Source organism: Quercus lobata, chromosome 2 (assembly GCF_001633185.2).
Source record: "Quercus lobata isolate SW786 chromosome 2, ValleyOak3.0 Primary Assembly, whole genome shotgun sequence".
Lineage (NCBI taxonomy): Eukaryota > Viridiplantae > Streptophyta > Magnoliopsida > Fagales > Fagaceae > Quercus > Quercus lobata.
The window spans coordinates 61,701,506-61,770,998 of record NC_044905.1 but is presented as its reverse complement, the minus strand read 5'-3'; the positions used below and the strand labels follow the sequence as shown (position 1 = coordinate 61,770,998).

Sequence of the window (69,493 nt, the reverse complement as noted above, 5' to 3'; positions counted from 1 at the left end):
AATTTCTGCTTGATCTGATAATATGAGATCTCTTGATTGTTGATATAACAAAATCTTCTTAGCAAGCATTTCTTTTTGTTGAAGTGTTTTTGTGGTGATGTTAGGGCAAATAACAGATGCTATGGGCCGTGAAAAGGGCAAATATACTCTCGTTAAAGATTTGGAACACTCCCAACTTGGGACTTATGACAAGCCCCTTCCATGCTTTGGCTGTGGGATTGGATGGTTTTCGTAAGTATATCATCTAGTTCCTTCTCCCTTCTTCAACTGCATAGTGCATATGTAGTTGTCTAATGGCTTTATTTTATGTTGCAGATTTCTTTTAGGGTTTGTGTTCCCACTTCTTTGGTACTATGCGACGATTCTCTATTTTGGAAATTACTACCGCAGGGATCCTAGGGAGCGAGCAGGACTAGCAGCCTCAGCAATTGCTGTAATTACTCTCTCTCTCTCTCAACCTTATGATGGTATTCCTTATATTAAAAAGTCAAAGCATCCAACTGCTTTTAAATTGAGTTGTTAAAATTCATTGTGTTTCTCCTTTTCTTTGTTCTTTGTGGTGTTAAGTTTCTCTATCTTAAAGAAGGGATTTTTTTTTTTTTTTTCGTCATTGCAGGCACTGGCTTTTACTGTAGTGTTGTTCATCGTTGCAGCTATTCTTTTCTTTTAGTCCCGGTGGCTCCAGTCTCAAAATGCTACTAAACACCTTTGCGAGCATCAATAACTGAAGTGGGATTGCGAGGACATGTAGATAACACAGCAGAAGAGAAAGGGGAAAAAAGATAGTCCCAAGACTGCCCCCCAAGAAAAATTGAGATTAGATGATAAAATCCAATACTACTTGTTTCAAAATGTTTTGAATTATATGGACAAATAGAAGAGAATTTGTTTACATGTAAACTAGACACAAGTTTTCATAAATATATATTTGATAGTTCATTTGAAGCTCGGAACATGGGCAAGGAACCCAATGGGTCAATTGGGATGTCATTCATTTCCCGTTCATGTGTGAGGGTCCCGATGGTACACAGAGGAGAAAGCCATTATAATGATAGTTACACCATACCTTCCAGAGACATTATCCATGGCCAACCATAAAATCATCAACACGCCTTAAAAATAAGGGTCCGGTTAATGTGTGCCCTTAGGACACACATTAAGCTTTCTATTGTTGGAAACATTTTCTCGGAAATTAAAAAAGCTGTCATTACATTTTCAATTCTCGAGAAATTTTTTTCCAAAAATGTAAATTAATGTGTCCCCCAAGGGCATACATTAGTAAAATCCTAAAAATAAAGCAATCCAACGATCCAGAACAATGGGGTTGGCTCACCGACAGGGAAATGGCTTTGTCCAATATGGATGCCCATTGGGACCATGTACCAGTCCGATGCAGAAGCCCCGTGTTTGCTGAATTAAATAGTTTGTGTCTGGTATAGATATAGACTGATGTTCTGTTTGGATAACTTATAAATTACGCCATTTCTGGATGTTAAGATATGAAAATCTTATTTTACAAATGGTGATTGTGATGGGCCCTTTTAACTAATAGTACCAGATTGTGTTCTCCTATGGTGGTTGTGATGCCTGTACCAAAATTGCCATCACCTTTTTTTGGTAGTCTTCAAAATGGATATCTGAGGCTGAAAATACAATGGATCCATAAATACAAATTCACAATAATAAGATTAGAGGTCAGTTAACAGCCAAGAATTTGACGTTTCCAAAATACTTGCATATAGCATGTCACTCAGATGTCAAAGAGCAGCATAGAAAGGGGTCGTTTCTTTTTTCTGTTTGAAAAATAAAGAGAAAATTTTAGTAGAAACAAAACCACAACTCTTCTCTTGCTCAGGTAGTTTAATAAAAAATGACTGTCTTCTATAAGATAATATAAAATCACAAAGTTCAATTTCTCGAAAAAATAGAGATCAAAATATTTCTTCTGAAAACTTTTCTAGCAGAAGAAATGAGAGAAAAACTACAACAAGACACAGATATGGAAGCCACGTACAAAAGGAGCAGCAGCTAAGCTTCATTCTTAATTAAATGAGACAAGCAAATGCCTGCAAAGACTGGACTAGAAAGATTACACCAAGAGATGCAAGGACTTCCTTCCTAGGCTCTCTCCAAAATGTGCTTCAATCCTTAGCCACCAGCCGGACATACTTGTTCTCTACTGTGAATCTAGAGCTTGAATTGATCTGGCATTAAACAAGAAAATCATGAAATAATCAAAGGCCAGTTCCAGGTTCAACTCATATCATAAATCATATAATAAATAGACAAAAAGCACAATCCTAAGGTGGGCTGACATTGTGCTCAAGCGTATCACTGAGTTTGGTTTCATCTTCTGTTGTGCCAGATTGATGGAGAGCCTTGAGAACAAGTTTTCTTAATTTCCTCATCTTCAGAACTCCATCAGGATTCTGCCTCTCATTAAAACACAAATAGGAAACATAAGTGTGTACTTGATAAAGAGCACAAATGCAATATCAAAATAAGCTGTTTCAGAAAGGACTCTGAAGTATGCCTTTTATCTTAATCCCCATACTGGGGAATAGGAAGTGGGTCTCTTTTTCCTGCTGTCAATTTTATATCACCTATACAATCTAAAAACATGTAGCTAAGCAGAGGAATATATACACAACCAAAAGAAAATATGTAAATGAACATAAAAAGAGTGATATTATTCAAGATTCATACAGATTTCAAGGCTGATGTGATCAGCTTCTTCCACTTTATTTTCCGTTTCGTATCTTCTCTGGTTGAGCTACGTTCTGCCAATGTATCATTCTTCAACTGACTCTTTATTTCATCTGCTTCTGCTTTTTCGCTGTGAATAGCTTCCCCATCACCTAAGTCACCAGGAGTATCATCCTTGGTCTTCTTTCTTGAATCATCTTTTGCAGATGCATCAAGTTTTCTCTTTTTCTTCAATGGTGAAGTTCCTTTATCTGTTTCTGACTTGTTATGCTCAGTATCAGATTTGGGTGGATCTTGCGAATTTGGTTCCTTTGCGCATTTATTGTCAAGCAATTCATCTTTTTGAGTATCTTCAGTTGGAAGCTTTGTCTCTGGAGCAGATTCTTCTGCCTGCTTAGGTGGTTGTTTTGCGGCATGGAAAGCTCGGGCTTTTGCCTTGTGCTTCTTTCCTTCAGCATGGAGAAGCAGGGTCTGCTTACTAGTAGTGCTGGTATTGCAGAGGCTGAAATCACATTGAGCAACAACTCAGATCCAATCATGAAGTAACCACAAGTCATCTGTTGGGTTCTACAAATAAAATTCCCAGTCTTCCACATACTTACTATAGAGAAAATGTCAATTAATCATCATTGTAATTAGTTTTGTGCAGAGAGAATTACAAATGGAGTCTAAAGTTATACATATACTTTGAATATGGCCTTTTTTAAAAAAGGGAGGGGGGAGGGGGGGGGGGGGGGGTGTTCTCCAAGTCAAAGGGCACCTTTACACTGTTTGGATGTTTGAAGGGAGAGGGGAGTAGAGGGTAAGGAGGGGAAGGAGAGGAGAGTAAATTAAAGTGGAGGGGAATGGTTACCCTTTCACCTTGTTTGAATGCTTCAAAAATTTAGGAAGAGGAGAGGGGAGGGGAATTTCATATAGATTGACAATTTTCACCTTATTTTATTAATTTTAAAGAAATAAATATAAATTGACAATGTAGGGCTGTCCAAATAACGTAGAGACCCAATGAACCACTCGACCCAGACCGATTTGCTAGGTTCGGATGATTTTGATGGAAAGCAGCGGTTGGTGGCAGTTCTCCATGGTCAATACCCTGATTGAAACAGGTCGAGAGTCAGATTTCCCCCCTTGGAAAAATGAAATCTGACCCGTCCAATATCCTTCTCTTCCTTTTTCAGCAAGTTCTAAGTCCACATCTGGTAAGAGATCTTGAGATCTCTACTAGATCTGGACGAGTTCTTGAGATCTTTGATCAAATCTGGTGGAGATCTCAAGTTCTCTGACCAGATCTGGTGGAGCTCTCCTCTCCCCACTGTTTTAATGACTCTGACCGAAATCTGACTGCCACCCATTGAGACTCAAGCCGTCAAAACCGCCATTCCTTATGGGTCTATGGAGGGTTCCGTTCTCCCCCACCCGAACTGATCGGATCAAGTTTGGCTTAAGCACAAACCCAACCAAGACCGACCTGTGAACACCCTTAATTGACATCTTAAGGGCAAAATTGACATTTTAATTTTTTTTAATCCCCTCCACTCTTAATAACGAGGGGTTAGGAGGGGTAAGATACCCCTCCAAACCCCTCCCCCCTCTTAAAAAACATCCAAACAAAGTTCATTAAACCATTCCCCTCCCATTCCCTCTACTCTCCACTCCAACAAACTGTTACACTGTCTAATTGATTTGATAAATTAAACATTCTCACAGATTAGGATACGGAGTTCAAAAAGACATAAAACATACCTACAAAACCATGGTGGGCGTTCAGATAACCCAACATTTATATCAAAATCAACTTGTTGCTTTGAATCCTTGCTGAGCTTGGCGCTTGAACCATTTGAAACTTTCATTTGGCCTTTTGGACCATATTTTTCCTGAAACCAAAAACAAACAAATGACATCCTCAGTCCCAATGCAATATTATTTTTATAGCTTATACCCAAGTCGACAAATGAAGTGGATAACATCAGTCAATAAAACAGAAACACATTTTTGCCCAATAGTGAGAGAAATTTAGCCCAACATACATAAGATTTCCGAAATCTTCAGCTCAAAGATAATAACATCAGATATTAAAGCAATTACTTTGCATGACCAATAGTTGTGAACAAACTAAACATGATTGCCACCACACAAAAAAAAAAAAAAAAATTCTCTCAAGACTTTTTGCAGCCTGTCTCGAGAAACCGGATATTCACACACAGAGTGTAATCTAATGCAGCATATGCAAAATAAGCAGCTACTGAGCTAAGTCATTTCTAAAAATTACAGCATTTGATTCAATTACAATGACATATAGCCATCAAATAAGTCAATCAAATTTAAGAAAACCAAGCACAGAGCTGAATTTGATGACTAATAAAGAAGAAGAAAAAAAACATAGAAATGAGAGAGAGACTCACCGCCTCAGTAATACACTGAGTGTGACTTTGAACGCTTTGCTGCCCAAATGTCTGTCCACAATCTATGCACGAAAGCTGCAACATTAACAAACCCCAATCAAAAAATTTGATTTTTTTCTTTTTCTTTTTTGGTTGAAAATTCAATTCAAGCATAATCAAATAACACCCACAAAGGCCCAAAAACAAAAGTAACGAAATTCTTTGAAGTAAATTATTAATGAGGGGGTTTTGGAGACCTTGGTGGCGGAGCAAATCCTGAAGTGATTTGGTAACTTGGGCTTCTTCAGATTCTCTCCACAATCCTCGCACTGAAACCACACCATCTCTCTTTTGCTTGATCAATTTGTGCCCTCAACTCTGAGAGAGCTCTGAAACTGAATGAAGAGAATTTTTTTAGGGTTTAAGGCCTAAATCAAATTTAGGGGTTTTGCCGTGCTTTTGTTTTTGGGACTTTCTAGAACTTGCTAGCCAGTGTACGACGTCGTGTAGGTAATAAAAGGAAACGACGTCGTTTCACATTTCTTTGCCATAAAAGATTAAACGAAAACGTTTTTCGTTATTATTGACAATTAACAGACACGAGGGAAAGTAAATAGTATTATTATTATTATTTTTTTTTGAAAGGTAAATAGTATTATTTTTGAGAATAGGGAAAGTAAATATTAAATAAGTAGTTTACCAAAAAAAAGTAATAATAGTCACATCACATAAATGGGCACCTTTCGGTCCTTTTCTAGTTTTCCTAGATAACTATTTTCTGGATTCAACCAAAATGCAACAGCTTTCCCACCATTTCTCTGCACTTTGTGAAATTCGGGTGCTTGTTACGTCCGTATTAATATGCGACACTATTATTTAAGATACTTTTTTTTTTTTTTTCAAAAGTAAATTATAAATTGGATAGAAATTTAAGATACTTTTTTTTTGAAAGCGAAATTTAAGATACTTAATATGTGACACTATTTATTTATTTTTTCCTGATATATGGTAGAAGTAAAACCTTCGAAAACCATTATCTAATAATTTGATGTAATTTTATTCTTGTCCTCAAGGTATGGTATTAGTTTTGCTGAGCCAATAGTTTTTTTTTTTTTGGAGGGGGTCGATAGTAGTTTTTAATGGTAAAATTTGGATAGAGTATCTTAAGTGATTTTTTTTTCTTTTGCCCGTGAGTATTTAAGTGTTGTAATATACTAGGTTTTTCAATTAAATTTTAATACCTAATTACTATGTTTTATGTCCAATAAAACGTAAACATTATTATCAAAATAAAGTTAGAACACTACTTCTTTTATATATATAAAGTTTTAATTATGTTCCAACTCAAACATGAAGTATAGTTGGTCTCTTTGGAGGCACTCAGATGGTAGGATTAATAAACTTGAAATACGTATCATATATTTGAATGTCCTAGATTTCATCTACCATACTATCAAATTCATAAGATTTTTAGAGCATCTCATAAACAGAGAATGAAATAGTATAGTCAAAAGCTAAAACACAACTTTCTTTATATATATAATTATGGTTTTTTTAATTAAAAAAATGAATATATCTATTCAACATATAAATTGATACAATAGTTGTAAGTTATAACCTTCTTGCATCTACGTAGAACCTTATAACTTATATTATAAAAATCACATGTAAGATTAATGCTGTATATGAGACACGAATATCATTATTGTCTTTTGTGTGTGTGTGTGTGTGTGTGTTGGGGGTGGGGGGGGGGGGGGTGGGGTGTAAAAGATACTGAGATAGATTTGTTATATGTATATATGGGTTTAGAGTCTACAATGGAAGAGCTAAATAGCGTCAGCTGTAATCACCAAAAACTTATATAATAGAGTAATGAGTAGTATGTAGATTGAATTGGATGCTATATATCTCTAAGAACAAATGAATACAATATCTCTCTCGGGCAGTTCTTTTCTCTCTTACTCTTCATCCCCTCTTCAACTGGGAAGGGGTTCTATTTATACTAGCTGCCCCTCACCTCATTAGTGAATTTCAATGGTGGAGATTAATAGATACTTGTTTCATCAAGTGTCCCTTTCAATTATTAGAAAAATGGGTACATTATTAGATGTGTAACATTGTTCAAGTTAGTCATTAAGTAATAAATGTAGCTTTGTTAGGTAGAAACATCCATTTAATGTGAAGGTACCTGTTGCTGAATTCAGGTGCTATCTCCTTTGATTCGTTGGACAAATTTCCATAATGTAGTGGCTCATCCTCAGATATTCTATATATATCATCGAAATGCATAGGTCATTCCTTCATCAGCTAGTCACTAGACCGCCATAAAAGCAGTCATTGGTGCAAGGATCTGAAGCCCTTAATTGGGCTTAGGGTTTTTTACCCTATCACGTTTATCTGGCCTGTATTATAGTTTCTTGGGTTAGGTTTAACTTTCTTCTAATTGTTGCTTTACAGGCCGAAGTACCTTGTGAACAAACCATCCCCTCACAATATATATATATATATATATATATAGTTGAATTGAAATTTTATGGTATTTTCTAACTAAAAACATCAAGGACTTCAGCGTTCAAATCCTCTTATTTCTAATAGACATATTGGAAAAGGCCATGGACATGGAGTGTGATTGCAATGGAAACTTCCATTATCACGTGAGAGTAAAAAAGAAAAGAGGAAGAACAGGCTGTCCACGGGACGCTAGCTGTTGCCTGTTGGAGATGATTAGAGGACACTTGAGGGCCAACGGCTGTCCTTTCCCAACATGTCCCTTTACTCAATTTGTTTCCTCAAAGAAACAATATTGTCCCAATGTTTGTCCCTACTTCACCTTTCAATCATACCCTAAACCACTCTTATTCCCCAAGCGTTTTCAATGCGCGTAACTTGCACGAAGCACCCCCAAGTGTCCAAACCTAAAAGTCATATATATAAATTGATCACTACACTCTACAATACTACTATTGCATTGGAAAGGAAAAAATATATTATTTGGAAAGTAAACTTGGGAACCATGGGCATCCATTGATTTTGAATTTGGAATAAGGACATGACAAGAAATGAAATAATAAAAGCACTACGCTTCAAATTGAATCTTAAAAAAAAAAAAAAAAAATTATAAATGTTTGGTGTTATTGCGCCATGATTTTAAATGACTACTTATTGATACGCATGAGCCCTTTTGTCCAATTTTTTATTCCACAACAAAAGGTTTGTTAAGTTGGCATGCATGACATGAGAATGAAAAAGCCACCATTTGAAAGTAGTGTGTTTTATGTGCTTGTTAAAGTTCTCTTGTACAATTCAAAACCGACCATTTAGGAAAGAATGGCTAGTAATTCTATAAAAGGTTGTCTAACATAATTGCTTGCGATTCCAAGAATATATATACATTAGAGTCTTGTATAGCTTAATTATCATCTCTTCATATACGAAATACTTGATTGAAAATTTAAGAGAGTACAAGATTTGAGCAACAAATTTAGCAGTATATTGTAGCTGTCTAAAAAGGGGAAAAAATAAATAACATTGGGCAGAGGGCTCTCATTCATACAAGGATGCATTAAATTGTTGCTTTTCTGCAACTTTCAGCATCAATTCTTGGTTTAGTCATTTATGGTTAAGATAGATTTTTTGTTTTCAGCAATGTTTAATCAAAACAACGGTGGCAGTTTCACTTTCATCTACGTTTTTTGCTACTAGTGGCAAGGATTGCCACAATTAATTAATAGGATAACGGTGGTTGACTGTTGGAATTATACTTAAAAAGTAATAATTCAAGAGAAACAAATATAATACATCTATCAATTAACAATTATATCATGTGCATATGTAATAAAAATCAACAATAAGATGTGAGAAATTCACATACTAGATTATGTTATTCAAGGACCTCACAAGCAATCAGGATGCTCTCCCCAGCTGGTCAGGATTAACAAGAGCTTTATTTTCTCTTTCACACCCCCTTGCAAGTGTGGCCTTGACAATATTTATAATATTCAGAAAGGACATGACCAGCCATAAAATCCTTCCTATCGTAATAACACTTCATGTAACAGAAATGTTACATTTGTTAATAAACAACTTTATTAATTAGATTCATTAATGAAGAAGTTTATTAATGTGTTATTACTTTTATAACTCCATGCTAATACATGGATTCATCTATCGTTCATATCCAAAACTACTATAATGACAGCACCTTTAATAGGAGTTCAAGTTACTGGTATTGACACGATAGATTTATTAAAGCCAACACTCAACGTGCATGAATCTCATTATGGAAGGACTTCCGAGATTATTATGCACTAACCATCGAAAGACTAGCCCTTAATGTCTTCCATAGTCTGAGCAATTTTAACTTGCACCTCCCTTCCATCATGGTCCAACAATGTACTTATCAGAATAGGCTACATCATGATGGATATGGTCAAGTCAAGGACTACAATGAATGCATTCATAATCTTAGTCTACTAAATCAAGTAGACTTATTTCAATATATCAATATCTTACATCATAAAAATATTGCATAATTTCATAAGAGACTGAATATTTATTTGTTAATAATAGAGGCATCATACATATTATATTGGGCCACATTATTCTAACAGTCTCCCACTTGGCCTAACATAACCCCATTTCCAATACATGTGTTTCAAATAGCCCAGAGGACAAGCCTTTGGTAAAAGGATCAGCCAAATTTTGCTTTGATGAAACTCTCTAAACAACCACTTTCTTTTTCTTAATCATATCTCGAATGTAATGGTAACGCCCCTCTATATGTTTTGCACGAGAGTGACATTTCGGATCTTTGGTGATAGCAATGGCAGAATTGTTATCACACAAAATGGGAATGGGTCTTTGAACACATTCTACAATTAGCAACTCTGTTAAGAATTGTTTTAAATATACAGCTTCTTTTGCCGCAGCATTCAAAGCTATATATTCAGCTTCCATCGTAGATTGAGCAACACATTCTTGTTTCTTACTTTTCCATGCAATAGCTCCACCACATAACATAAATACAAAACCAGAGGTAGACTTTCGACTATCTAGACACCCTTGATAATCAGAATCTGAAAATCCAGATAATTTTAAATCATCAGAGCCATGATATGTCAATTTCCTACCTTTAGTCCGCTTCAAATATCTGAAAATCCATTGAATAGCCATCCAATGAAGTTTTCCTGGATTACTTTGAAAACGACTAACCATACTAACTGCAAAAGCAATATCTGGTCGAGTACAGATCATGAGATACATAAGACTTCCTACAGCAGATGCATACGGGTGTAACTGTGGGTCTAGTTTGTCTTGCTCATTTTTAGGACAATCTTTCTGAGAAAGTGGCCTAAGAAAATTATAGGGAATCCTCCCACTCAAACAGTCAACCATATGAAACTTTTCTAGTAAAGTCTCGATATATTTTTCCTGGGAGAGACTCAATTTGTTATTCACCCGGTCTCGTTCAATTTTAATCCCCAAAATGTATGACGCTTCACCTAGGTCCTTCATTTCAAAAGTTTTGAATAGCCACTGCTTGATTTCAGAAAGCATCTCGATATCATTTCCTGCCAGAAGAATATCATCCACATATAATGTAAGAATGGCAACCTTATTCGAATTTTTCTTCACATATACACAAGGTTCAGAAGAATTTTGCATAAACCCCAAAACTGTTACTGATTCATGAAACTTCAAATTCCACTGTCTTGATGCTTGCTTTAATCCATAGATAGATTTTTCTAACTTGCATACCTTGTTCTCATCTCCTTTTGAAATAAAACCCTCAGGTTGCTCCATATAAACATCTTCTTCAAGATCACCATTTAAAAACGCAGTCTTTACATCCATTTGATAAAGTTCAAAATCAAAGAATGCAACTAGAGAAAGTATAGCACGAATAGATTGGACTCTTACAACTGGAGAAAAGGTTTCTTCAAAATCAACTCCATATTCTTGAGTATAGCCCTTTGCCACCAATCTAGCTTTAAACTTTTCCACTTTTCCTGAGACATCTCTCTTTCTTTTAAAAATCCATTTGCATCCAACTATTTTCATTCCCTGTTGCCTTTCCACTAGCCTCCAAACACCATTCTTTTGCATAGAATCAAGCTCCTCATTTATAGCACTAATCCAATTATTTGAATCAGTATCTTCTAAGGCTTGAGAGTATGTTGCTGGGTCTCTCAAATCTTGACTAACTTTCACCTTCTTATAGTTTTCACTATTATAAAGGTAATAGTCAGACATATCATGCCCCTTAGAAATTCGAGTGCTTCTTCTCAAAGGTGTTGGATCTATAGCTTTCACTATTATTGACTTTGTATCTCTTTGTTCTTCCAAGACTTCCTTTTGAAAATCATCATTACCCTCAATTTCAAAAAGATCCTCCAAAAATTTTACATTTCTACTCTCCAAAATTACTTGACTTTCTGGATCAAACAATCTATATCCTCTAGACCGTTGTGGGTAGCCCACCATGACACACCTTTTTGTTTTAGACAACAATTTATCCCTACTAGGATCAGGAATTAAAACATGAGCAATACATCCCCATATCCTAATATGAGACAAACTAGCTATCTTACCAACAAACAACTCATGAGGTGTTTTCTCTAAGGCTTTAGTGGGAATTCTATTTAAGATATGCATAGTTGCTAGAATAGCTTCACCCCAAAATGAAGTTGGCAAATTTGCTCTTGCCATCATAGATCTAACCATGTCTAGGAGTGTTCTATTGCGTCTCTCAGCAATCCCATTAGCCTCAGGGGTATATGGAGGAGTGCGAAAATGAACAATTCCATTCTCAGCACAATATCTCTCAAAATCATTTGATACATACTCTCCACCACAATGTAATAAAATCATTTGAGAGATATTGTGCTGAGAATGGAATTGTTCATTTTCGCACTCCTCCATATACCCCTGAGGCTAATGGGATTGCTGAGAGACGCAATAGAACACTCCTAGACATGGTTAGATCTATGATGGCAAGAGCAAATTTGCCAACTTCATTTTGGGGTGAAGCTATTCTAGCAGCTATGCATATCTTAAATAGAATTCCCACTAAAGCCTTAGAGAAAACACCTCATGAGTTGTTTGTTGGTAAGATAGCTAGTTTGTCTCATATTAGGATATGGGGATGTATTGCTCATGTTTTAATTCCTGATCCTAGTAGGGATAAATTGTTGTCTAAAACAAAAAGGTGTGTCATGGTGGGCTACCCACAACGGTCTAGAGGATATAGATTGTTTGATCCAGAAAGTCAAGTAATTTTGGAGAGTAGAAATGTAAAATTTTTGGAGGATCTTTTTGAAATTGAGGGTAATGATGATTTTCAAAAGGAAGTCTTGGAAGAACAAAGAGATACAGAGTCAATAATAGTGAAAGCTATAGATCCAACACCTTTGAGAAGAAGCACTCGAATTTCTAAGGGGCATGATATGTCTGACTATTACCTTTATAATAGTGAAAACTATAAGAAGGTGAAAGTTAGTCAAGATTTGAGAGACCCAGCAACATACTCTCAAGCCTTAGAAGATACTGATTCAAATAATTGGATTAGTGCTATAAATGAGGAGCTTGATTCTATGCAAAAGAATGGTGTTTGGAGGCTAGTGGAAAGGCAACAGGGAATGAAAATAGTTGGATGCAAATGGATTTTTAAAAGAAAGAGAGATGTCTCAGGAAAAGTGGAAAAGTTTAAAGCTAGATTGGTGGCAAAGGGCTATACTCAAGAATATGGAGTTGATTTTGAAGAAACCTTTTCTCCAGTTGTAAGAGTCCAATCTATTCGTGCTATACTTTCTCTAGTTGCATTCTTTGATTTTGAACTTTATCAAATGGATGTAAAGACTGCGTTTTTAAATGGTGATCTTGAAGAAGATGTTTATATGGAGCAACCTGAGGGTTTTATTTCAAAAGGAGATGAGAACAAGGTATGCAAGTTAGAAAAATCTATCTATGGATTAAAGCAAGCATCAAGACAGTGGAATTTGAAGTTTCATGAATCAGTAACAGTTTTGGGGTTTATGCAAAATTCTTCTGAACCTTGTGTATATGTGAAGAAAAATTCGAATAAGGTTGCCATTCTTACATTATATGTGGATGATATTCTTCTGGCAGGAAATGATATCGAGATGCTTTCTGAAATCAAGCAGTGGCTATTCAAAACTTTTGAAATGAAGGACCTAGGTGAAGCGTCATACATTTTGGGGATTAAAATTGAACGAGACCGGGTGAATAACAAATTGAGTCTCTCCCAGGAAAAATATATCGAGACTTTACTAGAAAAGTTTCATATGGTTGACTGTTTGAGTGGGAGGATTCCCTATAATTTTCTTAGGCCACTTTCTCAGAAAGATTGTCCTAAAAATGAGCAAGACAAACTAGACCCACAGTTACACCCGTATGCATCTGCTGTAGGAAGTCTTATGTATCTCATGATCTGTACTCGACCAGATATTGCTTTTGCAGTTAGTATGGTTAGTCGTTTTCAAAGTAATCCAGGAAAACTTCATTGGATGGCTATTCAATGGATTTTCAGATATTTGAAGCGGACTAAAGGTAGGAAATTGACATATCATGGCTCTGATGATTTAAAATTATCTGGATTTTCAGATTCTGATTATCAAGGGTGTCTAGATAGTCGAAAGTCTACCTCTGGTTTTGTATTTATGTTATGTGGTGGAGCTATTGCATGGAAAAGTAAGAAACAAGAATGTGTTGCTCAATCTACGATGGAAGCTGAATATATAGCTTTGAATGCTGCGGCAAAAGAAGCTGTATATTTAAAACAATTCTTAACAGAGTTGCTAATTGTAGAATGTGTTCAAAGACCCATTCCCATTTTATGTGATAACAATTCTGCCATTGCTATCACCAAAGATCCGAAATGTCACTCTCGCGCAAAACATATAGAGGGGCGTTACCATTACATTCGAGATATGATTAAGAAGAAGAAAGTGGTTGTTCAGAGAGTTTCATCAAAGCAAAATTTGGCTGATCCTTTTACCAAAGGCTTGTCCTCTGGGCTATTTGAAACACATGTATTGGAAATGGGGTTATGTTAGGCCAAGTGGGAGACTGTTAGAATAATGTGGCCCAACATAATATGTATGATGCCTCTATTATTAACAAATAAATATTCAGTCTCTTGTGAAATTATGCAATATTTTTATGATGTAAGATATTGATATATTGAAATAGGTCTACTTGATTTAGTAGACTAAGATTATGAATGCATTCATTGTAGTCCTTGACTTGACCATATCCATCATGATGTAGCCTATTCTGATAGGTACATTGTTGGACCATGATGGAAGGGAGGTGCAAGTTAAAATTGCTCAGACTATGGAAGACAATAAGGGCTAGTCTTTCGATGGTTAGTGCATAATAATCTCGGAAGTCCTTCCATAATGAGATTCATGCACGTTGAGTGTTGGCTTTAATAAATCTATCGTGTCAATACCAGTAACTTGAACTCCTATTAAAGGTGTTGTCATTATAGTAGTTCTGGATATGAACGATAGATGAATCCATGTATTAGCATGGAGTTACAAAAGTAATAACACATTAATAAACTTCTTCATTAATGAATCTAATTAATAAAGTTGTTTATTAACAAATGTAACATTTCTGTTACATGAAGTGTTATTACGATAGGAAGGATTTTATGGCTGGTCATGTCCTTTCTGAATATTATAAATATTGTCAAGGCCACACTTGCAAGGGGGTGTGAAAGAGAAAATAAAGCTCTTGTTAATCCTGACTAGCTGGGGAGAGCATCCTGATTGCTTGTGAGGTCCTTGAATAACATAATCAAGTATGTAAATTTCTCACATCTTATTGTTGTTTTTTTTTTATTACATATGCACATGATATAATTATTAATTGATAGATGTATTATATTTGTTTCTCTTGAATTTTTACTTTTTAAGTATAATTCCAACAGTTGACATATCAAAGAGGAAGGGATAACTAATAGCTTAAGGGCACTCGTTAGCATTTCCCTTTAAGGAATAACAAATACTCTATAAAGTTTTCTTAAGTTTTTTTTTTTTTTTTTTTTTTTTGGGTGGGAGATAGAAATCATCTATAAGGTTAAATAAACTTAATATGAATATGAATATTATCTAACTACTATTTAAGGGGCTTCCTCTATTTGAATTCCTCAATTTCGATACTCAAAATACCCTCAAATTTACTAATTTGTAAAACTTAAATAGTAGAGTTAGATATGTAAAATTACTAATTTAAAAAGTCCTAAATTTTAGATAAATTTGAAAAAATATTGCCGATAAAATAGGAACACTCCCACTAACCCACTTATTCTAACACACGTTTCTAATATTTTATTCTATTAAAAAAAAAAACTCACGTTCAATAAAAAAAAAAAAAACAAAAAAAAAACTAATGAAATACCCTTAATTTAATAAACTTATCTTTATCTCTAAGTCATAAGAAATGGGTTAAAATCTTAAATTGATAAAAATTAAAAACAAATAACCTAATGAAAAAAGTCCACGTTCTATGAGTTGGGTTGGACGCCTAGGAAATCAACATAAGTGTGGCTTGGAATGAGTTTTTCAAATTGAGAATGGATACAATTATTAGTTTAAACTAGCCTCTGAGCACACGCTCAAAGGCTCTTTTATTTTTTTGGAAAAAAATTAATAATTTGCATCCATTATAATTTGAGATTACTACATTTTCTTATCACCAAAATACTTAGGTGTGTAATGAGTGTTATACGTTTGTAGGTAAAACAATTTTTTTCATCACACTCCTAGATATTTTTGTGATTGAAAAATGTAGTAATTTCAAATTATAATTGTGGGGTATGGAAATTTAATATGATAATCATGCCACGTGTCATACCTCAAGGCCGAGGGGGCCAATACAATTCCAAGGAGTCCATACACTCAAATAGTAAGGCCAGAGAGGCAAGCCATGGCCACATCAATGGCACATCGCTAGAGGGGGCCATACTGTAGAGGAAGAACTTCAGAGAGGGAATTAGCCCTAACGTGATTAAAGGGATGGTAGCTGCCACCACATTTAATGCACCTCACCAAACACCCTGGTCGTATTTATGTGGAAATGACCCTTGAACATTGCTACCTTGGTTACCGCAACTCACAGAAGACTTAGGATGACGACTAATGGGACAAGCACTCGAGTAGTGGCCTGCATGATCAACAAATAGAGAGCCAAGATCAGCCAAAAGAGGCCATATAATGTGAGAGGTCCACTAAAGAAGGGGGGAGTTCATCTGAAAATCTGAAAAACATTGTAATACAAAGGACTGAAATTGTAATCAAGTTTAAAAAGAATATACTCAAGAACTACTTTTCTTGGACTTTACCGAGGAAAGATTTCTTCGCATAAAACCTATTTTTCTTTGTTTTGTTTCAATCTTAAAATTCATTATGGGCGTTGTCTAGCGTGCTAAAACCTAGTTTTCAGCCCATTTTCTAAAAAATCATTGTGTTGGGCTTTTTGGGCCTAAATCCTTTTACTTTTTGAGCTTAGAAACCAAAACCCGCCCTTACAATAATGAATGCAAATTATTAATTTTTTCCAAAAAAATAGAAAAACCTCTGAGCACGCACGTGCTTAGAGGCTCGTATATATTAAGAGAATTCCAAAAAGTTAGTTATTGTCTTTTTTATTTCAAAAATACCCATAATTTAATTAACTTATCCTTGTTCATAAAACATAAAAATGAGTTTAAATCGTAAACTGATAAAAAAAATACCCATGTTTATAAAACTAAACCATGTTCTATAAAACTTCCCACTACCCCATGTACACAATCAAAACTATGCCCATGTTTCATCAAAAAAAAAAAAAAAAAAAAAACCTACCCCAAGTTCCTATATATAAATATATTTATATATATATATATATATATATATAAACCTACAAAAAAAAAAGCCTCATTGCACGTGCAATAAGGCTAGTCTTTATATATTAAGAGAATTTAGAAAGTTAATTATGATTTCAAAAATACCTCTAATCTAATTAAATAGTCCTTATTTTTAAAATAAAAATTAGAGTTAAAATTGTAATTCTACAACATTCAAAAGCAAAAAAAAAAAAAAAAAAAAAAAAAAAAAAAAAAAAAAAAAAACTACAAAGAAACTTTTTCCCTAAAAATTAGCACACTCTCTATTTAAATATATTTTACGCATGTTAATACATTTAAAAAAAAAAAAAAAAAAAAAAAAAAACTAGCAAATACTAAACCCAGCATTTTACTCCATTTCAAATCTTAAATTTTAGTTTCTTAAAAATCTCTTCCTATGTAACTTTACTAAAAGTACATAAATTCAAATTAAAAAATTATATTAAACTCAAAATAGAAAAAGAGCTTCATTGCTATGGATGGCAAATATAAACTGACCCACGGGTACCCAATTTGAATCAACCCGCTAAACAATAGGGTCGGGTTTGGATTTTAAAAACAAACCCGAAGCGGGTTCAGGTCGGGTCTGGGTTTTATGCATACCCGACCCAAACCTGACCCGTATACATATATATTATTAAAAAAAAATTAAAAAACCCTAGTATAAATACTCCTCTTTCATTTCAAATTTCATTTTTCTAAACCTAACCTTTAATCCCTCATCTCTCAGCTGCCCTTTCTCTCTCTCTCTCTCAAGCTTTCACCACCGGCCACCCTTTCTCGGCCTCACTCAAACGCTCTCCTCACGGCCTAATTTAGCCTTACGACCCCACGGCCTCGTTTAACCTCACGCTCCCCTCATGGCCTCATTCAGCCCCACAGCCTCACTTAGCCTCGTCGCCCTTTACCTCTCTCACTCTCACTCTCGTTTTCTCTTAGCCGCCCCTCACCTAGTCACCCTCACTCTCATTCATTCACCGACCCACCCTCACCCTCACTCTCATCACGTGGTGGTTGCTGTTTGTCACGGAGGAGCATGGGACTGTTAGATCGAAGCACAAGATTGTTAGATTGGAGAGAGATATGGTCGTGTTGTTAGATCGGAGCACGGGATTGTTAGATCAGAGAGATATATGATGATTAGAGGACGGGATTGTGTTTCTATTTGTGATTTGTGTTTTTATTTTTTATTTTTTTATGAGTGAAAATCTGTATTAACAAAGAAGAGCAAAAAAAAAAAAAAAGTTGATTTGTGTTTTTTTTTTTTTAAAGATTAGGTCGGATTGGGTCATGGTTTTAGCTTAGGCCTAGAAGTGGCTGGATAGGGCTCGCGGGGGCCCAACAAGGCTGGTTAGGGTTAAAAAAACCCATTCATTAAACGGGGCAAATTCGGGTAATGGGGGAGCTAGGGCCTACGGGTCAAGTTCAGGCATCAAAAAACCCGCCCCAAACTCGAGCCGTTGCCATTTCTACTCATTGCACATGTAGAGCGCGTATGATGAGGCTAATATATATTAATACTTTTTAAGATTATGTTAAAATGTTATTTAATTAAATATTAAATGAAATTTATATCATAACCTTTTTGTTAAATGATGTTTTAAAGATCCACATAAATGGAACCTAAGTATTGCTATTATTTTGTGTGGGTAATTGATCATATTTATAACAAGGAGTCATGCAAAAACAATTCAAAGGGTTTTTTTATTCATTTATTTAGTTTTTTGTTGAACCTGGCAAGATAATCAACTTGAACTTGAACAATTAAAATAGTAGGTTGGGTCAAGTCAACCCATGGGTCACATGGATTAACTAGTGTTTTTGAAGGGAAAAGTTCTTTTATGCTCAACACCTAGATTCTTTTTTCACAAGATCAAGACTTGAAGGTTTTAATTCAATGGAGTTTTGGAATATGTAAACTTAAGAATTTATATACTATTTAATGTTTAATTTTTACTTTTTTTTTGTTTACTTGTTCTATTATAAATAAATACAAACACAATATTATCACATTTCTTATTGAATTTTATCATATATTTTTTGCATGTAAAAAATAGGAGTCATATACCATGTTGACCCATCCCTCAAAAGAGTGGCAAGGATAATAAAGTTTTATAACTTGATTAAGGAGACTTGTTTTTAATTTGAATGGCAAGTCAATAAATGACATATTTTTTAGAGAGTTTCAACATATGGTGTCTGTTCCTGATGATAGCATCATCAGACCAAGACACCAATTGGTTTTTGGTGTAGGCAGAAATTGAATTCTAGATTTTTTATTCAACCATTAAAGACTTTATTAGTTGAACTAACTAGAACCCACTAATAAATGGTGATTGGAGTAATGTTATTATCAAGCCAAGATGCAAAAAGAACCTTCGGGTTTGGGTTAGTTGCAAAGTAATATTATGTTTCGTCAATTTTGCATTATTGATCATTGAGCTTGGTTTAAGAATTTTCCAAATTGACCCTTCATCATAATTTTGTTAAATGTAACTAAAAGATAATTATCACATGATGTGCATGTGACTACTTTATTAATAAAAATAATTATTTTTAAAATAATACGTGCACAAACATATAGTTATTTTATAATTAACAATAATACAAAACTAGTATTGCATGTGTTTTTGCATTTTGTCCTTATAAATATAAGCTACAAATTTTATTACAAAATTTTAATAGATATGATAGGATTTCAATCTAATTGTGACATCTACTCTATGATAATTATTTTATCATCAGATTAAGACACCAATTGATATTTTGTGTATCTAGATTTTTTATTTGACAACATAAAACTTTATCAATTTTTTACCAAGATATCAATCAATTTTTTATGCAGACAGAAATTGAATCTCAAATATTTTATTCAAGTATCAGAGACTTTACTAAACGAGTTAATTAGAACTTAAAATATACCAACAATTGCATTACTTTATTAACGTGACACCAACTATACTATACTTATTATTTGCGTAAAATTTTTATAATTTTTAAAATAAAGTTAGAATTTCTAAATTGCTGCAAAAGGAACAATCGATTACCGTAAATAGTAAAAGGAAAAGGCATCTTTTGACACAACGCGACCACGGGCCACGACTATTGTAAATAGTAAAGACATGTTTTTTTGTGTTCTGTTGTAAAGCAGAGCTTATGATTTGAAATCATTACAGCCACGCTCCAATAATTCTAAGCAGGAAAAAATGTCTCAGTTCGAGTACTGTACATATTGTCACACAACACAACAGTTTCTGCTAAATTAGGTACATAGTTTCTGCTAATTTCTACAAGCAACATCTTTGAAAATATCTAAGACCCCAAATGAAAAGAAAGAGTGGATGTGTACGCATTCAAGGTTTTCTCGTGACAACAACGTAGAATTTTAGACAAAAATGACGTATTTAGAAGATCATGCAATGGGTACTGTTTTTTGTCAGTGTTTTTGTAATATTGTTTGTTAGTAATAGCTCTTATCCTTGCATTATTTATTTTGACAATACATCACACATTATTGGCAACATTAAATAATTGACGCTCGGGTATGCATTTTAAATGTTATTTTACTTCTTGGCTTAATCATTAATGATAGCTTACTTGCCACTCTCACCTTTCTCACACACTCACTCTGTCACAGTCCAAATATATGACACAAAATAATGGAACATGACGAAAATATGTTAATGGCAAAAGGATGCCCAAGTGAAGTGTATGATAAAAGGCTAGCAATAGTGCAAGACCCTAGCTAGCACACATAGGTTGCATTTCTTTGGCAAGGATAAAGACATCTTTCGTGTTAGTTTCTCTATGGATGAATGAAGTAAAAAATTATGTCCAAAGTTTTCAATAGGTTTATCAAATAGATTTTAGATCTCTTGTAATCTATCAAATCTTGGATTTAAGTCCTCTAATTAGGGATGATAATGAAACGAGGTGGGATCAAATGTATTTTGTTTTTTTTTTCCCTGTCTGATCTCCTCTTTAGGGCAAAAAATAAATCCTATTGTGATGATGAAACAAAAATGAAGAAATAACTACCATAAAAGCATTAACTATTAAAAGAAAATGAGAGTTATGAGACTTCTAACTAAAATATTCAAGTTAACTTCAAGGAATTTTTACATATAAATCATGTATTTGGGACAAAAGATCTAAACTCTACTTAAGATTAATTATCGGAACCAAAAAAAAAAAAAAAAAGGATAGATTAATGAAGTACCCTAATAGTCCAAGCACTTATGTTAAAAAAAAATCCTATGATTTTTGTAGGAAAGACCAAAAATATTTCACATTTAAAAAGAGATAGATCTAATTGTACTGTATATTTTCAATGCCAGCTTCTACAGCTAAAAAACAAGGCAAATTATTGTAGTGCGGGAAAATTACTGGCCAAAGACTACCGTTCCTATGACTATCAATACCTAACCTATAGGGTACCCAAGCGAAGACTAATGAGTTGAAAGCCTATCATGATAAGATAAATAAAAGTGCAATATATATACTTTTAAAGTGAGTGACCAACCTAATTCTCATTTATTTAAAATTTAAAACTCTCATTATGCCATTTATATACTGCTGCTTTATCAGTTTATACAACACAATATCTCTGTCTGTCTTCTAAAGCCAAAGCTTTCTCAAACCCAAAAACACTTCCACCACAAGCAAAACACACACATACACATACACACACAATTCAAAGGCTTTAGCTTCTATCACAATGCAAATAAACGCAGACCCACCACCATTTTGGTCACCACCACCAAACACTTCCATGCCTCGCCGTCGCTCATCATCTTCTTCACCACTTCTCTCATCACCACTACTCATCATTCTCTTGCCGATCATTTTTTTAGTTTTCCTTTTCATCACAATCCCACCGTTGCTTTCCTTCACTTCCCATATCCTCAGACCCACTTATAGCGTGAAAAAAAGCTGGGATTCCTTCAATATAGTCCTTGTTGTGATTGCCATTCTCTGTGGAATCTTTGCTAGAAAAAACGACGACGGATCAACCAGTAATGCTTTATCAAACACATCAACAAACAGCACAGACAAAACAACACACGAAGAAGAACCAACCTCACAACAACAACAACAACAACAATGGTTTCAATACTTAGAAAGAAAGATCTCTGACTATGATGATCCTGACCCTTCTCGGATTTGGTCACTGGCAACCGGTGTGACACGTTTGAAGAGAAGCAGTAGCTCGTACCCAGATCTGAGGCAGCAAGACTCAACATGGGAAAGGGACGACGCCGATGATCACCCGTTTCGGTTCTTTGATGACTTTGGAATCAACAAGTTTAACTATAACTATAATTATAACCCAGTTAGACGCGGAAGCTTTGGACAAGAACAAGAAGAAGAGGACGTTGAAGTTAAGGAAATCCCAGTTGATACCTTTGAAATTCGTTCTTCTCCGGCACCACCAAAGTCACCGGCGCCACCGCCACCTCCACCACCTCCTCCTCCTCAACCAAAACGTACTTACGAAACGGTGGGTCGTAAAGAGAAAGAAGCCAAACAAAACGACACCCAGTTCAGAGAAGTGAAAGAGGAAGAGAAAAACATACGTCGGACTCCACCACCAGCGCCTCCACCGCCGCCATCTCCGGCGGGAGTTCGTTCGGAGGAGCAGAGGTATGTGAAGAGTGGGTGTAAAAAGAGCAATGTGAAGAAGGAAATAAAAATGGTTTTGGCTTCAATATACAAGCAGCGGAAGAGGAATAAGAAGAAAAGAAAGGATCCCTACGACGAGTCGCTTCCGTCTGAAGCTGACCGAGCTTATTCTACAAGGCCACTACCATCGCCGCCGCCGCCACCACCTCCTCCACCACCCTCTGTTTTTCACAGTTTTTTTAAGAAAGGGTTAATCAAAAGCAAGAAAGTTCACTCAGTCTCAGTCTCTGCGCCACCGCCTCCTCCTCCGCCGCCACCACCATCAACTTCAACCTCATCGAGAAAGAAAACCTGGGTTCCACCCAAACTTCACCGGCGGTCAAGCTTGGCCACGATCGGCAAGCCACCATTGCCGACGAGAGTGACCAACTGGGATAAGAGTGAGAGTGTGAATGTGGGTGTGAACAGTGGGGCACAGAGTCCATCGATTCCGATGCCACCGCCTCCGCCGCCGTTCAAGATGCCGGATATGAGGTTTGTAGTGCGTGGGGATTTTGTTAAGATAAGAAGCGCTCACAGCTCTCGATGCGGGTCTCCAGAGTTAGAGGACGTTGATGGTTCATCTTCAGTCAGCGTGATGGACGGTGGAGATGGTGTTGTTGCTGGTGCTGGTGCTGGTGCTGGTGTTGGTGTTGGTGGGTCCGTGTTCTGTCCCAGCCCTGATGTGAACACCAAGGCTGATAGCTTCATAGCTAGGCTCCATGATGGTTGGAGGCTTGAGAAGGTGAATTCCTTGAGAGAGAAGCAAAAGATGGGCTAGCAGCGCCATTAAGTGGTTATGGCCTCAGGCCCAAAAGTTTCTCTTTGGGTGGTCATTGAGTCACACACTTACTACACACATAAATATGATAGTATCGTTTCTCATTATCAATCATACAGTAAGCATATGGATTGGTACAGTAAAGAATTTGAAGGAATGGGGTTCTGACTGTGTTTTTTGATCACCTTTTGGAACCCCATGGAAGAAGATTGGAGTTTGAATTGCAGTGTTTGATGGGTTTTTATTTTATTTTATTTTTTTGCATAAACGGGGTATGTATAGGTTAAGATTATGCAATGTATGGTGTTTATAGGGCTCTAATTGTGGTTTTTTTAGTTACCTATTAGAGCCCTTGAAGAAAAAGAATGTGAGTTTTGTTTTCAGGCCTTCACCTATTTCATGTTATTATAGTGGTAAATCTATGCAGAGCTTTGCTATATTAATGACTTTATGCTTCTGATTGGGTTTAAAGTTTGTCTTGTTTGAGGTTGAGGTGAAGTTGCTGGAAATTCAGTGTTTGTAGCGTGTACATAATTGTGCATTCTGAAGTTAAATCCAAGGTTACATAATCACAATGGGTCTTCAATGTTGGAAATTGAATGGCGATTGAATTCTCTATAGAGAAACACATAATTCATATCTATTCTTGATAGCAATGGGAAACATGTTTATCTTTACAGGCATCTATGAAGGTATATGCTTACAATGTACAAAAGACTATTAACTTATTGTTCCATTAAATATTCTTCTATTGTCATGGATAAAGCAAAGCCTTGGATTAAAATTTCTAGCATCTGCATAACTTAGAGTCATTTTAAGACCATAAATTTTGGTGTGGACTAAGAGGGAAATTGGAAGTAAAAGACAAGACGTTTAGTCCCACTTTGAAGTGTCAGGCTTTTGGCTAAATTAAATGCCTTGTAATATTCTACTCAAAGTGAAGACCGGTAGTTTATAAAACTAATAAAAACAACTCCCAATAATTTTCTCAAAGTGAACGACTTGTAATTTTGTCAAGAGTGAACAACTTGTGGTTTATATTTTTGAAGGAACCTTGTTCTTTTAAAGTTTCGGATTCCTCTCTAATGTGTTAATGGTTAGTTCTCGCAGCTCATTGGGGTGAGTAAAAATCTTAGTGGGAGGAACTATACCAAAGATACTGATCGAGTAATGTTTCTACTTCCTAGTGGAATTATTAAGTTCTTTGAAATCCAACTTGTAAGATTTGAGCAAACTAATTTATAGGATTATGATCAACCTTGGGGCCTGAACAAAGGCACTCTGAAAATTAAATCTAATGGTGCAAGGAAAATCAACGAGCCAATCATCCAAATAGCAGCATTGGCAGACTTGTAAGAAGGAAACACATTATCAAACGACATTGGTGTAGTGCTGCTCTAAATGTGTGATTTGTTTTTCTCTATGAACATATCTCTTTTTATTTTTCCTTCTTTTAAATTTTTACTAGTATTATGCCCGTGTGATGCACGGCTTAATAAAAAATATTTTGATAATATAATTAAATTTAATAACAAATAAAATGAAAAAAGAATTAATTCAAAATTTAAGATTAAAAAATAAATTGTACTTGTACACTTAAAAGAAATTAAATTTTTATTTCTTAGTTTGATATTTAAATCATTTGTTTTAGTGTTGATTTCATTCAAATAGTTATAAGTTATATCAATCCTAAACTAAATTAATAATAAATAAAAAATATAATATTCTAACTTAATGTAACATTCTAACTTACTAATAAATAAATATAACACCCTAACTTAAAGTAATGTTTGTAATTGTATTGTGTTTTAGCCTTTAAGAACACATATATTATTTTTTTTTTATCATTAAAAAAACATAGATGTTAATATTACACATGAAAAAAATAATGAATTCAATAATTGAAATGGTTGAAAACAAAATTAAGCCAAAACCTCAATTCATTTATGAAAAAATATCCAAAATTTTTAACCTTAAAAAAAAAAAAAATAGAGTTAAGTAAAGATAGACTTATATAGAAATTTGGACAGATGAATTCTCTCATATCCAATTTCATGTTTGACAGCAAATTTTCCATAATAAAATATTGATGTCAACAACAAATAATCATGTAATAAGAAATTAAAAAATACAAAAATATTGCTTGCTATATTGACTTCTACAGAAAACACTAAAATGTGTGATCAAACATAGAATTTCAGCCTATCTATAAAACTTGTTGATAAAAATCATGTTATATATAATAAAAAGGCAACAAATACACAAAATCTATTCAATTTGATGAAAGAAAAAAAAAAATACCTGTAAGGTTATAGGTAGGGTAGAGAGGAGAAAGGAAAAATATAGCAAATAATTATAAAGTACGTAGTAGAAATAATGAAACACCAAAAAAACTATGTGTATATATAGTGAGAATTTTAAGTTGTGAAGAAGATATGAACAAAAAGAAGTAGTTTAGGTGAAACTCAAATACTTTTTTTTTCTTTTTTTCTTTTTACTTTATTGTTAGAAAAAAGATGACATAAGATGCAAATTTATCCACACACAAAAAAAGAAAAAGAAAAAAGAAAACCAAAACAAAAACGTAGGAAAAAAAAAGAAAAAATAGCAAGTTCTATCTTTTTTTTTTTTTTTTTCCTTTTACGTTTTTTAAAGAAACATAGGAAATTTTTTTTCATCAAGATCAAGATGGTGTCAACTAAAACCATAGATGGCAACGGTAACCTCTTTTTCTCTTATATATATATATATATATATATATTATAAACAATCTCTTTCATATATATATATATATATATACATATTATAAACAATCTCTTTCTCATTATGATGGGATTTGGATTTTACACGTGGGAGTTGCGATCATTTATATAAAAAAAAATATACATTTTATTTACTCATTATTTGCTGTGGCGTACTAGCATATGGAGTTTTCATCATCTTGGCTGGTAGAGTGTCGATGTCAACACGAATCTGTATCGTACTCATTAAAATTTCAACAAATTAAGAAGTTATATCCTTATCAAAAACAAAGATTTAAAATTGATCTCTCTCTAGATTTTAGAGTCCTTATTTAATTATTCTTTCACTTTAACTACTTTAATTTACCTACTCTACGTATACTCTAAATTGTTTATATAGAAATTATAGATAAATTAATAATAAAAGGATTATATGAAGAATTTAGATTGTAATCAAATTAAAATTTTTATCAACTTAGAAATTATAGGAGAAAAAGATAAGGACAAAAAATATATATCTATTTTTTTAATTTAGGGTTTGTTAATAATATTTTAGATAGACACAACTGTTATATTTGTAAATCAAATACTAATTTATTTCATTACTTTTTTTTTTTTTGAGAAAGAATTTATTTCATTACTTGATTTGTCATATTTATCCTATATATATCTATTCTTAAAATCTAAAAATTTATTAAAATTTTTGCAATTTGGTGCCACCACTTGGCACAACCACGGCGTCTAAGTTCATCAAGATCAAGATGGTGTCAACTAAAACCATAAATGGCAACGGTAATCTCTTTCTCTTATATATATATATATATATATAATAAACAATCTCTTTCTCATTATGATGGGATTTGGATTTTACACGTGGTAGCTACACTTATTTATATAAAAAAAAAAAATACATTTTATTTACTCATTATTTGCTGTGGCATACTGGCATATGGGGTTTTCATCATCTTGGCTAGTGGAGTGTCGGTGTCTACACGTAGCTGTTTCATACTCATTAAAATTTCAACAAATTAAGAAGTTATATCCTTATCAAAAACAAAGATTTAAAATTGATCTCTCTCTATACTTTAGAGTCTTTATTTAACTATTCTTTCACTTTAACTACTTTAGTTTGCCTACTCTATGTATACTCTAAATTTTTTTTTTATTATAGAAATTATAGATAAATTAATAATAAAAGGATTATATGAAGAAAAAGATAAGGACAAAAAATATAGGAGAAAAGATAAATTAAAATTTTTATCAACTTAGAAATTATAGGACAAAAAGATAAGGACAAAAAATATATATCTATTTTTTGATTTTAGGATTTGTTGATAACATTTTAGATAGATACAACTGTTATAGTTGTAAATCAAATACTACTTTATTTCATTACTTGGTTTGTCATATTTATCCAAAAAATATGTATATATTTATTCTTAAAATCTTAAAATTTATTAAAATTTCTGCAATTTGGTGTCGCCACTTGACGCAACCACGGTGTCTAAGCCCAACTTTTATTATATAGAATATGATATATATATATATATATATATATATATAATTATGGTGGTATTTATAGATTACAAAATTAATAAAGCTTACATAAAGCAGAAAAAGGGAGACTTAATCTAAAATTTTTCAACGAAGAAACTGATACTTCCAGCAAAATCAAATCATAATTAACAAAGAATGAAACAAAGATTTATAAAAAGGAATACCTGAAAGCTAAAGCTGGTTGTGGAGGCATGAAGATTTAGTAATGAGAGGCAATAAACAAAAATCCTCACCTGTAAATACCGTATATGCAGATGGTACACTCCTTTGCTCTGAGACCCAAAATGCACCTGATTTATGCAAGCTATATAGACCTGGATCAATTATAACAGACGTGGCTCTCTCATACCTGTAGATTTCATAGAAATTACAATCCTTTTATTAGCCAAAGTTGTATACAAAATTTGCAGACAATTCATGTGCTGCTTTCAAACTAATTCCACCAAAACTACAAATAACTAACAAAAGAGAAAGGATAAGCCACATACTCATTCCAACCAATGTCACTTGTATGCTCAATAAAATACTACATTCTTAAAATAGCTGACAATGTCTGAAGCAGATATGTGACACAAAAAAGAAATTTACAAAATGGAATGCAGCAGCTTACTTTTTTAAATATATATATATATATGTCACCAAAGTTAGAAATTCATAGAAGACACGACAACCACAAAACATATTTCTTACATAAATACCATACATGTCCCAAGGAGGTTAACATAATAAAGGAAGGCATAATGCAAACATTGTTCATAGTATTAACATAATACAAACTTTGCGTATTCACATTATACCAAACTAAGAGTACTAATTAACTTCCTAGGCTGTCTACACGGCGCACATCATCAGTTAACTTCCTAGACTATCAACCACAACCACCACTACTGCAATCCACCCCCAATAAACTCAATCTAGGCCCTTCTTCTATCAACCGTCATGGCAAAAAAAGCGGCTCTACTCTTGGCGTTATGAAGCTCCTACACGACCTTGCAATACGTGACATGATCGAAAGCGGTGTGCTGGTTCAGAAGAGTTACAGCTGCTGTAACTGACTCATTGGCAGCCCCCACAGTAGAGTCTCCAGTGTCGATGGACTTTTTCCCCCGACGGTTCCTCATGTCAGTAAAACCCCATATTGCCTCAGTCATGGATTCAAGGGAGTGCCCTTTCTTCCTTTTTCCACTTGAATGAGATGGTTTAGCTAGCCGCTTTTTAGCTTACCTCCGGCTTTGGGCTTCACTCAATGTGGGCAGCTCGTCCACGTCATCCAAACCATCGATGCTGACATTGACATGTACCCCCTCAAATAGAAAGGCTGCATCAAGTTCTCTCTCTTCATCACTATTGGGAGCTGGTTGGGCAGATGACATTTGGAGGAAACCCGTGGCTGTGTTTGAATTGAAAAGAGTGCCCAACAGCTCATAGTGTCTCATCCCCTTTCTCTTGAACTCCTTGAATCTATGATTGACCTATTAACAACCATATATATTGGGTTAGATGTTTTATTGATATAAAACCCAATACAAAGTAGATGGCTAATTTATAATAACCGTATAACAGCACTCTTTATTCCAAATTTCAGAAAGCCAAAAAGGTTTTTTAGGAAATTGTAGACATTGAGTAATTTCACAGATGAATAATATAAATAAAATAATATAAGTCAAAGATATAAGTCAGAATTTATAAGTCACATTAAACCCCATTAAACCCACAGTAAACCCCATATATAAGTCAGATTTTATTCCATTCCTAAAAGTATCATCATGGGAAAATGCTACAAAACAACTATTTAAAGCCACTATTATTAATACACTCATAAGCCAATAAACCTAATATTTTTTATATTTTTGATATTTAAGTCAGATTTAAGGACTTACCGCAAATGCAGCAGCCCAAGCATCGTCACTGGCCGTCACCGTATTTGAAATGGGGTCCCATCCCATTCCTGTACGTGCGATGAGCTGGGAGAATGTGCGGTGTCTCTGTTTCAGTCGTTGATATTTTTGTGTAAGTTGTGTCTTGGTGTAACTTTTAGACGCACGCTTGTTAAACTCATTGACAACTGTTGTCCAAGTTCCAAACTTGAACTGGCCTTGGGGCATATTCCCTTTAGCATCCTCTTCTAACAAGATATCAATAAAATGTCTCTCAACTGCTTCAGGCCACTTCTTATCCTCGGCATCATCCATCTAAATACATGTTGGTATACTTACATAGACTCGTAAAATGGTCTTCTATGATATGGATTTAAAATCTTTAACTTACTACTAGACCCAAGCAGCAGGCATATAAGAGAAAATTCACCCCATATAAAGGAAAAATACAAAGATACACATTCTATACACATCAGTTTTAGCTCAACTTGTAGTAGCATTGTATATTTATGAAGGCATAGGAGCATATTATAAATTTAAAGTTGAATATATGTTAAAAGGTTAATATATCAAACCAAAGCTGAAGCCTTTTTGGTTCATGACATAAAGAAGCAATTATACTACTTTGAATCTTTTCAAGGAATGCACAATACTATTTTTCAATTATCATACATAGAAGTGAAGTTTCAAAGATTGTATGTAAATCTGAGAAGTTGGAACTACCACCAACAACAACACACAGTCCAGCCAAAAGGCCAGACTCAAAACAACAAGAGAGTCAACACACAGTCAGGATAATAGTACACTCAAAACAACAAGAACCTCCAAAGAGGTTAACAACATTAGCAACACCAAGTTCAAGCAGGCCAACAGAAATCTTAGTTGTGAATTACCACATTCATTTTTTCATGCACTTATAATTTCAAGAAAAGAAAATTTTGATAATAACTTAATTTAAGAATAGAACTACCATTTAAGAAGTTCTCACTTAATTTTTTGTATATGCAGGTTTTTTTCACAGTTTGTGATTACCCACATTTGACTTATGCTTCATTTATTTCCTGAGGGAGCTTGTAGCTATCTGGGATTAAAATGGTAGTTTTAGGAATCTTCCACTTTTTGGCAACTAAAATAGACCAACAGTGTATTGTATAAGTTATTTTCATGTACTGGATTTTAAAATGTTTGGAGACATTTGCAGGGGATGGGAACCCTATATAATAGTTGAAGTCTCTCTCTCACACGACCGTTTATACATACTCCCTTTCTACTTCAACGAAAACATTAAACCATAACACAGAACAAGCATACATCAGCAAGCCACAAAATGAAGAGATTTTTTCAATCAGCTACGTACCAGTAAGGGAACATGTATAAACGATATAGATATATCGAAAAAGAAATATTAAAAAAGAAAAAAGAGAAAAAAAAGATCAGCTATGTGTTTTCAATTTTCAACTCCAAAATTTGTAAGAGGAAATTGAATATATTTTTCACAAACTGAAGAATTGTTTCGTCTCAATGACTACATGTGACCTTAAATATCTTTATCTTGACCTTATATATTTTTCACAAACTGAAGAATATAATTTCAACTCCAAAAAAAATCTGTTTCGTATATAGTTTTCTTGTACATTTGCTCAAAATCTCTATCCAATAAATCTTGATTCTTATTAATGTAAGTATACTACTGCCCTCTAGGTTATATGATAAGCAAGATGCTTGTTTAATGATAAGAAACTCTATTTCTATTTAAATTTATATATTGAGGTTATTTCACTAATTCTAGTAGTTTTAAAAGCTCAGATTTGTGTTTTTAATTCTAACATGATACTGTTTAGATGGAATTTAATTAGTTTGGACTTGGGAGTAACACACATCTATGCCAAGGGCACACTCATTTATTTAGCCCATGGTCATATTGAGTTTTTGATTATTTGACAACAGTCTCTGAGTTATCCTTATAATTCTCTATGACAGTATTGTTTCATTCTTTGAGTGCAGCCTTTGTAACTTTTATTTTTATGGACACGGTATTAAGTTAATGTAGGGGAATCATTTACTTTTATTTTTCAAGCATCTTGCACTACATTTTTACATAGGGTTAATTTAGCAACCACATTGCTTCAAAATGAAACGGCCTTTTTAAAATTTAAATAAAAAAACAACTATGATAGTCTTAGTATCTAACAAAAGTGGTGAGTGATCTGAAATTGTGATGGGTAGGGATGTGACTGTTGTCTGAAGTACATCATTCAGCCATTTTGAATTAGTGAAGGCATGCCCCCAAAAACCCAATACACTAAAAAATCCCATCTAACAGAAGGTGCAGATCATGAACCCAATATCCATACAAACTCAGAAACAAAAATCCAACACAAGAACTCAATAACCCATAACAAATAGATAAACCCAGACCCCAAAACAACCCATTTATCCTCTAAGAAACCCTTCAACAAACATCTTCTCTACATGCATTCAATAATCATCAACATATAATTAAAGAAAAGTCACAAAAAAATAAAGAAAAACCCAAATTTTTGACAAACCCAAATCTAAAACAGACTGAGTATCAACGGTCTTAGCAGGAGGGTTTGGGTGCTTAGAAGATTAAAACAGAACTTAGAAGCATGATTCACTATATATTACACAGATGTACCAGTAAGGGAACACGGTCAGAAGAGGAAGCAGAGGAGGAAGCAGATGCTCTATAATGCACTCGAGTGGTGGATGAGGAAGGGAGTGAGGCATCCATCTGAAAGAATATATGGGATTAAAAGAAGCCCTAACATGAATTAATGTGAAATGATCTGTTGGGATGTGAAAGAAAGCTGAAACAAGTAATTAACAAAATTAAAAACCTTACCTAACCGACCCCTTCAGACTATGTGAGTTGCCTTTTCCTTAGCAACAGAGCGTTGTTGGTGAGGAATTAATTGGGAGAAAGGGATTACTGTGATTCATAGGGGTTTCTTCCAAATGATGTGTGTGTGGGATTTTGACGCGTTGATGAAGCTACTGTTAGGAGTAATGGCACCGGATCCGTGAGGGGTGAGGTGGAATGCTGTTGGGTCAGAGCAGTAATGGAGGTGGGTGAGAGGAGTAATGGAGTTCGAACTGTGATATTCTTTGTAGAGATGAGAGTAGAGAGGAGAGGAGAGATGAGATGATATTCTTTGGGGCGTGAAGACTGATGATATTCTTTGGGGCGTGAAGACTGAAGAGATGAGAGTAGAGAGGAGAGGAGACAAACATTAGAAAAAAGCTAATCAGTGGGTCCGGGCACAGTGAAAACTGAATTCAATTTTTATTACCGTTGTGCCATCAGAAACGTCTGTTCATTGTTTAAAATGTGAGTCGAGCATGTTTCAAAAAATATATTTCAAATAGGGGTTTTTGAGCAACCATTTCCAAACAGCCCTATTTTAAACTCTATCACCAAACATATTGTTTCAAATTTTGGACACTAGTGTTCAGTGTTTAAACTAGTGTTCAGTGTTTAAACACTGAACACTGTGTTTTCAGTTGACAAACCAAACGGGTTCTAATTCCCCATGAAGTGGGGAACTCAAACAATACCTCATTGCTGTTAGGTCAACTAAGAGAACAAATTTCCAGGATGCTTGCCCTAATGATGTATAGTGGGGGTACTTTGTCATTTTACATTTAATGCAAAGGGAGTTGTCGTTGGTATGAACGTTTGAATAATTAATGTTGATTTGTTGGATAAAGAGACTTTTAGCTAACACTTATTTCAAATTATAAAGGAGTTTGATTATTAAGCTAAGGGGATTCCTCGATTTGTATGTTGGGATGATCCCCTTAAGGCTCGAATTGAATTACTTTCATTTGAGCGTCCTTGTCGAGATGTGATCGGTATGTCTTCTAGGTTGATCATTTGAGATAAGATAGATCTTGGAAGTTGGAACATAAACATGGTTTCAATTCAAGCACCTTTTGGGTCGGGTACTAACCAAAGGATTTTTTTTGGGCCCATTGGGCTTAGGCTTTATAAGAGTCCTTTTGAGTCTGTACTAGGCTGTCCCCATTAGGAAATTCTTATCTAGTCCCAGACTACAAGGTCACCAAGTTGTGCCTTGTAGTCCCAGCCAATAAGAACAAAACAGGTTAGATAAAATTGCTGACATCATTTAAATGTTCTAGCTCAGCAACAATCAGCCTCAACATTAGATCTCCCGTTAACGTTGGTTTTTTTAAAAAAAAAAAAAACATTAGCCAACTATTTCCCAATTGGGAGCTGGGATTTAGGACAAAGAGAAGCTTTTAGGGTTCTCTAACTCTTGTGGACAAAAAAGGCAGAGGGTCCTTAGTGTTGAAAAAATCAAGTGCTACTCACAGTGTGACCAAAAAACAAATGCTACTATCTGTGAGTAATTCTTAGTGATTTATCAAGTAAAAAGCTCTAGTGAAAAAAGACAAAATCTTGTTCACATAAGAACGAAAGAAACCAATTTTCAACATAATAGAGGTATAATTTATTTTGTCTTATTGTACTTTGTTTCACTTTTTGAAAGAATATATTATGATTTGTTGTGATATGTTTGCTCCCAAATAAAATACATAAAAATGTAATGAGGTCTGAATTTAATGCCTTTTCTTTTGGTGAAAAATTTAATGCTTTGTTGTGATATGTTTGCTCCCAAATAAAATATATAAAAATGTATTAAGGTTGTGATATGTTTGCTCCCAAATAAAATATGTGTTGTGATACATGTTGCTGTTGTTGTTTATTTATTTATTTATTTTTATGGTTATTATGACATTTAATCATTTTGTAACAAATATACAATTACTTTGCTCATAGAGTAACTATGACCATATATACTAAATTTACGTACAATGTCTCTCTCTCTCTCTCTCTATATATATATATAATATGGTAGGAATAAGTAATATTTTCATCTTTTTAATGGTAACTATGTCTAATTTATAATTCTATTTGTGCTTAGATATGTGGGGAAGCTTTGTTATAAAGCATACCACAGGCCTTTAAGAACACGTCAAAATTGCACACAAAATATAATTATTGTATTGTAAATTTCTTAATACTTTATTTCTAACATTTATAGTCCATAAAATTATTGTAGTTATTTGCAATTCCAGTGATATTGAAAGAATTGAAGAGGATTGTTTGTTTGTTGAATGACTTGAAAATAGTGATGACAATTTGTTGGATAAGGTGGCATATAATGCAGATGAAGCATACAATATATACAACAATTATGCATTATGGACATGTTTTAGTATACGGAAAGGAAAACCTAGATATTTTAATGGGACAAAGAACATAAGGCAACATGAATTTCTATGTTTTAAGTAGGGTTTCAAAATGAAGATCCTTGTGAAGAGAAAAATTGGAAGAAACTGGAGGTCAGAACTTGCTATAAAGCGTTTATTCGTTCCATAGTTGAAAATGATGTATTGAAGGTTATTGCATTTAGGGTGTATTTGGATACCACTTATTTTGCTGAAAACTGAAAATAATAAAAAAATAATTTCTGGTTATTGTTCACACTCACAAAACATTGTTCATTTGCCTTAATGCACTGTTCATGTCCCATGAACAGTGCAAGAAGTGCTAGTAAAAAAAAAAAAAAAAAGAGAAGAAAACGCAGATGTGAAACGCCAATCCAAATGCTACCTTAATCTAGAACATAATTATAAACTTGCATTACTATCAAAGAGACATTTGCTAAGATCTAGTCATGTCGTATTTCAAAATCTAAGGCAAGTTTAACTGATTCCATGGTGAATGTTGGTATAAGTACAAAGAATACTTATTTGTATTTAATAGAAGAAGTTGGAGGGAGTGAGGATGTGGGTTTTACTGAAAAAGATTGTTATAATCATAAAAAAAAAAATCATGTGAACACAAAAAAGATGTCAACGATAAGTGCTAGAGATACTCAAAACCTACTGAATCATTTTAAGAAAAGTGTAAAGTTGAATTTAATCAACCATCTTGTTGGCTATATTCCGTGCCAAATTTGCTTGTATTTCAGCAATTAGTAACCCTGTATTTAGGTGGGATTGTTGTAAGGGTAGTGAGTGAGATAGAGTGTTGAAATACTCACAAGTCTGCAAGAAAACAGAGACTCGTGACTGGATCTCGCGGGTGACTTGCGGCTGCAAGTCGCCAGAAGATGCACACGTCCCAGGCATGCTAGAAGTTGAAGTATCATGCTAGTTGGAGCACTACAGGACAAAATAGGACAATTGACCATTCTGTTATCTCACGGCTGGATCTCGCGACTCAGTCAAGCCGCGAGGCCAAGCTGCGAGCCAACCCTATTTTGAAAAACCTGACTCTTCACATTCTATTCTCACCCCAGTATAAATACCCCTTATACCCACGAAAGAAAGAGAGCTTCCAGAGAGAATTTTGAGAGAGAAACCCTAGAGTAAAACAAGATTGATTCATCCACAATCTTCACATAAGAGACTCTTCAAATTCCTCAACTCTCTTCCTTTTCATTGTCAAACCCTTGAGAGGTCTTTTACCAAAACCTTTTCTCACCATATCCATTACTGTGAGAGGGCTGTTTGATGTTCTGAGAAGCAGTTAGGAAGGAACTAATATACATTGGTTGATGTTATGGTTAAGTAGCGGAATCCGGGAAGCTAGAAAAGAAATAGATTCGACGTAACCTCGTTGGAGCAAGAAGTTTGGAGGGCTTAGGTACACTGGGTATATTAGGCTTGGAGGGTTTATTACTGTTCATGTATCCCAACTACATTTTCTAGTGGATTACTTACTGCTTGGAGGGCGGCGGAGAGGTTTTACGCCGAGGGCTTCGCTTTCCTCTTCGATAACACATTGTGTGTTGTCCTTGTGTTTGCATCTTCCTTCCCTTAATCTTTGCCTTTTATTTTCTTCTGTGGATGTAATTTTAATTGGCTTAGATTGTTTACCAATTTTGTTTATAACTTGTGTTTATTTTCCGCACACTAGTTGTTTGTCATAAAGCTTGAATTTGTTATTTTGTAATTGGGGGTCTAAACGTTCAAGGGTATTTTATACACCATTTGAACTTTCAAAAAGGCTGATAGAAGATCCCATGGTTTTTTACATAGTTCAAGTAGATCAAGAAAATCACATAATATATATATATATATATATATATATATATATATATTGGAGAAATGGGAGATCAAGGGTTGATTATGATTGTTTTGGAGATACTGTGGTATTTGACATTACTTACCACACCAATAGATATAATTTGATTTGTACTTTACTTGTAGGTGTTAATCACAATTAGTAGAATGTGATATTTGGATGTGCATTCCTTTTGGATGAAACCACTGCTTCTTTCAAATGGTTGTTCAAGTCATTCTTAAACTCAATGGGAAATCGATCTTTAATAACAAATTTTACTGACCAAGATCAAGCCATGTCAAATGCTATTAAGGAAGTGTTTTTGAACACACATCATCAACTATGTTTGTGGCATATTCAAAAAAATGCACCTTCCTGCTTTGGAGAGTTAAATGCTAATTCAGAGTTTCAGTCCTTGTGGAACAACTGCCAAAAATATTGTGATTTAGAATTGGAATTTCAAAACACATGGGATAAAATGATGTAGAAGTTTAATCTTGAAGATCATCACTGGGTTAGTATGATGTACAAAATTCGATGTAGATGGAGCACTGCATTCACTTCGGATAGCTTCACGTATAGTTGAATTTAAAGCTTCCTCGATAAGTGAAAGCACAAACCATGTTTTGACTAATATAGCAAAAAAAAACAATAAGCCAACACAAACTTTGTAATTAAATACGAAAGTGTATTGGAAGGTATGCATTCTTCAGAGTTTAATGAATATTTTCAATGTAAGCAAGGTGTCCCACAAAGAGTAGTTAAGAAGAGTGGTATTTTGGGTCATGCAGCTCAAGTTTACACATGTAAGATATTCTTATAATTTGAAAATGAATACCTTAATAGTCTTGTAATAGAGTGGAAGCATGTTGATTGCCAAGATACAATTGATGTCTTTGACGTGAAAGAGCACACATTGTCCATTTTGATCATTTCAATAGCAACATTTCTTGTTCTTGTAAGAAATTTGAGTCATTGGGAATTCTTTGTTGTCATGCATTGCGGGTCTTTAATTTAAAAATTTTGACTAAAATTCCAAGCCAATACATTTTGAAATGTTGGACAAAGGAGGCTAAGAAAGAGATAATGGCTTATGAACAAGACAATCATTTAAGTGGCAATGCTAAAAAGGTAGAGATAGTATGGTGTAATAGCATGTTACGTATAGCTAATACAATCATATCCAAAAGTCAAGGGGATGATAGCCTTAAAAGCATTTTTTAAAAGATACTATTGGGACTTGATGAAAAAATTGAAATAGTGTCATCAAAGTTAAAGTTGGGTTCAAATGCAAATTTGGAAGAAAATGAAGTTGTAGAGCATAATACAACCGATGAAATGCTTGGCTTATCAAATCACATGCCAGTGTTAAATCCCCCATGTGTAAGATCAAAAGGTTTACGAAACAATAGACTTAAAGACCACTTTGAGAAGTGCAAGACAAAATCGTCCAAGGATACATCATCTTCATGTAAGAATTTCCTTTTTTTATTTTATTAAATATATGCCATATTTTTATTTTTAATAAACCTTTTTATTTATAATTATTATTATGTTTTTTTTTCCAATGTTAAATTTTATAGGAAAAGCAAAACAAAAAAGTGGCTAAGGAAAATTCAAATGTGTCATTTAGTGGCTCATACAATCTGGCAATATACCAACCACCAAATCCCTACTCTCATTTAGGATTTACAAATGATAATGCATATGGTCAATCTTACATGTCATGGACAAATCATTCTCAGGTATTAAGCATCCTTTGATTTACAAAATTAGAATATTTATAATGTATAATCATAATTTTGGTCATTGACATAATATCTAAATATGAGTTTTGTCTCTATATAGGACATGGGCTGTGTAAACGTTCCATTTACAACTATGTTGCAAGGTACCTATGTTATAATATAACTTAGTCACACAATTGGTTATTTATTTGAAATGAAAATATCTATAATTTATGTATTAATATGTGTACAAAGCTTTGTTTTGAAATAATGTTTTCTTATATCTTGATCTCTATAGAATCCATAGACTTATATTCCCTCACAAATAAACTCATCGATGTATAGTTTTGAGCAATTAGGGTATGTTTGGTAACTATTTTTTTTTCTTTATTTTATGTTTTCAAAAATAATTTTCTATTTTTAAGACTAAAAAACTTGTTTGGCAACTCAAAATGGACAGAAAACAAAAGCTGTTCTTAAAACTCAATTTGTGAAGGAAACTAAAAACGTGCAAAATGCTGTTTTCAATTTTTAATTTTCAAAATTTAATGAAAACATGCATTTAATTTAATAATTTTTTTATTTAATAAGTTAGCATTAGAGTTCAAATCCTAGTAGTAACATATTTTAGTATTTTCTATTTTTTTTCTTCAAAAAACTATCTTTTTAATTTCAACTAACCAAACATGTTTTTATTTCAAAAATACAAGAAAATTTTTTTTTCTTTATATTCCCAAAACAAGTTTTTGAAAATAGAAAAAAAAAAAAAAAAAACAGTTACTAAACATAACCTTAGATTCCACACCTATGCAAATGGTAAATTTGGAAATTCTTGTGGTGTGTTTGCATTATCAATTTAATCACTTATTTCTTGTTCCTAAGGATGACTTACTTTGTACAATGGGGATTTTTTTTTTTTTTTTATTTTTTTATTTTTTATACAAAGATGGTCAACGATGTTGAACAGTAGGGTTGGGGCAATTCAAAGTGAACAACTTGTGGTTTATATTTTTGAAGGAACTTTGTTCTTTTAGGTTTCAGATTCCTCCCTAATGTCTTAATGGTTAGTTCTTGCAGCTTATTGGGGTGGGTAAAAACCTTGGTGGGAGGAACCACACCAAAGATATCGATCAAGTAGTGTTCCTACTTCCTAATGGGATTATTAAGTTCTCTGAAGTCCAAGAAAGAAATATTAGAATTAAATAATATGCATAAAACTCAAGTGGTCATCCATACTATTACTCGGATGATATATTTGTTAGGATTTATTTATTTATTTATATAACTTAATTCATTAATCAAAGACATCTACAACCTCTAGATGTAAAGCACGAAAAAGAACAAAGTCCACAAGCTAATTTCTTCCGATCCTAGCGAGAGTATCATCACACTTAATGGCTTCCTCAAAGCAATGGACAATCATGGGGAGGGAAGAGAGAGACTGAAGCTAAGGGTCAAAATCTACTAAATTTATGACCCCATGAAAGTGAACAGTTATTCAACAACAACAAAGATCCTTAACGTTTTAGTACATGAACCAAACTCTGGAATTATGCTTTTTTATTTACTAGTACAAGATCTTGCAAGTTTTGGACAAATTTATCCATATAACCACTCATGAAGTTTGGGCTAGCTAATATCTCTTTCCATTTTGCATGGTTCTTCTTCACCATAATACCCACCTCATTATCTTTATCCATCACAGACTTGATCGCCTTGCTTAAGTTCTTTCTTGAAAACCACCCACATTCTTCCCTCTCCACCTCCACAGCAACCTTCATCTCTTCAACAAGTAACCTAGTGTTCAATATTTGGTCACCAAGATGTGGCACGAGCACTATTTGACAGTTACTCATCAAAGACTCCCACATTGATCCAAACCCACAATGGCTCACAAAGCACCCAATTGATGGGTGACTAAGTATCAATGGTTGTTCCACCCAACCCCCAAAAACTCTTCCTCTCTCTTTAACCCTTTCCTTGAACCCATTTGGCAATGCCTCCTCAACTGTTGCACATTCCATTGGCGGTTTCAGGGCTATTAGAAATGGCAACCCTATTAACTCAAACCCTAATAATAGTTCTTGAAATTGCTTCTTTTCAAGAATGATTTGAGACCCAAATGCACAAAACACCATTGACCCAGGCTCAAACCCATCCAACCAAGTGGCCCACATGCCTTTCGAAGGACTCTTAGAGGGCTCTGGTAACACTGGTCCTGTTAACAACACAGACTTTCCGAATTGATTCCCCACATAGTCACACAATTGTCCTTCCATTTCTTGGCATGTTCTAATAGATATCACATCACTTTCTTTCATGGCGGTTGTGACACGATCGTAAAATGTTATCCCATCTCCAAAGGGTAGAGAAATGAATGATAAAGAATCAACTTCATGGCTATGAAGGACTATGGTCGATGAAGGGTAGCCTACTGGTAGTTGCTTTAATTCCTCTTTTGTAATGGCTCTATCCTTGGGAACATTACGTGTTGGAACCATAGCAATTGCAAGCGATGCAGCAGAAACAACATTGTAGCAAATTGATTTGATTCCAAGCTGTTTGGTGATTTCTGGTATCCAATGTGCATTGTCATAGAATACCATATCTGGAGTTTTAGCTCGGAGAATATTTTCAACTTGTTCACGTGTGCGATCCATGGCAATGGCAAGCAAATGGACCAAAGATATTGATATGTCTGAGGCAGTCTCTGCACCAAGTGGGAGGCCATCAACGTGAGGGATTGTAAGGGGATGAAAGGTGATGAAATTTGGATGAAGATTTAAATGTTGTAGCTGAATTTGAGCTTTTTTGGGCAGTATGAAAGTGATTTTGTGGCCTCTCTTAGCAATCTCATTAGAGAGATGGAGAAAGGGGGTCATATGGCCAGTTGCAAACCATGGGAACATGGCGATGTGAAGCTCTAAGCTCTTGCATTCAGCCATTTCTATAATCAAGGGAAAAAGGGTAAGGAAGAACTAGTAGTGGCTATCCTATCTAGAACAGATGTTGTATCAGATTCTAAACACAACTTGTAGCAAATATTGAATACAACTCTTTAAACAAAATAATTGATATCTATCATTCTTAACTAGATAAGTGGGAGAGATAAGAGTGAATAGTGTTTGGGCTATAGAAGGTTTCCATCAGAAGATTTCTACGTGGTTATTATTATTTTCAGAGAGTTTAAATGAGTTATATATAGACCAAAATAATCTAGTACGACAAAAAATGCTCAACTTATGCCACAAGTCCCACAACTATCCACATGGCAGACTTCTAGGTGTTAATCTATTGAGAAAATAGCTGCAAAGAATTTTTAAAAAAAAAAAAAAATTGTTAGCGGTTAAAAATTATAGAGAATTGGCAAAGAGACCCATTTTTCAGGCCAAAATTGAGGCGTTGACCATGAACGTTGCCTTGTTCAACGTGATATTGAGTTTGTTGCACTAATTATGCCTTGAATGGTATATGACACCATGTGCTTTTGAGCATAAAACAATACTTTTCACAAGGTCAATTATATCAAATTTTAAAAAATTGTTTACTAAAAGGGGAATCCCATGACACCATATGGGTTTAGGGTCAGAATCTAGAGTAATGCTAATAATGTAATATTTTTTCCCAACTGTTGATATATTTTTATAATGATTTGATATTTTTTTTATAAAAAGTTTCAACTTATGGTGTTCGTTTTTTATGATAACTTTTATTATTAGACCAAGATATCAATCAGCTTTTGGTGTAGGTGGAGATTGAATTTCAGATATCTTATTTAACCATTAGAGACTTTACTGGTTGAACTAACTGAAACTCACAAATAATGATGTGATATAAAAGCAAAAGAAAAGAAAAAAAAAAGGAAAAAATATATATACACACACATACACATTTGTGTAAAAAAACATCAAAATCTAAAAGTTAAGAAAACATTGTATACATTTTATTACTATATGTGTAAAATTTCAATTTTATATGTTGAGAAAGTGAAAAAAATAAAAATAAAATGACTTCTAGGCTTCTTTTCTAATTGTGATGTATTAAATAATAGTTCCAAAATAAGATTTTTTAAAAATCTCAATAGATAATATCTATTAGATAATCAGATTACACATATTTCAACAAATTACTTTTTTTTAGAACAAAATACATAAATAATCTTTGGAAAGGGGATGATATGACACTTATTCGTTTTTAAAGTATATTATAATGACACGTGGCTACTTCCTATATTTAATTGGTATGTTGGACAATCAATACCACATGTTAAAATATTATTTATACATCTTAATGTGTTTACCATAATATTGGACACATGGCATCTATAATTAAAATTTTGAATGAAATAAATGCATTTATTTAGTATGGTATTTAATTTCATTTTTATTTATTTATAATAACTAGTTTGTAATCTCATGCATATGCATGAATATACTTAAAGAAATACAATAAGATGCAAAATATAACTCCTATTTTGTAAGGATATTATTAGGTATAAAATGTAAATTGTCCATTTTTTTATTATTATTATTGTAAAGCACTTTTTTTATTCTAGACTCTTTGGTTTTTGTACTTAATAACTCACTTGGAAGAATATTTATGATGTGGTCCTACATTTGATTCTAAAATTAAGAAATAAAACTCTTTGAGAATAAATAATTTAGAACATATGGTGCAAACTTCGAACTCTAATTTGGAATTCTAATCTGAATTTCTCTCAACTTCACCTATTATATAATAATAATAATAATACTTTTTTTACAAATGAAAAAAACTAATTACTATTGTGTGCTTCCTTCTTCTTTGTTTTTTACTCATTTTTATTTATATATATATTATTTTTATCTCTCTTAAAATTTAGGGATAATTACATTTTACTCACCTGTGGTTTGCCTCTAATTTGACTTGTCTACCCGTGGTTTCTATTTTGACACTTTACCACCTATGATTCCCTCTATTACTAATTCGTAACCCACCTCTCCTTCAACCATTACTCTAACACATAATATGTCAAAAATAAAAACTCAAACAGATCAAAACACTCCCAAAACTCACTCCCATCCAACTTGCTCACCAAACTAAGATCCTAGATGCTACAATGCAATGCACTTGAGACTCTAGACAACTAATCAGTTCAATTTTCATGTAGTACGCACCATTATCTCATTTTCCTTTAACTTGCTCCGCCAAGATAATTATAATATTATATGGATGAAAGCAACTTAACAAGCTGCACCAATATAGTGTTCTTCCAAGTATCAGTAGAACAAATTAAGCCTTAGCTTTCAATGTGTCTTACTTACATTTCTTACCAAGAAAGAAAAAGAAAAGTGTTCCTAAATGTGCATCCGATCAAGTAATGTTCATTTTGCAGATGTGTAGTCTTGATTGTTAGCCATGGGGATCCCCTCCAAATCCTGCAGACAATACTCAATGCAGTTAAGCAGCAAACAGTATCCAGTAGTAATGACTTGACGTCAAGAATACAAGCAGTTAGAGTGCCTTCCATCTTGTCACAGCACCGGAAATGACTTGTCAAAACACTCCTCACTCCCAAAACTTACTCCCATCTTTTGCTTGGGTGAGTTCATTGTGCAATAATTATATTTTTGATTTTTTGTATTTGATCCATTTGTTTTCTCTTGATTCTAGGTTCATTTGTTGCTTGGGTGAGCTTCAAGTTTTGGGAGTGAGGAGTGTTTTGATCTTTTTGGGCTTTTGTTTTTGACATATTATGTGTTAGAGTAACGGCTAAAGAAGAGGTGGGTTACGGATTAATAACGAAAGGAATCACAGATGGATAAAGTGTCAAAATTAAAATCATGGGTAGACAAGTCAAATTAGAGACAAACCACAAGTGGATAAAGTGTAATTATCTCTAAAATTTACATGCTTAGTATTTGTGGTGAGAATTTGTTTTTACCACTACATGTTTGTTTTTTATATCTACTATTAAAGGTACCTCTACCTCTATACCTCTACACACCTCTCTACCTCTCTACGCCTCTACACCTCTATACCCCTCTTTACACCTCCACACCTTTCTACCTTTGAGAAAACTAAGTTATAGAATTATGATCAACCTTGGGCTTGAACAAAAGTACTCTAAAAATTAAATCTAATGGTGCAAGGAAAATCAATGAGCCAATCATCCAAATAGGAGCATTGGAAGATAAGAAGGAAACACATTATCAAATGACATTGGTGTAGTGCCGCTCTAAATGTGTGATATGTTTTTCTCTATGAACATATCTCTTTTTCTTTTTCGTTTTTCTTTAAATTTTTTGTTTATAATTATGGTGGTATTTATAGATTTTTCTTTGGTGAGGTTGGTGACTAATTCCCCATGAAGTGGGGAACTTAAACAATACATCATTGCCATTAGGTCGATTAAGAGAACAAATTTCCAAGGTGCTTGCCCTAATGATGTATAGTGGGGAATTTGTTCTTTTACATTTAATGCAAAAGGGTTTGTCCTTGGTATAACCATTTGAATAATAAATGTTGATTTGATAGGTAAAAAGACTTTTCTTTAACACTTATATCAGGTTCTAAATGAGTTTGATTATTAAGCTAAGGGGATTCCTTGATTTGTAATGTTGGGATGGTCTCGTTAAGGCTTGAATCGACTTCATTTGAGAGTCTCGTGGAGATGTGATCGACAATGGCATGTCTTGGAAGTTTTTTTTTTTTTTTTTTTAAGAAACCAGCCAATCTGACTGGGACTTTATTGAATTTAAAAGAATGCTTCAAGGAACATCAAAATCAACTAACTGGGAAATGTCTGTAGGTAAGTCACCCAACCATTCCTGATACCTGGCCAAACATTTGGCCTTCTTAGCTAACGCATCAGCAACCACATTACAAGATCGATGAACAAAAACAAATTGAAAAGACTGGAAAACAGAGACTAAGGAGCGGATGTCGTCAATAATATCTCCATATGAAGTCAGAATCGGGTTTTCTTGGACAATAGCAATAATAACTGAAACTGGGTCTCCTTCGAAGATAACATTTTGCAGGTCCTTTTCAGCAGCAAACATCACTGCACAGCGACACGCAAGGGCTTCCAAATCCGCAACTGTCAAGGATAGAGCAATTGGCATAGACAGAGCTGCCACTACATCTCCACACCAATCTCAGATGACAACCTCGAAACCAGCCAAATTAAGTGACTTGAACACAGTTGTGTCGAAATTTACTTTGAAGTGATCATGCTCTGGAGGTCTCCATTGGTATTGGATCACAGGTGAGTGAATTGTCAGAGCTTCATCTTCCTGGGCCGCCAAGAACTCTTGTAGCAGGTTACTAGACAACAGGTTAATGTTTGTAATAGGTTGCACTTAACGCCCAAAGTGAAGGGCATTTCGCCAGTTCCATAGACACCAAGCAACTACTGCAAAGATTTCCTTCCTGAAATCATCCGTTACCTGCACAAAACGATCAAATAAATCGCAAAAGGTTAGGGGAGGAGGGTTCACAACTTGTTGGGCCCAACTGTGACAGCTCCTAACACTTTCCACCACCTGACACTTCCATAAAGCGTGTAACACATCCTCCTGGCCTTCATTGCACAACTCACACACCTCTAAATTGATTATGTTCCGTCGAACCAGATTACACCTTGTTGGAAGAGCATTGTGACAGACCCTCCAAACAAAGTGCTTGATTTTATGAGGAACTCGAAGCTCCCATATTCCCTTCGAAAAACGTCTTTGTGGCTCACGGTTAGAGCTGCCTTGCACATTTCTATCAGTTAGCAGCTTGTATGCGCTACTTATGGAGTAAACTCTTGAAGGTGTGTAGGCCCATATAACCCGGTCCTCTGTATTCCTCAAGCTCAATGGAATTCCCATAATCACCGATGCCTCACTAGGCAGAAACAGCTCTTGAATCACCTTTGTTTTCCATTCTCTCCGGTCAGCTTCAATGAGGGAACTAACCCTTGTCTCAAGCAGAATAGTAGGAAGGGGTGAAATGATGGAACTATTATCTCTTTTAGGCAGCCATTTATCTTCCTTTACCTGCACAGATTGGCCATCACCGATTCTCCAAACCATGCCTTTCCGGATAACATCTCTCGCACTAAGAATTCTTTTCCAAGCATAGGATCTGGCTATGGAATCTTTTACTTCCAAAATTGAACAATTTGGAAAAAATCTAGCTTTAAACACTTGAAAGCAAAGCGACCCTGGGTTATTAATCATCCTCCAAACCTGTTTTGCTAAGAGAGCGCCATTGAACTTTTCAATTTCTTTGAAGCCCATTCCACCCACCTCTTTCGCTTCACAAAGCTTTCCCCAACATACCCAATGCACCTTTCTTGAATCACTACTGTAACCCCACCAAAACTTTCAGATAAGGCTTTCAAGCTCCCTAACTAACCCTTGGGAAGTTTAAAACAACTCATGGTGTAGGTTGGGATAACTTGAATGACAGCCTTAATGAGGACTTCCCTTCCTGCTTGAGACAACAACTTCTCTTTCCACCCCTGCAGTTTCTTCCAAACCCTCTCTTTTAGGAAGATAAAGCTTTGTTTTTTTTGCTCGGCCTACTAAAGCTGGTAACCCCAGATACTTTTCATACTGCCGGATTGCTGGGACACCTAAGAGTTGCTGGATCTGCTCTTGTAAGGGCAAAGGAGTGTTCGAACTGAAAAATAAGTTCATTTTTTCTCTATTTATCTTTTGACCAGACCCTCTCTCATACACCTCCAAAATCTCCAATATTCTATTGCATTCAGCCTCTGTAGCTCTACAAAACAACACACTATCATCTGTAAAGAATAAGTGGGAAACTTTAGGACTATTTCTATAGATAGCCACCCCTCGAATATGCCCATCCACTTCAGCTTGATGAATCAAGCTCTGCAGCCCCATAGCACATAACAGGAACAAGTATGAAGACAGGGGATCCTCTTAGCGAAGCCCCTTGTGGGTTTATATTGCCCACCGGCTGCCCATTGAGAAGAACTGCATAAGAAACAGATTGCATACAAGGCATAATAATTTTGATCAACCTATCCTCAATACCCAGGTGACGCATTATTCTTTCCAAAAAAACTCATTCCACCCTGTCATACGCTTTACTCATATCCAGTTTAAGTGCCATATACCCCAAATTCCCTTGAGTCTTCCTTTTCAGAAAGTGAAGGGTCTCAAAAGCCACTAAAATATTGTCAATGATCAACTGCCCTGATAAGAATGCACTTTGGGAATCTGGAATCATTTTAGCCAAAAACTTTTTCAACTGGTTAGCCACCACTTTTGCAATTAATTTATAAACAACATTGCATAGACTTATTGGTCGAAACTCTGAAGCTTTCTTAGGGTTTTTAACTCTGGGAATCAGAGAGATAAATGTGGAATTAAGGGATTTTGAGACAATACCTGAATTCAAGGCTTGGAGAACAACTGCAATTACATCCTCACCAACAATGTGCCAAAAAGATTTGTAGAAAATGGGCGACATACCATCAAGGCCAGGGGCAGTATTTGGAGCCATTTGGTCGAGAGCTTGCTTCACTTCAAAAGCTTGAAACTCACCCCCCACACACGGATCCACATCAACATTCACAGGATACGGGATTCCATTTAAAATTCTATCCAATCTAGAGGGGTTTGAGGTGGAAAAGATATTCTTAAAGTACCCCTCTACCACACCACCCAAATCGGCTTCATCCTCTACCCACACCCCATTGTCATCTTCCAATCCTAGAATCAAATTCCTCTTATTCCGTTGATTAGCTGTGCAATGAAAGTAAGCAGTATTACGATCACCTTCTTTAAACCAAGTGTTTCTAGCCCTTTGCTTCCACATACATTCTTCCCTAGACTGGAGGCTACCAATTTCCTTTCTAAGCATCTGAATACGGCCTAGATTAGTTTTGTAACAATCCCCTTCTTCAGTTTCCTTCAAGTCAGCCATCTTCCTCTTTAGAGCAAACCAGACATGACCAAATGTAGTTCGATTCCAAACTTTGAGGTTTTCTTGGCAGGCCATTATTTTTCTATTAAACCCCCAAATCGAATCAGATGGTTGTCTAGTATCCCAGGAATCCCGAATTACACCCTCACAAGAATTATCCTTCAACCACATAGCTTTGATGCGGAAAGGCCTACCTTTTCTGTAGAACCTTTTAAATTCAGAGTTTGAACAAAGCAACAAGGGTTTGTGATCAGAGTGAAAATCATCCAAGTGATGTATTCGAGCTGAAGGGAACCTCAAAATCCACTCAACTGAAGCCACCCCTCTATCCAACTGAATCCATACATTCTGACCACTCGGCCTTCTATTGCACCAAGTAAATGGGAACCCATTGAAGCCCAAATCCCTCAATCTACAATAGTCCAGAGCATCCCTAAACCCTTGCATCTATCTATCTGGTCTAATAAGCCAACCCTGTTTCTCTTCAGCAAACAAAATCTCATTGAAATCCCCCATACAAACCCAAGGCAAATTGAACCATTAGCTAAGAAGTCTCAATAATGACCAAGAGCTTTCCCGGTTGGCAGTTTCGGGGTCTCTGTAAAAACTTGTGAACCACCAAGCGTATTCGCTCCAAGGTCAATGATAGCATCAATATGTCTGGTTGAGAAAGTCTGAACATCCACATTCATATCTGCTAGCCAATACAAAGCCAACCCTCCCCCAATATTGTGACAGGGGACTACAAACAAATTACTAAACTGAATCTTACGGCCAATACATTCTAAAACTACTTTTTCCACCTTTGTTTCCATCAAAAACACCAACTTGGGATCTTTGTTGCGCACCATCGCAACCAGCTCATCTTCTGTCTATGGGTTCCCAAGCCCACGACAGTTCTAGCTCAGGCAACTCATAATGCCCAGTGGCGCTGGAACCCAACTGCCACCTCACCATTTTCTTTATTCGAATAGTTGCTGCCACTCAAACATTGTTTTTTACCAGCATTTCTATCAAAATCATCTAGCACAGGCCTCCTATCCACATTCATTAGTGAAGGAGACACCCTACACTAACCCACCTCCCTAGGAAGTTTTTTCCATTTTCTTGTGGACCCTACTGAATCAGAGTTAGTGATTTGGTTGGTGCAATCTTGCATGGGCCTCATGTCACCCTTCCTTACCTTAGCACCAAGACCCACAGACCTCTTCAAACCTTCCCCATTTGTCTCACCCACAAAACCATCCAACTTATCATTTAAATTTGACCCCACCACTATCTCTTCTAATCTGTTGGTTGGCTTATTTGCATGCAAGCTATGATTCACCTCATGGCTTTGTACCCCAAAGCCCCTTACATTATTCACGTTACTCCCATTTCCACATGTTGTCTTGGAAATCTCAACATAGTCCATAGCTATATTTGCCGCCGAGTGAGTAGATGACTGAGTCTCCTTAGAGTTGTCGGTATTCTCTTTTGATGGACCTTTATTGCTATCCCTCTTCTTCCACCATGGCGCTTGGCTGCGTGAAGTGCCCGTAACCACCACTACAGTTTTGCGAGTGCCTTTCAACGGCTCCGCTCGAAGCCATTCACCATACTGTTGTTCTTCCTTCCTCAAAGACCCTTTACCTCGAAGCCAAACTTCACAGTCCCTCTCTCCATGAGTCACATGGCCACACCAGTAGCAGAAATTGGGTAACCGTTCATACTTCAGCCCAACCTAGCCCACCTGTTTCCCCTCTGAGCATAATTTAGAGCAACAGAGCAAGGGTTTGGGTATGTCAATGTTTATTCTAACCCTTAAAAACTCACTACCAGCGCCGTCGTCTTCTGGGTTGGCAACTTGGATAACCCTACCAATGGTCTTACCTATCAACTCCCCTACTTCAACCTTCAAACTCCTCTCCAAAATATTGTGTATCTGAACCCAAAAGGTAGCGCGAGAGAAATCTAGGAATGGCACCGACTTGATGTCGAAAACACGTTCAAATGCCATAAGATGTTTATCGTATGACCATGGTTCAAACTCCAACACTCGCTCAAGATCCAGTACATCCTCAAATTTAAACAACAATATATGCTCTCCAATATCTCTAATCTTAAGTCACCGGCTGTTCTCCATAAGGGCTTGAACGTGTGAGCAACTGCATCCACATTAAGAACCCTCTTCGTATAAAACCGACCAGCTAAACGATATACACTCTCTTCCTCTTCCTTAGGGACCTCAGCACCCCCCCTCTTCTTCTTCCGTAAGCGAGAAACGTGCCCACATCTCGTCTAAAGAAGCCATGAGAATTACAGCCCTTGAAAACAAAGAAACTGAGAACGAAATAGGTATTGCACCATCGAGCACTCTAACAAAACACTACACCCACCGAACGGACCATCCTATCAACCCATAGAAGGTAGAAGGGAACAGATACCTAAACTAGGTTAGAGACTTAATTCTACAAGCAATTGAGTAAGACATAAAACCCTAACCCTAGTGCACCAGAGAAACAGGCATTCCTCGTACTTCTTTTTGCATGTCTTGGAAGTTGGAATATAAATATGGTGTCAATCCCAGCACCTTTCGGGCCAGGTAATAACCAAAGGATTTTTTCCAGGCCCATTGGGCTTGGGCTCTATAAGAGTCCTTCAGAGTCCACATCGGATTATCCCCATTATAGAGAAGTTTAAGAAAACCCATTTGGATCCAGATTCCAAAACTTCAAACGCACTTCAAAAATAACAGTGACTCTCTGACTAGGGTTGCTCTTCTCTCTGAATTTTTACTGCAATGAAGCTCGCTGGACTGAAATCCGTCGAGAACTCCCACGACGAGTCGGTATGGGCGGCCACGTGGGTCCCAGCCACCGAGACCCGACCCGCTTTGTTGATGACCGGGTCACTGGACGAGACAGTTAAGCTATGGGGCTCCGACGAGCTGGTCCTGGAGCGAACCAACACCGGGCACAGCCTGGGAGTGGCCAGCGTGGCAGCTCACCCCTCGGGACTCATCGGCGCGTCGGCCTCACTCGACAGCTTCGTGCGTGTCTTCGATGTCGATACCAACGCCACCATCGCCACTCTCGAATCTCCTCCCTCTGAAGTCTGGCAATTGCGCTTCAATCCTGAGGTTATTTTACCATTTTAACCTTCCATTCTTTTTTACTTATTTTATTTTAATGTTTGTTTGGTTGCTGAGAAAATTAGAGGAACGGTTAAAAGTAGCAAGTTCTTAATTTTAGTTTTTGGGAATTAGGAAAACGAAAAATTTAGAAGCACAACTTGTTAAGCTGTGAAAAAGGTTGTGACTCTTGATGTTGCGGTTTTTATACTCAAAGGCGATATAATTGAGCTCAAGCTTGGTTCATAGGAAAGAATTCATGTATTTTGATGTACTCATTGCATTCCATGTTTTCAAAATCCTTGCATCAATTAGCTAAAGTACATGAAACTCTTCCACTTGTTACAATGATGTTTTGCTAATGGGTTTCAGTTATGATGTCGTGCTCATTGGAGTTCATGAAAAAATTTCAATCGGTTTGTCTGATATGGTGGAGTATGGCTTTTGTTGCTAACCTCAAGTAGTTCATGAGAGACGCTTGAATGGTTGATTGGTGTCGTGTAGTTTGATGTCGTTCGTGCTTATTAGGTGCAATGGCTTTTCACTTACGTCTTGTGTTTGCTAAAACCTGTAAGGAATACATTTGCTTGTGCCCTTTTTAAATCTGCTTGTTGAGAGTCACGGATTTTCTTTTTAGAGTTCTCCTTGACTGCTTCAACATGTTGAGGTACCATCTCCTGTGCCAGCTTCTTAAAATACCATTCTTCAACTAATGAAAATTTTTAAATTTGCCTAAAGAAATGAAATGAGCAGCCTAAAGATTATATTTTGGAAGCGTTGGGCTCCATAATTGGCAATTTTAGAAGTTTAGTGTGACTGCAAGAGTTTCAATTCTCTTTAGTGCTTTTTAGTAGTGCTTGTTGTGTGATTAAGTTGTACCCACTTGTGGACAGTGGAATGTGTCTGTAAGTTGTCCTTTATATAGAAAAGCAACAACTTTTTAGTATGTTTATGTTTGTATTCTAGTTTGTCTTTTTGTGTTCTTGAGTGTATGTTCTTAAGATAATACATGCCAAAATAATTCTTTCTGTTTTCCCCCCCTTCAAAAAGAAATTTTTATCGAAGGATTACATAAATACTCATTTCCCCACCCCTCCCCCCACCCCCTCCTTTAAAAAGAACCTTTTATCAAAGGATACACAAATACTTAACAAGGGTACAAGAATAATGAGCATTGATGGTTGTGTCATCTAGACACAAGAGACTTGTCTAGACTAGCCACTGGCACTTGTTTACTAGCACCACGCAGTTTTAGCACATAAGGGTTACACACTGGTTGATGCCATTCTTTCTTGTCTACAAATGTTGATTCGCTTTTTGTGCAGATAGCATATGCAAATTGTGCTTTAGATATGCATCCGTGTATTACAGGATGAAACAAGTGTGCCTCTTTCCTTTCAAATAACACCTTAGAACCTATGTAAACTAGAAATCCATCCCCATCTATTTGAACATTGGCTGAAACTTATTCTGACTGTGGCTCCATTTCAGGGTTCTACTCTGGCAGTCGCTGGTGGGGGTAGTGCATCAATCACCCTTTGGGACACTGCCACATGGGGTCTGGTTGCCACTCTACCTATTCCTCGTCCAGAAGGTCCCAAGCCCTCTGATAAAAGCGGCAGCAAGAAGTTTGTCCTGTCGGTTGCCTGGAGTCCTGATGGGAGACGACTTGCTTGTGGCTCAATGGATGGCACCATCTCTGTTTTTGATGTAGCTCGTGCCAAATTTTTACACCACTTGGAAGGCCACTTCATGCCTGTGAGGTCTCTTGTGTACTCCCCTACTGAACCTCGCCTACTCTTTTCAGCCTCAGATGATGCACATGTGCACATGTATGATTCTGAAAAGAAATCCCTGGTTGGAGCCATGTCAGGTCATGCTAGTTGGGTATTGAGTTTGGATGTAAGCCCAGACGGGCAAGCTCTTGCAACAGGTTCAAGTGATAGAACTGTGAGGCTTTGGGATCTTAACATGAGGGCAGCTGTGCAGACAATGAGCAATCATACAGACCAGGTCTGGGGAGTGGCATTTCGACCACCAGGAGGGACTGGTGTGCGGTCTGGTCGGCTTGCTAGTGTATCAGATGACAAGAGCATATCACTGTACGATTATTCCTGAAGTAGCAAGCAAGTGTAGGGCGTTGACTTTGATTTGCGTTTGTTGTAAGATGTTACTAACTTCTTGTGCTATTGTTTATCACATTGATTTCAAGAAAATATTTGGTTTACTTCCTATTTGATATTCTGATTGAATTCACGTGTTGGGTATAGCCTAGTGTAGCCTGCTTGATTGCGCCTTCAGCCGATGATCAAAACATGGACCTTTTTGTGAAGGCCGGTGATCAAAACAAGGACATTTTTGTTGGGTAGCCTAGAGTGGGTGAAATCACGTCAAATAATAAGGATAAGAAAAGAGAGCTTGACAAATAATATTGATAAGAAAAGAAAGATTGGTTAATATATCGTAGTTGAATTCAAATTCATAGGCTTAAGTTATAATAATGATTAAAAAAAAATTGGTTAATATAACATCGATGAATTCAAACTCATAAGCTTAAGATTTTAGGTCAAGCTATATAGCTAAATATTAAATTAAAAAAAGAAAAAAGAAAAAAAAGAAGAAGAGTGTTACATTTACAATATTTTCACAATACTTTTACAATAAATCATAGATAGTAAGTTGTTATTGATTCTAATTTGAACTTACTACTGAAATTACTTTTTTGCATACTAATAACAATTTATCATTTAAAATTTTTTATGGAAATGTTGTCGACATAGTATTTCTATAATTAAAAAAATCAATTTTTTTGTTATTGTTTGTGGGGGCCTTTTTTGTGTATTGTGTGTTGGGCTGGGCTGGGCTGCCTCCTGCGGTAATGGGCCTTGATGTTTTCTAAGTAAGGGAGTTGGGACCGGTCCAATTGTAACTCAACTTGGGCTGATTTGTGCACAAACTTATGCCTTGTCTGTCAGGAATAAGCTTACGGCAAGCAGAACTGTTTCAGACGAGTTACAGCAGGCAGATAGAATAATAATAATCAAAACAGAGTATTCTGACAATTTAAATAAATGGATATGTAATCCCTATTTAGAAAGCATAAAGTATGATTACAGTTGTGATAATGTCATTCACAGAGAAAGTAAATAATACGAACTAATCAAATGGGCATAAATCAAGTTTTAAGTTTAGTCTGCCGAAGTAAGGCCAAAGAGGGGAGAACGTCTCTTCTTAATGCAAATAATCTCCCAGAAAAAAGATCCTGCCGTGGGGATTAATGGATTTGAGGGAGTCAAAACTGAATGGTTATTGCCCATAAATAATCCTTGTTACGTTTTGGAAGAGAGCAGGATTTGAAGGGGGAGAGAGGGAAACCGATCTACTGGTGCATGCCCCTTGAACTATCTCTCTCTTTTTTCCTTAGTTTACTCTCTTTTCTTCTCTGTTTTTCTTTCTTATCTTTTTTTCTCTTCTTTTTTCTCTGTTTTTCTTTTTACTCCGTAAATGCTCTGTTTTTTTGTTCCTCTCTCAGGGCACGGCAATGGCCTTTTTATAGTGCCTGCCGTGACCAAGGTTTTACCATTTTGCTCCTTAACTGCCTTTGTCTAGTCTAGGCGTACTTGCCGACCACCAGGTCTGTGCGACATTCACCCTTGTCAAACAGAGACAGGTTTGTTTCGTTTCTCAGTCTACCGTAGCACTTCTTTCTTTCCACGATATAAATGCTCTCTCTCTCTACTCTCAAGGCATGCACTCAACGGTTCCCCCTCAAACTTGCCTCTTTTGGGTGGTCTGTCATCCCAGTGGGACGTACCTCCTAAAAGGGCTTAGGCAGGAGTCGCAAAATAGATCTTTTCCCCTTTCCCCACCACCAAACCATACCCCCCTTACCTCTTACCTTTGGCCCATGGCCCCACCACATCCTATATTGGCTGGGTACAGGCTGGTGGTGCCTGGGTCTTGCGCGTGCTTTCCTTTCAAATACGTCCAAGAGTCTGCCTGCTGCTCATGCATTTGCCGTGATCTGGAGGCTCTCCGTCCGTGTTTTCTGACTTTTTATGTGGGCTTTTCTTTGGTTTCCCGCTCCATTCAAGAGCTGGGCTTTTTCTGATGATGGGCCTTACATTTCTTTTGGTCCACTCTTGATTTTCTTTATTTCTTGCAACGTTGGACTGTTATTCTTGCCGTAATAACTTAATCCCGCTGGACCTCTTTTGGACCAACCGTTTATTTCTTTTCTTAGTGACCTGTCATGGACACTGTTTTGCTTTTACTTATAGGTTCCTATGTCCCTTTGGGCTTTCCTTTGGACATCCACGCCCCGATTGCTTTCTTTGGGCTTCCTCGACCCGTTTGCTAATTCCACACTCCCATGGGCATTTTACTAATTTTATTGGGTTTCCCCGGCCCAATAACCTTATTCTTATCTTTGGGGTTCATGGGCCTGCCATAAATCCCTTACTCTCTTAGTTTTCATTGCCTTGAGCCTGCGATGACCCTTTCTCACTTTTCTACCTCATACACTGCCCATAGGATGCTATTTCTTTCTTTCCTAACTTCTTTGAGCTCGCTTGCCTCTTAAAGACCCATTTGTTTATTTGTTGGGCCTGTGATCGATTATTCCTGCCGCTTGGACCTAATGAGTTTTTGCTATCTATTTTGTCAATTCTTTGTTGCCCTCATTATTGGACTTTCTGTCTGCTTGCTTGGGCTTCCACAAATGACCCTCAACATTGTTTTTGATCAATAAACTTATATATGAATTAACTTAAAGGGTTTTGTTAATAAATACCATTAAAATATTTGTTAATGGATTATTTTAAAAAAGTTTTAATAAAATTTTCATGAAAAAGTTGTCAAGAAAATCAATTGCCTTTTCCTTTTCCCTTAAAAAAAGCTTTTAAAAATATTTTTAAAATCAATGTATTTAGGGTATCTATTAACATTTCCTAAACTTAAATTAAACAACCAAATTTCTACTTTGGCTGTATCAACATATGTAGATTCATCAATTTAAAAGCAACTCAGTTGGAGACAACGTAGAAGCACTTGATTAGTCAAGGGCTTTTCACCCTTAGCCTAAAGAACGACCAAATGATGATCTCTGTTAAATTTAGGGTGAAAGGATCGTGTTTACACACTGTGGATTCATACACTGCTCAAAATGAACTAAATACGTGACTTTAAGTCATGATTTCAAGTTTAAAATTATGACTTAAAGTCTCGAGTTCAGTTCATTTTGGTCTTTGTGTGTAATAGAATTTTCCCTCGGAAGGGAGTTCCATTGAAATTCAGTACTTTCTAAAATAATTTCTTCCTTCAACCCTTTTTTACACCTTCCTCCCATGATGTCTTCTCTTTGTACTACTTTTGAATTTTGATTTTTGATCATTGTAAACACTGAGCAGACTCTCTCTGAGCTCATAGCCAACTACAAGAATGTAATCAATGTATACACATGCATTATGATCATAGTTGCTATGGTCCCAAAGCGGAAAGTCAGGCAAAAGGAAAATGAACTATGGGTCCTATAGGGTCAAGATTCGTAGTTTTGTTGTGTTAGCTCTTCCACTTTTTTTTTCCACAAATTTTTTCGTAAAGAAAATTTACTTGTTAAGCATAACAAAAAGATTAATAAATGTAAAATAAAAACAATAATTAACATCCCTGGGATACCTTGAAAACAAAAAATAACTGTACACAACAGAAATAAGCATGTTCCATGGCCTGATTTTGCTGATCATCATCATCCCCAATACTTTTTTAGCAAAAGCGTGCAAAACTGTAGTGGAGAAAAATAACTTTGAGTGAACACATCTTCGAAGTCAGACTCACAGTACGGAATTTATTTGGACAAATATTCTTGGGGTTTCACAAGTCAAAATTTAGGTATAAACCTTTTCCAAAAATAGAAACAAGAAAAACTTTGCCTGCTTCTTTACTGCAAAAGTTGCTGCTTTCCTCTGCAATTCAGGCTATATTTGTTTCACCTGAAACGTTTTCTGCATTTTGTTTTTGGTGTTAAAGCAAAAACGCAAGTAAAAACAAAAACAAAAACAACAGAAAAACAAAAAACTGGTAGCAAAAAAAGTTGCTGCGTTCTTTTACAGTGCATGTCTAAATCCAAAATTTGAAATCCAAGACTACAAAACTGAACAGAACTTCCTTTGTTCATAGATTATACTGTATAGTAACTGGTGATTGATAGGAACTTTTTTCAGGATATTCACACATTAAGTTACAAGAATTTTGGTATGAATTTAATATTAAAAAAAAAAAAAAGAAGCATTTTCCCTCTCATATGTCAAAAGAAAGAACAAAGGAAAATCATAAAACAAGGCATTCCTAAGCCATTGCTGATGAAAATGCTTTTCATTTCTAAGTTCTGCCACGTCCTCATGTTCCATTCTAAGACAAACTTTAACTACATGAAACGACACCACCACCACAACGGACAATAAAGTAAACCACGCCATACATATGGGAAAATGTTGGAGGAACTTCTAAAGGCAATGATGAAATGACACCACCACCTTAAACATCACATTGTAAACCACCCCATGCATGTGGACGATTCTCAATTCAAAAGCACGGTCAAGAATACAAAGATTTTTCATAATAATTGATGTCACAATTTTATAATTAGAGCAATATTATTTTAAGACAAGTCCATTACCGATACAGCTTTTATTAGTATAAATCATAACATCCCACCTTAACAACTACGAAAATAAAATTATAAAATATATTGTGTCTCCAGAATTATAGGCACAGATCTTGTTAACTTTAGTAGTCTCTCAAAATCATAGATGTCAACTTATATACAGTTTTTTTTTTTTTTTTCAAAATATCAATTTCTAAATACAGTTATCCACATTATCCTTTTGAAGCCAAATAAATCAATAAATGTAAGCTATCATAGAATTTTAGCGCACAAAATTTTTAGCTAATTGTAGTATAATAGAATTTGATCCATAAACAGAGTAATTCTACTAACTCCAAAAAATGCATACGTGCCTCATGATTAAACACAAAACAAACACAAGTGCTAAAAAAACATAAACACTTACAATGCTCGCTCACTCTCATACTTTGGGACCTTTCTTCAAATACTGCTGCAGCAAGTCCATAACCGCTCCAAAATCATGCTTCACTTGCACGGGCGGGTTCGCGAACCGGCATTGCATACCGTCGATGGCCTTAGAATGGTAATCGACCTTCGATTGCGTAAACTTCAAGCCATGAGCAGTGCTAACCACCACAGTCCTATCATTAGCCCCAATCACGCCACTCTTCCTCAGCTTAATCAGAGCCGTCAATGCCACACCAGTATGAGGGCAGATGAACATCCCGGTCGAATCGGCCTGCGCCATCGCGTCCATCAGCTCCTCCTCCGTGGCCTCCTCCACGATCCCATCCGAATTCTGGAGCGCGTACACTGCTCTCTCGATCGAAACCGGGTCTCCGATCTGTATCGCACTTGCAAACGTTGAATTCGCGGTTACAGGCTTGAAATTCTTCCACCCTGACTTGTAGTACAAGTAGAGAGGATTGGCGTTCGCCGATTGGGCGCACACGAGGCGAGGAATTCGATCGACGAGCCCTAATTCCTCGCACATTTTGAAGCCTTTGTAGAAAGCGTAGATATTACCGAGATTGCCACCGGGTACGATCACCCAATCCGGAACTTCCCAATCGAATTGCTGCAAAATCTCGATCGCCGCGGTTTTTTGACCCTCGAGTCGCAAGCTGTTCAGCGAGTTGGCCAGGTAAATCGGCAGCTCCGACGTGACCTCTCGGATCAGCTTCATACAGCCGTCGAAATCGGTGTCGATGCTGAGGACGAAGGCGCCGTTGGCGATCGGCTGAACCAATTGCGCGATGGAGATTTTGTTCGCCGGGAGGAAGACTATGGAGGGAATTCCGGCGGAGGCGCAGTACGCCGATAGAGCTGCCGACGTGTCGCCGGTGGAAGCGCAGCCGACTCCGACGACCGGTCGATTGAGTTTGCGGAGGCGGTTCACTTGGCTGACCAAGACGGTCATGCCTAAGTCTTTGAAGCTACCGGTGTGGCTGATTCCACAGTGCTTAACCCAAAGTTCGTTCATGTTCAAGAACTCTTTGCCGAAACGCTCGGCCCAGAAGAGGTTGGAGTTTCCTTCGAAGGCCGAAACGATGTCGTCCGGGTCGATCTCCGGTAGTACCCACTCCTTCTTGCTCCACACGCCGGAGCCGTACGGCCACGTGGTTTTCCCCACGCGCGAGTCGAACAGCGACCTCCAGTACGCGCCGTCGTACCTCTTCAGCGCGTCCATGTCGTGCTGGACGTCGAGGAGCCCGCCGGAGTTGCTTCGGTACACGATCTCGTCGAGCGAGTACGACTCGGCCGAGTACTTCCCCGCGCCGAACGGGACGTACTTGGCGCTGAACTCAGAGGGGGATCCGCCGTCAACAAGTCGGTGCCGCCGCGCCTCCTCCCTGATGTTCTCGTCGGCGGGGCGGCGCTTTTTCAAAGCCGTCGGCGGAGCCGAGTTGTTGTCGTTGGTGGCGCTGGATACAATAAGTAGTGAAGGGCGGTGTTTGGGTACGGGGTTTTGGTAAACCAGTTTGGGTTTAGGAGTGAGAGAAGAGTAAAACAGTGAAGTAGCCGAAGCCATTTTCTGAGAGGGAGAGAGAGAGAGAGAGAGAGAGAATTGACAGAAGGAGAGAGTGGCGGCGTGTGGATAGTATTGAGAGTGTTAGATCTCACAAAGGGCTAGATAGTGGGCCCCGGCTTTATACAACTGTCGCTAAGTAGTAGGCACGTGTTTTATTTATTTTATTTTTAATTTTAATTTTTTGGGTTTGGGGGATCTTCCAATGGGGATACAGAGATTCTGTCTGAATTTTGGAAGTATCCGATTTTTTAAAAATTTATTATCGTAAATAACGGAACTGATAGTATTTGGTATTTGATTGTGAACCTGAATCACATTTCAGGGTGAATTCTATTTATTTTCTAAATCTAGAAATTCTATAGGCTGATTATTGATACATGTATATTTATGTCCTTAAATTCGTACAGCTATTTTCACTCGCTAAAATGGCCAACACTAAAAAGCAATTTGTGGAAGGTACTAACGGTAACTAGCTGCACCAAATTTTGTTAATTTCGATTATCTTGATTCATGGAAGTTTAAGAGAAAATTTAAACAGTTTCTCGTAGTGAAATTAACAATTTCAACATAATTCTTTTGTAGAGAGGGAAAATTCTCGACCTATCACAAGCTGACACATTATATTACCAAGTCCACAAAGTATGATCAATTATAAAGCGCTATGTATTGCCACTAAGTTTTATTATCACTATTCAGAAACCAACTGAAAATTGTCAAGTATTGTTGAAATAAAGACATAAAAAGTATGTAAAAACCAATCACACATCTGTGCGTGTAAGTAATAACAAAAGCAGTCCAGTGCGTGTAAGCAATAACATAAGCAGCCCAGTGCGTGTAAGCAATGACATTAGTAGTCTAATCGGGTGTTGACATGTGTCACATTGAAAATCAAGACATTTCGGCCAATCAAAAGATGCCATGTATCTTGGAGAAAAATTCTTAAAACTCCTCCAATCAGACTATGACACATGTCATCAATCAGATTTCACCACGTGTCACTTACCCACCCCCAAACTTATATAAATAGAAGCCTTCCTAAAGCATTTCAACACACCAAGACATCTTGGGAGAGATCTTGGAAGACACCAAGACATCTAGAGCACATGCAGCATCAAAGAAGATTCAGAAGTACAGAAGCTCTACTGGAATCAAGCTCTGAAGTCTCTAGAAACTTCAAGAACTTCAACCTCAAACACAAAAAAACATTCGAAGCAGAATCATCCAAACTACCTGCCTAGATCTTAAAGTTTGTTGAAATTAAGCTCAAAAGCCTCAAGAAACTTCAAGAAACCAGAAATTGTTGAAGCTCTATGAATTCAAGCCTCCAAAGCCCCGAAGAATTTCCACCATAAACCTTCAAAGAAGAAGAATGCACGAAGAACACGAAGAACGTGAAGAACGAAGAATTTCCAACCAGTTCATAGCCAGAAATTCATTGTAATTCCGTTTCAAAGATCTTTGATCCATTCTTCAGCCAAATTGAAGGATATTTTGTGTTTGAATCAAAATCACATTACCACAATTCTAATAAAAAAAATCTTTCAAGGAGATCGAATCAGAGGATCACTCTTTTGTAATCACAGAGAATTGTATCACATATTCATCAATACAAATATACATTTGTGAAACTATTTTATTTGTTTGACTTTATTTCAAATTCAAAATTTAGTCTTCCTACATCTTTCTTTTAAAAAAAAAAAAAAAAAAAAACTTTAGAACATTCACGTCAGCCTCTCTAGCATTTTAACTAAACTAACCTCAAAAATTTCTCTTTTACCCAAGAAAATGACAAACTTAGAACTTTAACTCAAATATAAAACCTTAATTACTTATCTTAAATGGTATCAATACTTAGCCAAACAAAAGCAAGCACAAAATACTTCTGTATAAGTTGTTAGGATACTAATATTCAAAAATGAAAAGAGAGAGAGCTCTAAGCAACATACCACTGCATCCTCAGTATACCAATGGTCAACAAGAACATCCCAATCTTCTGGTATGCATCCTTTGGGTCGGTTGCTCTTCACCCGTGCTTTGTTTCTTGGATGCAGTATGTAATGAGCCGTTTTCAGCCTACACTTGTGATCCCTCCAAGCCTTCCCAATTTCTTGTAAGGTAAATGTCTTCAAACCCGCATATGTAGTAGGATTAGTAGGGACGACGTATTTTCGCTACAATTAAATAGTTAAGTTAGCAAATTACAATCAAATAGTTGAGTTAGAATTAGAACTGTAACAAGCATGTTAAAATGTCATAATTACAAGTATTATAAATTCCTGGTTTACCTCTACAAGACGCCAACACTCTTCTTTAAGTTCTTCTGGCATGTCCTTCCAATTCAGATATCTTATCGGGCACATATGGGGTTTTCGTGCAATCGTCCCCAATAAACCAATGAAAGCCCTCGCCCCTTCATCAACCGACTAATGCATGCTTTATAGCAGCAACCCAATTACTCGGTCGTTGGGAAGATCCCAAACATCCAAGCACTTGCTTGGCCCGCGAGTGGCACGTATAGGTGGCTGCACATCTAAAATTTAAATGAGACAATATTGTTAAAGTAAGTAAATATATATGAAACAAAATTTGCATGTGCTGTTTTAATTTACTTATGGATATGTGTTTTGCTTATTAAATTTGCAAATATGATTGATACATATGTGCTGATGTTGTGGTAGAGTCTGCTCCTTAGAGCACTTATAGAAATTAGTTCAAGCTAGGAGATTATACACCAACTGGAAATGAGACATACCAATATACAGCCTGAAAATAGCTAAGTTCTAAACCTCATTCTAATTGTATTGTAATGGAAGATTGTCTTATGCTATGCTAAGCATGTAATCAATACAACACCAATAGAGACATAGCATGACTAGGGTATGATTAGTGATGAGTTAGACTCTACATGAGATTTTTATTTCAATTTATGTCGTGAGTGAGAGCCAAGAAGCAACCAGTGGCCATATCATAGGTAGTTTTCATCAAGTATCCTTTAATATCTGACCTTGAAGTTTCAGACATGCAACAGTAACACAATTTATTAAAAAAAAAAAAAAAAAACTTAAGTAAACTTCACTGTGCTCCTCATCTTAGACTAACCTCTTAATCTAATCAAAGTTGAGAATCATATAAAAATGAATTCACAATCCTAATACAAATTATTGAAACAAAAAACAATAGCTCCAGGAAAAAATTAAGCAGCATAAAATTTTTTCCCAATCTATGCAATAAAAGGATAAAAAAAACTCCTTATATAATGCAAGAGGCTTAAAATAATTATTTAAAAATAAATAAATAAAGCAAAGCATTCTGAGAGTGATTTGATACACTAACAATTTGAATAATATCCTCCAAATCAATTAAAGAATATAACCACCACGTAACCTTGGTGCGGTGGTTACTCCACAAGCATAAATGCTTGTGAGGTGTGGGGGGGTAAGGGTCAGGGTTTAAGTCTCTAGGAGGGAGCTTCACACACACACACACACACACACACACACACATATATATATATATATATATATATTTAGATTAGGCTAAAGTAGAAATTCTATCACACACACACACACACACACACACATTATATATATATATATTTAGATTAGGCTAAAGTAGAAATTTTATCTTGTATAAAAAAAAAAAAAATATATATATATATATATAAATCAGTTCTACCATAGAAAGATATCAAGGAATAGTTTTGTAGCAATTAAAGAATATATGACAACAACCATCATGAGACATATAGGGCAGGGGCTGAGACATAGAGGCTGCTCCTTTTTCTTTTCTTTTTTAATAGAATTTTTAAGCAAACTAATAGCAAATTTGATGTTAAGTTGTAAACCCATACCTTGCGTAGAAGCTTCGTGCATTTCTTGGTTCATTTCTTGATCCACATGTTCTGTAGAAGCTCTTTCCACGGTTACGCTCTTGGAACGTGTGCACAAATTTGCTTTTCGCCTTGCCATTTCAACTGTCAAAGTGTAAAATAAAAACAAGTGTATAAGCACAATGACAAGTAAAAAAACAAGTTGATATGAATGAAATATAACACATTACATAACATAACAAAAAAGAAACAAAAACAAAAGCAGAAAAATGTAATATGAATGAAATACAATGCTGCATGTAACTAATTATTATTAACAACAACAATACTTGTAAAAAAAAAAAAGAAAAAAAAAAAAGGAAAGAGGGAAACAACAACAAAAATAGCCCTCCATTAATAATTGCCTCGTCTGTTAGAAAATGTTGAATCATGATTTAAAGGTAATATTTAATGCTCACAATTTTTACATTCTAACAAATATCCAATATGTAGGATTTGTTTTAAATGCATAATTAATATTAGATGAGATAAATCTATCAAGTATAAGGCACAAAACGCATAGATGACAAGAAATTGGATATATGAAAAATGAACTTATAAAAACAGAAATAATAGAAGTAGACTGCATTAGACTACAATGCATGATATGACTTCATTTATTCCTAATAGAAAGAAGAAACACATCGCCAAAGAGTTCTAGAACAAATGGCACCTCCTCTCCCAATAAGAAGGTGTTGAAGGAAAGGTTGTTCATGGTTGTTGCCTACACTGTGAGTCCATGAGTATTTTAAACAAGTAACTACAAACTTTTATGTTACACCCCCATAAATGCAATTTATTTTCATCTTACAGAACAAAGGCATAGAATTTAATATAATATAGGCCTAAATAAGTTTACCATAGTATGAATGTACATCATGAAATTTCCTAAAATTTACAACCATTGCAATCACACAAGGACAAGAACAACTCTACATAATTAAATGAGGAACCCCTCATGTAAATTTTCAACATCCAAAGACAATCTTTCCTTAAAAAATCACATCAAAATCAGTCTCACATCACTTAGCATTAATTAAATTTGCTTCTTTTTGAATAGAAAACAAGATAGTCAACAAAGGGTCTATAAGGAGAATCTTCACATATTGTGACCTTTAGCAAAAGTATGGTAGTAACACTTAAGACACTTTACCAAGCAATGCAATGCAGTGTAGATTGTCTACCAATGCGTATGTTTTTTCCTCAAACCCCTTACCCCAATAAAAGAAACTAAGAATCAAACATAAAAATCCAAAAAATCCGAATATATAACAGTCTCACACTTATATACGATGTACAAAATATAGAGACATAACATGGAATTCATGGAAGCACCAAAGTACTTGAACCTTTTGTTTTATTAAGAACAACTGATATACAAACACAGATTATTCACTTAGTAAGTTATTCATGAAGAACATCCACATATTTTTTTCCCCTTTTTTTCTAACAATTACATCCACATATTTCATTATGTCTGATAAAAGAGAAACCCATTGCTTTTATATGAAATGTTTATTAAATCAAAACAATCTCTTAGACCCCAAAAAAACCAAACCAATCACACAATCAACTCGATAAACAAGCCCAACATCAATAACCCATTTCAAAAATTAAAGAATCAAAGAATTTAGTGGAATAATTTGGTTTTTGACTAGAAACATCCTAATATATTACCAAACAAACAACAAAAAAACAGATAACACATTGAACATAACACATCAGATAAAAAAAAAATTAAAAAACAAAGAGAGTGTTTGAGACAACTTATAGAGAGTGCATTTGATTTTTGGGAGTGAAATGAGGTGGCGGGGACGAGGTGGATTGGGGTTGCTAGGTGGTGGCCACTGAGTCGACATGGTTTGGTGGTGGTGGTTGTTGTGAAGGCGGCGACAGTGGTGGGATTTTGGGTCTGCAAGGGAGAGTGAGAGAAAGAGAGAGAGAGAGAGAGAGATAGAGTTTAAAAGATAAATAGTGTTTGGGTGGGAGTTTGGGTCCACGAGGGAGAGTGAGAGCTAGAGAGAGAAAGCTGGGTGTTTGGGTCTCTGAAGAGTTAGAGAGAGATACAGTGAATAGTACATTTTTGGGTATTTGAAAAGTGAAATGAGATAGAGAGATACAGTGTTTTTGGCAAAAATGAAAAAGGCGCTAAAAATGAAAAGCCAAAAAAAAACAGAGGGAAGATTTGGGGAGAGGCGGGGAGTTAGAAGGTCTATAGTGGCGGCCCAACCTGCTGCTATAACTAAGGAAAAGCGCCTCAGCGGTGGTCATAAAAACGTCGCTATAGCTCGCATATTGCAGCGTTTTTCTCTACCGTTGCTATAGTATCTATGCAAAATGATATATTTATTGTGGCGGGTTTTTGGAGCGCCGCTATATCTAAGTTGCTGCTACTAAAACATATATAGCGGCGGTTTTGCACCAGCCGCAAAAAAACCATCGCAATAGTACAGATTTCTTATAGTGTAGTAAATTGTTACTGGTTTTAATTTGAATCTACCACTTAAATTATTTTTTTGACCATATGTAATAGTGCATAACAACATTTCGCATAAGATTTATTATAAAAATATTGTGGATCCCAGTTCACATTAAATGTAACTATAGGAAACACAAAGGAAATGTTAAATTGGTCTTGTACTTTAGTGAAATAAAGTGTATTGAAGACTTTTCAACTGTTTTTTTTTTTTTTTTTTTTTTTGAGGAAGTCAACTTTGTCTTCTTAGTATTTATATGTTGCTACTGATGATTTATTCCTTTAGAACATGTCATAATGTGAATGCATCAAGCATCAATCCTTTGGTTTTATTCAAAAACTAAAAGATTCATTCACCGTCAAACCAATGATAGTGCACCAATTGTGGCAGCACTTTACAGTTTTTTATTTTTTATTTTTTATTAAAGCTCTTACACGTATCAATCTTAAAATCTTGCTGACATGGAAAATTTAATTTTGGTGTAAATAGGTAATGCCCAATAATGCTAATATCCGTTATATCATATTTGGCTAAGACAAATATGTTCTTTATTTGAGAAAATTCATTTTATAATTAAGATTTTATTTTTTGGATTCAACTGTCCGACTAATGTCATATGAATATATTAATCACATGACAATCTTTACACCTCAAATGGGGAGAGAGAATCATTTTCTAATTTTGCTAAAGCTCCTTTTCTAATTAAGCCCGTTTTTCTTTTTCACCATAACTTGTACATGCATGAATGATCGATGAATATTGTAATATTGGAATTTCACACTTATCAAAAAGTAAGGAATTTCACCACTTGTGGCTGCAGTTTGCAGATCAACATGGTAAACGTTGCTTCAACTGATGCCGAATCAAGATAGTTAATATGGTCAACCATCTATGATATGTAGATGGAGATGCACCTTATCCAAAAAAAAAAAAAAATCATTAAAGATTTAGATTTCTTCAAAATTGGCCGCTTACCCCTAAAAAATTCTAAAACTTTGAGTTTTGTTTGGCATATATTTCTGTATTGGCCTTAAGATGAAGAAGTTCTTACTTCTTAGAGCTTTTGCTTTGAGATAGTTTCGTTTTGTTTATTATATACATGTGTGGATCCCATGCCCGTGTAACAAGTTTTTCCCTTTCAAAAATCTTCCGGCCTGCTTTTATTATTATTATTATTTTAATCTTTACAGAGTCTTCTGTTTGGGCTTAAAACAAAAACAAAAACAAAAACTAATAGCCTAATGGAGGCTAGAGTTTTCAAAACTAGATTATATATATGCTAAACCCTTTTGAAGAAATATTTTTTTAAGTACCAGGTATTACATTTAGTGCGATTGAACAATAAGACCTGGATAACTTGAACCTTTAGACCACTTGACCAATATATAAATGCCTCAGAGTTCACAAAGGAGGACAAAGTCAGCTTACACACTTGCGCTTCAATCATTTCCAAGTTTAAATTTGCTATCATATTCATGTTAAGTAAGGTTTAATTAGTATTTGATCTTTTCAACAAAAAAAAAAAATGCACATGATAATTGGTCAAAGAAACATTAATTGCCCTAAACAGTGACAATGAACCGCCCCAATAATTGGTTTTATAAGATGGGTTAGCAGTGGTGGTTAAGGAATAGTTCTCGCATAAACTATAATACAAAAAATCACCGTTAAAAACTACCTAGTCTTGTGTCCACTTGCGAGGAAATACATAGACTTATTCAGTGACTCCGCTCTATAAATAGACATGTTCTGATATGCAATATTATTCACACCTCAACTAAGCATTCAGCAAAATCAACCAAGCATACAGCCTCAAATATGACGAACCTTTTTACTTGCCTTCTAACTGTGACCCTATTGGCTTTGGCATCCTCTATTGCCTCTGCTCATGACCCTAGTTCTTTGCAGGACTTTTGTGTTGCAGTTAACAATTCCAACTCTGCCGGTATGTACCTACTCTATTATGGTTTTCTTGGAGTCGTTTCAAGCTATTTGGATTTAGTTTTCTCGGTTATGATTTCACATATTAATGAAAATTTCATGATATTGGGAATCTACATATTAATGGAATTATTCTTGGAGGTGATATTATATACATGAGATTTTTTTTTTAAAAACGTACATGCATGACATGTTTCAACAATTATTATTGAAGCCTCACATTCGTGATATTAACAATTTATTGTTTTGCAGTATTTGTGAATGGAAAGTTTTGCAAGGACCCGAAGCTTACTACAACCGATGACTTTTTCTTTCCCGGGCTTGACATTCCCAGAAGCACCTCAAATCAAGTTGGGTCAAATGTAACTCTTATAGATGTGGACAAATTTCCTGGCCTCAACACTTTAGGTATAGCCTTGGCTCGTGTTGACTATGCACCATATGGCCTAAATCCTCCCCACATTCACCCTCGTGCAACTGAGATTCAAACAGTCATAGAGGGTACTCTTTTAGTTGGCTTTGTTACATCCAATCCAGATAACCGTTTTATCACCAAAGTTCTGAACAAGGGTGATGTCTTTGTATTTCCAATGGGTCTCATTCACTTCCAGTTCAATATAGGAGAGACCAATGCCCTTGCATTTTCTAGTCTCAGTAGCCAAAATCCTGGGGTTATCACCATTGCAAATGCAACCTTTGGATCTAATCCTCCTATCAATCCTGATGTTCTCGCCAAGGCATTCCAACTTGACAAAAATGTGGTTAATTATCTTCAACAAAAATTCTAGTGCAATGATGAACCATTAGACGGTTCCAATAAAGTTTGGCATTTTCGATTGTTGTAATGTGAAAAGTAACAATTTTTAAATTATTTTTTTTATAGAGGTGATATGATTTGAATTTATGATGTTTGTTTTATAATTATTATTCCTTATTATCAAGTCAAGATACCAAATAGTGTTTAATGAGTAAATAAAGAACTAAACCTCAATTAGATCTTCTTGTGACTGTTAGTATATCACATATGTAGCATATTTTTCATTTGTTCC

The 69,493-nt window shown here is 35.6% G+C and overlaps 7 protein-coding genes across 8 annotated transcripts; 4 read left to right on the top strand and 3 right to left on the bottom strand.

Moving 5' to 3' along the window:
• The first annotated feature begins 27 nt into the window (after positions 1-27).
• On the top strand, positions 28-948 carry LOC115976075 (60S ribosomal protein L18a-like protein). 2 transcript variants are annotated; one of them, XM_031097167.1, is made up of 3 exons: positions 28-231; positions 316-467; positions 617-948. In XM_031097167.1, the coding sequence occupies exons 1-3, from the start codon at positions 98-100 to the stop codon at positions 700-702; spliced, it is 372 nt and encodes a 123-aa protein (XP_030953027.1). In that variant the 5' UTR covers positions 28-97; the 3' UTR covers positions 703-948. The 2 variants fall into 2 exon arrangements, with proteins under 2 accessions (XP_030953027.1, XP_030953028.1); XM_031097168.1 differs by having other exon boundaries at positions 31-231; positions 316-433.
• A 911-nt stretch (positions 949-1,859) lies between these two features.
• Positions 1,860-5,559, bottom strand: LOC115976072 (UBP1-associated proteins 1C-like). Its single transcript, XM_031097165.1, has 6 exons — positions 5,345-5,559; positions 5,109-5,183; positions 4,450-4,580; positions 2,707-3,208; positions 2,316-2,429; positions 1,860-2,204 (listed from the first exon to the last, which is right to left on the bottom strand). The coding sequence occupies exons 1-6, from the start codon at positions 5,429-5,431 to the stop codon at positions 2,142-2,144; spliced, it is 972 nt and encodes a 323-aa protein (XP_030953025.1). The 5' UTR covers positions 5,432-5,559; the 3' UTR covers positions 1,860-2,141.
• Positions 5,560-21,594: 16,035 nt separating this feature from the next.
• On the top strand, positions 21,595-23,900 carry LOC115976070 (formin-like protein 14). Its single transcript, XM_031097163.1, has one exon. The coding sequence runs from the start codon at positions 21,716-21,718 to the stop codon at positions 23,438-23,440; it is 1,725 nt and encodes a 574-aa protein (XP_030953023.1). The 5' UTR covers positions 21,595-21,715; the 3' UTR covers positions 23,441-23,900.
• A 15,848-nt stretch (positions 23,901-39,748) lies between these two features.
• Positions 39,749-41,571, bottom strand: LOC115978138 (UDP-glycosyltransferase 79B6-like). The gene has a single exon (XM_031100163.1). It carries the CDS (start codon positions 41,405-41,407, stop codon positions 40,013-40,015), a length of 1,395 nt encoding a protein of 464 aa, XP_030956023.1. The 5' UTR covers positions 41,408-41,571; the 3' UTR covers positions 39,749-40,012.
• Positions 41,572-51,070: 9,499 nt separating this feature from the next.
• LOC115976069 (WD repeat-containing protein VIP3) lies at positions 51,071-53,753 on the top strand. The gene is made up of 2 exons (XM_031097162.1): positions 51,071-51,510; positions 52,993-53,753. The coding sequence occupies exons 1-2, from the start codon at positions 51,172-51,174 to the stop codon at positions 53,617-53,619; spliced, it is 966 nt and encodes a 321-aa protein (XP_030953022.1). The 5' UTR covers positions 51,071-51,171; the 3' UTR covers positions 53,620-53,753.
• A 3,540-nt stretch (positions 53,754-57,293) lies between these two features.
• Positions 57,294-60,245, bottom strand: LOC115976068 (threonine synthase 1, chloroplastic-like). The gene is made up of 2 exons (XM_031097161.1): positions 58,572-60,245; positions 57,294-57,503 (listed from the first exon to the last, which is right to left on the bottom strand). Exon 1 carries the CDS (start codon positions 60,156-60,158, stop codon positions 58,587-58,589), a length of 1,572 nt encoding a protein of 523 aa, XP_030953021.1. The 5' UTR covers positions 60,159-60,245; the 3' UTR covers positions 57,294-57,503; positions 58,572-58,586.
• An 8,076-nt stretch (positions 60,246-68,321) lies between these two features.
• LOC115967996 (germin-like protein subfamily 1 member 14) lies at positions 68,322-69,232 on the top strand. Its single transcript, XM_031087187.1, has 2 exons — positions 68,322-68,448; positions 68,697-69,232. Exons 1-2 carry the CDS (start codon positions 68,322-68,324, stop codon positions 69,230-69,232), a joined length of 663 nt encoding a protein of 220 aa, XP_030943047.1.
• Positions 69,233-69,493: the final 261 nt, after the last annotated feature.

What these genes read in the sequence shown, in the direction of transcription:
- LOC115976075 (XM_031097167.1), top strand. Translation starts at nt 98, where the DNA reads ATGTTAGGGCAAATAACAGATGCTATGGGCCGTGAAAAGGGCAAATAT. An exon ending in TGTGGGATTGGATGGTTTTC is followed by an intron (nt 232 to 315) that starts GTAAGTATATCA and finishes TTTATGTTGCAG; the next exon opens with ATTTCTTTTAGGGTTTGTGT. An exon ending in TCTCTCTCAACCTTATGATG is followed by an intron (nt 468 to 616) that starts GTATTCCTTATA and finishes TCGTCATTGCAG; the next exon opens with GCACTGGCTTTTACTGTAGT.
- LOC115976072 (XM_031097165.1), bottom strand. Translation starts at nt 5,431, where the DNA reads ATGGTGTGGTTTCAGTGCGAGGATTGTGGAGAGAATCTGAAGAAGCCC. An exon ending in CTCAGTGTATTACTGAGGCG is followed by an intron (nt 4,581 to 5,108) that starts GTGAGTCTCTCT and finishes TTTTGGTTTCAG; the next exon opens with GAAAAATATGGTCCAAAAGG. An exon ending in GTGATACGCTTGAGCACAAT is followed by an intron (nt 2,205 to 2,315) that starts GTCAGCCCACCT and finishes GTTTAATGCCAG; the next exon opens with ATCAATTCAAGCTCTAGATT.
- LOC115976070 (XM_031097163.1), top strand. Translation starts at nt 21,716, where the DNA reads ATGCAAATAAACGCAGACCCACCACCATTTTGGTCACCACCACCAAAC.
- LOC115978138 (XM_031100163.1), bottom strand. Translation starts at nt 41,407, where the DNA reads ATGGCTGAATGCAAGAGCTTAGAGCTTCACATCGCCATGTTCCCATGG.
- LOC115976069 (XM_031097162.1), top strand. Translation starts at nt 51,172, where the DNA reads ATGAAGCTCGCTGGACTGAAATCCGTCGAGAACTCCCACGACGAGTCG. An exon ending in AATTGCGCTTCAATCCTGAG is followed by an intron (nt 51,511 to 52,992) that starts GTTATTTTACCA and finishes GCTCCATTTCAG; the next exon opens with GGTTCTACTCTGGCAGTCGC.
- LOC115976068 (XM_031097161.1), bottom strand. Translation starts at nt 60,158, where the DNA reads ATGGCTTCGGCTACTTCACTGTTTTACTCTTCTCTCACTCCTAAACCC.
- LOC115967996 (XM_031087187.1), top strand. Translation starts at nt 68,322, where the DNA reads ATGACGAACCTTTTTACTTGCCTTCTAACTGTGACCCTATTGGCTTTG. An exon ending in TAACAATTCCAACTCTGCCG is followed by an intron (nt 68,449 to 68,696) that starts GTATGTACCTAC and finishes ATTGTTTTGCAG; the next exon opens with TATTTGTGAATGGAAAGTTT.